The 60,948-nt window shown below is 44.6% G+C and overlaps 1 protein-coding gene and 1 long non-coding RNA gene across 2 annotated transcripts; both read right to left on the bottom strand.

The window, feature by feature from the left end:
• Positions 1 to 12,709: 12,709 nt before the first annotated feature.
• Positions 12,710 to 20,869, bottom strand: LOC132681918 (uncharacterized). Its single transcript, XR_009611316.3, has 3 exons — positions 16,101 to 20,869; positions 15,854 to 16,019; positions 12,710 to 14,945 (listed from the first exon to the last, which is right to left on the bottom strand). It is a non-coding gene; the product is annotated as an uncharacterized LOC132681918 (long non-coding RNA).
• Positions 20,870 to 32,216: 11,347 nt separating this feature from the next.
• SOX21 (SRY-box transcription factor 21) lies at positions 32,217 to 34,587 on the bottom strand. Its single transcript, XM_060636847.2, has one exon. The coding sequence runs from the start codon at positions 34,581 to 34,583 to the stop codon at positions 33,753 to 33,755; it is 831 nt and encodes a 276-aa protein (XP_060492830.1). The 5' UTR covers positions 34,584 to 34,587; the 3' UTR covers positions 32,217 to 33,752.
• Between the last annotated feature and the right edge of the window lie 26,361 nt (positions 34,588 to 60,948).

Raw genomic sequence — 60,948 nt, 5'->3', positions numbered from 1 at the left:
TATATCTAAAAATCTTCAGACACCCTCACTTGAACTTTTTCTTAGCTGTCAGACTCTATACAATGTAATGTTTTAAGGGACTCTAAGTAAGAAAAAATTATAAACACGTGTCACATAATAATCGCTGAAGTTATTTTAATATTGTCTATTATTTCTCTATAAAAAATATAGAAAATAAAAGATAACACTTGACATCAGGTACAGCAATGAACACTATTAAGGTTAGATTGTAAGGGTGCCTGGCTGGCTCAGTCAGTAGAGTGCACAACTCTTGATCTCAGGGTTGTGAGTTCTAGCCCCATGTTGCGTGTAGAGATTAAAAATAAAATCTTTCTTTTTATTTTTACTTTTTTAATAAAATCGTTTTAGAAAAAATATTAGATTCTATTTAGGTCACAGTCTGTGGTTTGTATATCTAAAATATGCAGAACCCTAAACCTGTACTTTTATTTTCCATTATTATGCTTTAAATATGGCAGAAATGTATTTCCTCCTCAGTATTGACCCAAAATTCAAAACAGTAAAATATGGTAGTGATGGGGTTTTTATTCCCTGAGGGTCTGGTTTGAAATTTCAAAGTGAACTTGAAAAAAATCGCATCCACTTGCTCAGCAAAAAGCTGTCTAGTTTGCTTGTGTATCACTTTGTTTCAACTCCGTGGAAACAGTTGTGGAGTTTCCAGGGTCTTTTACCTAACGGTAAAGTGGTCTGTGGGCAGAAAAAAATTCAACCGCAGAGGCAAAAAAAAAAAAAAAACCCTCCAAAGCTACCTGATATTTTTCACATTTTTTTATCCAGTTCTGCCTGGTTATAAAATAACGTCAAAGCAAATTATCATAGTTTTTGAAGTGTGATGGAAGGCAATATGGCAGTCTGCCACTCCTGAACACACGGGCAGGTGGCCTGGTGTCACGGGAACATTGACCAGGCCGGCCTGGTGATCCCGGGTCTTGGTCTTTTTGGCGACTGTCAGCTGCATTGGGTACAGGATTCCATGCATCTTTTCTCTCCAAGCCTCAGAAGATAAATGGAAGACTCGTTTCCGCCCTTGTGGCATCCTAAAGGACATGTCCTATGAGGTGTGCTTTGTAACATTTAATATCCATTTACTTTTTCACTTGGTATGTCCAAGGATCAAATTAGGTAACGTTATCAGTAGACCTTGTTCAAAGAAGTTGAGTACCATTGACATGAGTGTCTGTTTTCTCTTTTAATTCAATAATAGAGATGTCTGCCTATGTAACATGTAGGAAACTCAGAGGAGAAGTGTGTGCACACTGTTTGTGTGTGTGTGTTTGCGTGTGTGTGTGAGAGAGATGAAGTTTATATATACACCAGTCTACATTTAGCAGACAAATACTTTCACTTGGAGAACATTCTTTAACCATGTGGAGACGAAGCACCATTTTTCTTTGTAAATTAGCAAATTTAATGTAACTTGGTGATATTGTTTTTGCCGACACTTCACAGCTCTTTGCAACATGAATTTGTGCCAAAGGCTCTTTTTAAATATAATTTTTGGATGAGCAGCACATTCACCTGGTCTGAAAATAATATAACTCGGTATAGCGTGAAAGGTATTGTTTCTGTCCCCCTGCACACTATTCCCAGCCCTCCGTACATATCCCTTTTGTTTTCCTCCAGAAGTTTTGCAGATTTCTTTGTATTTGAAAAATAACGTATCAGCACTTTGAAAATATACAAGGTGGAAAGAAATCTTAAATTGTGATAAAGTATTGGTTGGACCTTTGAATTTTCTCTGTTTACTTGACTAGCTCTTGTGTCTTAACTCCTAAGTTAAAATTCTTTGTTAAAATAGTTAAAATTAAATACTTATCTATGTGAACTTAATCATTTTTCAAAGAGAAGTTACATGAATACAGTTGGGGTTGTTTTATTCAGAAAGTTTTGAAGGGGAATTTCCTCACTAGGTGGCGCTCCTGTGCCTGGAGGTCCGGCAGGGAGTTGCCCCGCCCCGCTGTCTGCAGATGCACGGTTCACCAATTAGCACACAGTTACCAAGGAGACCTCCAAGTTCACGCGGAGGGAAAGGCCTCCATATTTTCTCTTCTCTAAAAAATGATTGCCCTACTCATATTTCTGCTCTGCACAATATACGACCTTCCAATTGGAGTGAAATTGTTGTGGTTTCCTCTTTAGACCGAGAGGTACGTTATGTTAGGTTTGTACTCAGGCAAGAAAAGGTCATTGCAAGTGTTATTTTGACCTGGGCAAAAACCCTGGGAAAATTCAACTTCCCAGTTGAACCAGAACTTGAGAGAAGTTCCCTGTAGCACATCAATGATCTGCAAGATGCCCTCACCCTTTCCCTGAAGACCTTAATGTCCATCCAATAACAAAAAGCTTTTAAACATGCTTTGGTGGTATTATCTTCCTTAGGTGTTGACATGGCCTCTCTACTAAGAAGGGATCAAAGTGCTTTTTCCTGTCTGAGCCTCACACCCAGCATGAGGCCAAGTAAAACATTACAGATGTGCATAAAATAATAATCTAGGGATTTCCATTTATTGATCAACTCTGTCAGAAAGTCAAGAAGTCCATCAGGCAATAGGGGAAGAAAAAAAAATTTAAACCCAGATTGAAGAAAATTAAAAATATACTAGCTAACTTTTTATTTGATATATTGATCCTGCAACCATTAATTTTTTATCATTAATTCATACGTACTAATCGCCCACCTACTATGTGCCTTGCACTATCCTGGTTGTTGTAGATGCAAAGATAGATGAGACTATGTGTTTCAAACCCATTGGGATAATAAACTTCCAGTCTGACCTCTCTTTCTTTTCTTCTTTTTTCAATTTTTTTAATGTTTATTTATTTTTGAGAGAGAGACAGAGCATGAGTGGGGGAGGGGCAGAGAGAGAGAGGGAGACAGAATCTGAAGCAGGATCCAGGCCCTGAGCTTTCAGCACAGATCCCAACATGGGACTTGAACTCACAGACCATGAGATCGTGACTCGAGCCCAAGTCGGACACTTAACCAACTGAGCCACCCAGGCGTCCCTGAACTCCCTTTCTTAATCAAACCCCCTCATCCTCCCATTACTCTGATAACGGTCCATGTCTTTTTGTACACCACTTTCTTCCACTTTTTGATACAACGGGCATCAAAATTGTGCCCAGATGTACCTCTTTAAGTCACCTTCTAATTCAGATTATTTACTTAAGCCACATACTCTATTGTATTTGTAATTTGTAAGCATTCATATGTCACCTTAACCTAGGAGCAACTTCGAGTCATGTGAGCGTCAGTTCACCTGCTCAGAATGATTTCAAGCTTTTGAAAACAATGTCTTGCACACATAGGGTGACCTCAGTTCTCATTGACTGAAATATTGCTTTTAATGATTATATTAGGAAAAACAAAAGCCTGTTACAGGAGACCCTTTGGGAACGATGGGACGATCAGGCTAGAGGACATCAGCTAATCTTTGGGGGCTTCTTCGAATGACAGCTCATCAGTAGGGAATAGGTAACATGGGAAACCACTAGCTGGTGCCTGGGGTCATGCCATCAATCGTGATGATCATTTGTGTCCCTGGCTTCTAATAATGCCAATGCACAAGTGGCCCAGATTCACTGTTTCCCAGTGGAAAAAAAAATTAACAAGAAGGGGCAAGAAAGATAGGAAAAGATAAAAGAAAACGCATCATTGACTATCTGATGTTGCTTTACTTATGAAGCTCCCCCCCCCCCCCAAAGTGGGAGGAAAGTAGGGGAAGACAGGAAGAGGTATCCTCTACTCAAATGACGCTAAGGAAGATTTTCACTCTTGCAATGATGGCATGTGAGATTATAAGTGCCCGATCTCAGAACTCCAGGGGACGAGGAGAGCACTGAACTCCTGTAGGAACACAGTGAATTGAGACAAAGCAGAAGAGGGAAAGGTCCTTGAGGTGAAATGCACTCGAGGCTAGCAGAGAGCAGGAAAGACACTATCTGGTTGTCTTTTTTAAACCACAAAAGTCTTTTCAGGACAAGGTTCCTATATTCTAATCAGAACTAAAATGCAGAAGAGAATCAGGAGAATCACCTGATACTTCTCCACCCAGGTATTCTGTGCTTACTCCTGTGTGAGTCTAGCATCAAAGCAAACAAGGGCAGAGCTACACACTTCTGAACACTTAGATGCAAATTAGAACCTAGACGCTAACACCAGTGTGCCTGGTTTCCCTTCAGTCTCTCCCATCCAACGGCTGTGCATAAGGATTTTTCCTTCGTCGTATTCCTTAGTCCTTATGGGTACTGAGAAGTACAGTCTTTCACCACACATGCTTTTCCCCAGCAATTCTCCTTCTTTAATTAGATCTCTTTGGGATTGGGTGAATTTAACTGAGTACCTGTTCATACAAAATGAATTCCCTTTATAATCTGTCATGCCAATCACCCATATGGGTTGTCTCAAATAAAAAGGACCACAATGGACACACCACACCAGTTATTCCCTTTGGCCATCAAACTCCAAACATCTTATAACCAAATCATATCGTAACTGGTATTTACTGGGGATGGCAGGCAATGAATGGTGGTGGTGATTATAGTGAGAAGGAGATATAAACATGTATCTGGAGAAGTTCCTGATCTTAAGACACATAGAGTCCAAGTAGTCAGAAAACACAAACACTTCAAAAATTGAGTAATGACTCCGAATGGGCTTGATACTGGACATTGTCCTAGAAGCTCTGAGGAGGACACAGTTGCCCCACAAGAGACAGAAGGATTTGACGTGGGCCTCAAAGAATGAACAGAAATCCCAGTTTAGAGGCCTGGAAAAACCATTCCAGGTGGACGAAAGGTGTCACTAGACAGGTTTTAGCGCAGTCTACGAAAACTGTGGGGAAATAGTGGGCAATAAACTGGAAATGTGGATTGAGGCCAGATAGTGGAAGGAAACTAAGGCGCTTGGACTTTATCCTGGTGGTAATGAAGAGATAATGAAGATTTTTAATTAAGGGTTTGGCATGATTAAATGGTGTTTTAGGGAGATTACCGTGGCAGCAGTGAATTGGAGGGGAGAAACAAGTAAGCGATTAGTTAGGAGACTATTATAATCATCCAGGCTTGAAGCGGCGGGGGTCTGGGGGCAATGGGAATTGAAAGGAGAGGTGGAATGTGAGAGATAGTGCAAGGGAATGCCCAGCAAGCCTTGGAGACTCACAGATATTCGGGACAAAGGCAAGGAACGTGGCAGTGAGCGTAAGTACCAGAGACAGTGAGGGGAATCAGGGAGGTGAGTCATTTGGGAGCAAAGGGGGAGATTGGAGCATGGAGTTAGCTGGGCTCTGGGGTAACTACAAAGCATCCAAGTTCAGATGTCCAGCAGTTAGGTGGAAATGCAAGACGGAGACTCTAGAGAGCAGCCAGGCTGGGGACCTAGACCTCTCTCTTTTATAAGTCAATCTAACTTCTTTCCCGCGAAAGAACTGAAACACAATGACTAAGAATGTGCGTATTTTAGGATGGGTCCTACAACATATCAACAGGAAGGAAGAATCCAGGTCATTCTTTGAATATTTTAAACTTCTGGAAAAAGTACTTTTTTAATAAATCAGCCAAATATTTCAAATGAGTATTTTTTAAAGCTAAATTTCCCAGATAACATTCCCAAATGTTCAAATTTCTTCCTTCGGGGAGGCTCAGCCTTAGTGTCTAATAAAGTTCAATTACAGAATAATTTCCATGTTGAATGTGGTGGTGATTGCACTATCTACGTGGAGCTTTGTGACTGTGACGGGACTCCAGATGAATGGTGCGAGAGCCTTCCTAATCCTCGTAGGCCCTTTGCCTAATTCTCTCGTGCAAATTAGAGGGAAGAGAGGTTTCCAGATTTCATTTATCAGGAAAGTGCATCCTTCTAGCAAAAGGAATCAGCAAGAAGAGGCACACGCATCTTTAATGTGTGCTGCTTAGCCGATGGCATGCGGCCACTTGGATTTCCACCAGAATAAATGCCAGCTGACCCTTTCCTTCAAACAGCAGAATATTATGAATCAAAATGTGAACATGGTGGAAACACAATAGCCTTGGACTTCGCCGTTGGGTGTGTGGACTCAGCTGCCAAAGTCTTCCCCACATGACTTGGATGTTAGTGATTATCGTTTGAGTTTTGCGATGAAATTCAAGAGACCAAGCAAGTCAGTCAAATCGGCCATTATCTGAAAATCACGGGAAAGACCTTTTTCTTCTTTTTTTAACCTGCAAATCAAGTACCGGAAAACAATTGGCTTCCAAATCTAGAACAATCATCATAACTCACAAATGCATGTCAGTAGTCCTTGCCCTTCCATGAGACTTCCGGGGGGATCTGAAGGCTCTGTTGTCATCTGTGAATTTAGGAGCTCCACGGTGTTTTAAATGTGTGTGGGTGTGGGTGTGGGGGGTGTCTCGTCTGTCAGGGCTGTCATAACTACCATGTCTGGTTGTCACCTGGCCACAAAGAGCTTAAAATCCCATCTCCTGTTGTTGATTCCATCAGCAGAGCTTATGCCTGCCCTTGTCCAGAGATAAGCTCCACTACTCCAGGAGAAGTGGCCAGCACCTGGAGCCATTTCTAGATGGACTCAGGAGTGTTCCTCTCCTACAAGACAAGAGCTTTTAACTGAAGCCTGAGCTCAACTGCCCAAGAGCCCTGGGAACTCTGGAAGGGAATGTTGAGATCTCTTGGGCACTAACATCTCCCACCCTCCAAGCCCTTCTTACTCGAGAAGCATCTGAATTTAGCAAACATTTAAATTCCTCAAACTTATGCGTTAAATCCAAGCAATTAACGCAGAACCCCATATGGAAATTCTGCTTTATTAATGATCAAACTTCTTTGTTCGTAGATACAAAATATTAAGTAATCAAAAGTTTACCACACAACCCAGCCAGACTGGGTCGGGTTAGGGAGGAACTCCTTCCTCCTCCACCCCTTGTAAGATAAGAATCTTTTTTTGAATGCAAGGAGAAGGGATTAAATAACTTTTAAGGGTCCTCCCAACTCTGAGATCCTATGAGTGTTGGTTAAGATGAATATACTTGCACACTGTGCACATTTCCATAGGTCTGAACTCTCTGAACTCCAGGGAAACACTGCCTCTGACCTCCCCAGCAATGGTCTCAGCCCTTGATTTTGGGAAGTCCTTATCAGTAAATGTCTGCTAGATGCTCCAAACCTCAATAAATAGGGAGTAACACACACACACACACACACACACACACACACACACACACACACGTTTAGTTAATTTATTTTTTAAATTTTATTTTATTTTATTTTATTTTATTTTATTTTATTTTATTTTATTTTTGAGAGAGAGAGGGAGAGTGTGCACGTGCCCATGCATGCACACGAACGGTGAAGGAGCAGAGAGAGAGGGGACAGAGGATCCGAAGTGGGCTCCACAGACAGCAGAAACAGCAATGTGGGGCTCAAACTCACGAACCTCGAGATCATGACCTGAGCCAAAGTCAAAGTTGGACACTGAACCCGACTGAGCCACCCATACACACACTTGATTTAATCCCCAATTTTCTGATATACCTAAGATTCAGCTTTTTCCATATTTAAATAATAACTTAAATTCTGGTATCAAAATACATACATCTGTGTATGCTTTAGTGTGCTAATTAATAATCATTTCTAAGCAACATATAAGAAGACATTATATAAAGAAATTTAATCTTGATTTATTCAAGGTAACCAAGGTTGACAATTTGGTCTTAGCTCTCCTTAGCAAAGAAAGACAAAGGTCAAAAAGTAATCTTTTTTCAGTCATTCTTAGTTGAAAATAAATTCTGAATTTCTCTAGTATTAATATGTTGCCCTTTTTTATGTGTCAGAAATAGAAATGGTAGAGGGCTGGAATGTGATCTTGATATATGACTTTACTGCTCTTTGTACTAACTGCTGAATTATTATCATTTCACAGAAATTACATCTGAAAGGGAGGAATGTGTTTTTAAATCACATGATTCCAAAGGAATAACCTTTGCGAAAGTGATTAGTAATTTCTCCAAGCGATGAGCTTGAAAATACTCAGGTTCAAGGATCTATATAACCCTTTCGTTCTCCTTCTGCTGTGGTCATACACGGAACAAGAAACACGGGGAAGACACGTGTAGACACGTATTGTGTCTACAATACGTGGAAGGTATTCATTCTACTTTATTAGGTATCAGGGGAAAGAAAAAACCAAATAACCCACCAGTCACTGTGGGGGGAGGGCAGTGGGGGGAGGGGTGGGCTGAAGATGCTGTTAAACGCTTGAATTAACAACAAGTTCATTCCCTGGCGGTGCCTCTATACATTAATTGCACAAGAGGGCCACTCCCCAGGCAAATTTAACTTCAGGAAGTGACTTAGGCCCTGGGAAGAATAGAACACAATATTTCATCAAATACAGCAAAAACAAATGACCTCAGACTCAGGAACCTGGAGACCATGGTGTAAAAGTGTGAACTGCTTGGGGTGCCTGGGTGGCTCAGTCGGTTAAGCATCCGACTTCGGCTCAGGTCATGATCTCACGGTTCGTGGGTTCGAGCCCCATGTCGGGCTCTGTGCTGACAGCTCAGAGCCTGGAGCCTGTTTCGGATTCTGTGTCTCCCTCTCTCTCTGCCCCTCCCCCACTTGCACTCTGTCTCTCTCTGTCTCAAAAATAAATCAAAAACATTAAAAATTTTTTTTTTTTAAAAAGTGTGAACTGCTTGCAGGAGAAGGGAATCCCTTTCCCGACAGGACAGGGAGGGCACAGCGGGGAGTGACAGGTAACTTCGGAGTCCATTCACAGTCATCTCACGAGGGGCCTTCGTTAATTTGGAAATACCAAATTGGCAGCCTCCGGGTGCACCCCGCTTACTCCTAAAAGCAACCACACCGCTGCTGCGAAGTGGACTCTCTTTTGCTTTGTGTTGGGTTTGAGTGAAGAGAGGGTGAATTTCAGGTCTGCTCAGGGGCCCTGGGAAGACTTTAGGAGCAAGTTGGTCAAAGTCAGCTGCAGGCTTGACTTGAAGACCCAGTGATGGGTTCTGGAAATCCGCTCATATTTCACCTTCTAGTATTTAAGAATGGACCCATGAGGTTGTTCTATCTCCTTGCATCCCAGGAGGTGTCGCCCTTGGATACAAGACAGAGTAGCCGACCTGCATCCTCTTGCCTTTCTGGTCTCTAGTCAATCACCAGCAGGTGTGTGCCTGGTGGGTGGAGAAAGGTAGGGTGCTATGATGGTTAAGGTCACAGACTCTGAAGACTGACTGCCTGGGTTCAAACCTTGACTCTACGCTATCCCTGTGTTACCTTGGCCTAGAGACTTAACTCTCTGTGCCTCAGTTTTCCCATCTGTAAAACAGGGATTCACCCAGCCATTCACTATTATGTTTATTGAATCCTCTAGTGCAGAGGTGAACAAGACCGTGTCTGCTCTCATGGAGCCTCTATTGTAGTAAGAGGAAAGGCAATAAACAGATAAATTAGGATGTAACAGACAGTAGTAAGTGCAATGAGGAGAATCGAAATAGGTTTAGGAAGAAAAACAAAATAGGTTTATGTGGTAGAGTGACAGGATGGCTGCTTAGCACAGCCTCTCTGAAGAGGTGACCAGAATGGCAGGGAGTCACCATGAAGAGATCACAGGGAAGGGGTTTCCAGGCAGAGGGAACAGCAATACAAATCCTAAGCCAGAATGAGCTTGGTGTGTTCAAGTCAAAGAAAGGCCAATGTGGCTGGAGGGTTGCAGATAAGCAGGAGATGGGATGAAATCAGGCCAGGGTATTTTATTCTAAATATAAGGGAAGCCACCAGAAGGTTTCCAGCAGAGGAACAGGGGAACGACATGACCTGAGCTCCCCTGACTGTGTGGTATAGAGCGTGGATTGCAGCAGGGCAAGAATGGAAGCAGGGAGACCAGCTCCAAGGCCACAGCAGTGAGCCAGGAACGAGGAGAGTGGTGCTGGGGAGACATGGAGAGAGGCTGGATATGTTTGGCAAGAAGAGGCAACAGAAGCTGTTAGTGGAGTTGGATCTAGAGATTAAAAGGACGGCTCCTCAGATTTGGGCTTGAGCAGTCAGGTACCGTAGACGGAGGTCTCATCTACTGCCCTGGGAAGGACTGCAGGGAAGAGCAGGTCGAGGTGGGGGAGGATCGCAGGTTCTGTTTTGGACACGATGCTTAAGATGCATATTAGATGCACAAGGAAAGAGAAAGGTCAGGCAGAGCGGTGGAAGAACGAGTCTGAGTTCTGGGGAAACATCCGTGCTGGCGATTTGAGGGCCGCCGGATGTATGTGGCATTTCAAGCCATGGCACTGGGCGAGAGACGAGCTGGACAGGGAAGGCAGAGAGGGAGGGAGGAAACCTTCTGGGTGTGGTGTCATGACAGCCAAGAGAGGAGTTTCAAGGAGGAGGGAGCAATCGACTGTGTAAGATGCTGCAGAGGATTGGGTAATACTGTGACTGAGAACTGTCCATGGATTGGGTTTGCCAAGTTGTGGGTAATCCCTAGAGTAGCATCTGTGGACGGGTGAGGACAAAGCTTGTTTGGGATGGGCTCAGGCAGGGGCAGATCAAGTTTAATGATAACCAGGTCTGTGCCTGGTGGGTGGAGAAAGGCAGAAGGTTGTAGTGGTTAAGATCATGGACTCAGAAGGTTGACTTTAGGACCTGAAGGCTCTACAGCCTGGGGTTCTCTCAAAGAAGAATAATACAGAATTAATAAAAATGAGGTGTAAATGTATAAATCTCTTTAGAATGAGAAATTACAAAATAAGTTACACATTTTAAAAGTCTGACAAGGGGCGCCTAGCTAGCTCAGTTGGTAAAGCATATGATTCTAGATTTCAGGGTCGTGAGTTCAAGTCCTATGTTGGGCATAGAGATTACTTAAAACACACACACACACACACACACACACACACACACACACACACACGCGCGCGCGCGAATAAAAAATAAACAAATAATGGGGCACCTGGGTGGCTCAGTTGGTTGAGCATCCAACTTCAGCTCAAGTCATGATCTCGCAGTCCATGAGTTTGTACCCCACGTCAGGCTCTGAGCTGTCAGCACTCGGAACCTACTTCAGATTCTGTGTTTCCATCTCTCTCTGCCCCTCCCCTGCTAGTGCTTTGTCTCTCTCTCTCTCTCTCTCTCTCAAAATAAATAAACATTTTTAAAAATTTAAAATAAATGAAAGTCTGACAAATAACAATGTTTTTCTTAATTTACTGCCAGAAGCACCTGTATAATATTTTCCTTCTTGGGGTAACTGGGTGGCTCAATTAATTAGCCAACTCTTGGTTTTCTGCTTAGGTCATGGTCTCATGGATTGTGGGCTTGAGCCCTGGGTCAGCACAGAGCCTGCTTGGGATTTGCTGTCTCCCTCTCTCTGCCCCCCCCACCCCCCCCCTCTCAAAAAATAAATAATTAACCATTTATAATATTTTCCTTCTCTTTTGTCTAGATACCCTTCTTTATATGACAATGAGTTTTTCATAGGTGATAATATATACACGCCCATATATGGATACATGTGTGCATGTATTATATATATCTATATTTATATGCCATCTCTCCACTTACCTTCTGGATACTATAAATATATTTTTTATACATGGCTCACTGCAATCACTGGTGAGATTTTGAGCACTACTTTTAATAAGAGTATAGAAAACCTAACTATTTATTCTCCACTGTCACCTGGGGGCTCAGCTAGAGAGGTGGAACCAGATAGTTTCAACCAAAGTCTGTGAAATATGCTGAAGACAAAAGATAGGAAAAGTCCTTTTTAGTAACCTATTACACAAGGGTTTCTCAATTTTGCATGTTGACATTTGGAGCCAGAAAGTTTGCTATTGGAAGCTGTCTTGGGCACTGTAGGATGTTCAGCAGTGTCCCTGTCCTCTACCTACTAGATGCCAGTAGACAACCAAAAATGTCTCGAGACATTGCCAGATGCTCCCTGGGGGGGCACAGTTGTCCCGGTGAAAGCCATTGTGTCACATTAAGTGTATGTGGTCTTTGGTTGATCTATGCAGGCTGTGAATTTGTGGCTCAGGATTTTTAGGTATCTTTTCCAGTCTTGCTCTTGGATAGAGGCTTGACTTTTATTTCTACAAGAAGCGACGTGGGGTTGAAATGTCCCAGCACCTCTTTGCTCTCCTGGCACGGTGGTTCTGACCTAGAACCTCTCTCTGTTGCCAGAGCTTGCGGCAAGCTGATAAACTCTGAACTCTCAGAAGACGGACCCTGGGGGGTGAGGGGATGAAGTATATCCACAGAAGCTTGAAGAGCGAGGAGGGGTTGAGTATGAGAGCCCTCAACCAATAGATGATTAGGACTAAGGCACAACTTTTAAAAGTTGAACTGATCCTTTGTTTTTTGTTTTGTTTTGTTTTGTTTTTTTTAATGACTACAGCAAGCATTCTATTAGACAGATTTGTACATTGAACAAACTTGTTACACTAAGAGGTGGTGCAAGCTGGGCACCTGGGTGGCTCAGTCAGTTAAGCGCCTGACTTGGGCTCAAGTCATGATCTCCCGGTCTGTGAGTTCGAGCCCCAAGTCGGGCTCTGTGCTGACAGCTCAGAGCCTGGAACCTGCTTCAGATTCTGTGTCTCCCTCTCTCTCTCTGCCACTCCCCTCCTTGCACTCTGTCTCTCTCAAAAATAAATAAACATTAAAAAAAATTTAACAAGTGGTCCAAGTTGAGAACATAAATTAATTTTAATAATTGTTTAACAAGTATATGACTAATATTAAGACAAACAGGATGCTAGGAAGATTTGGAGGGAGTATCTTTAAACTTCCTGACTTAAACGAGACAAGTAAATCGAATGCCACAGCGAGATACCATTTCACACTCCCTGGGACAGCTGGAATCAAAGAAACTAAAAATAACAAGTACTGGCAAGGATGTGGAGAAATCGGAACCTTCACACAACCAAATGTGTGTGAATGTGTGTGAACCTTCACACAACCAAAGACATTTTTGGGTGGGAATGTGAAATGGTGCAGCCATCCTCAGAAGGTCAAACAGAGAGTCGCCCAATCACTCGTCGATTCCACTCCCAGATGTACACCCAAGATAATTGAAAACATGTGTCACACAAACTTGTACATACATGTTTGTAGAAGCGTTATTCCTATTAGCCAAGAAGTGGAAATAACCCAACAGATGAATGGAGAAATGAAATACAGTGTATCCATATCCGTACAATGGAATATTGTTCAGTCACCAAAACGAATGTGTGCTACCACAGGGATGAACCTTGAAATCATTGTGTTAAGTGAGGTAAGTCAGACACAAAAGGCCACATCCTGGATGTTTGCGTTTATAGGAAATGGACAGAATAAGCAGATCCATGGCAGCAGAAAGTAGATTAGTGGTTGCCAAGGGATGGAAGGAGGAGGGAATTAAGACTGACTACTAATAGGTGTGGAGTTTCTCTTTGAGGTGATGGGAATGTTCTGGAATTAGGTGGTGGGGATGGAGACACAACTTCATGAGTACAGTAAATACCACTGAACTACACTTTAGATGGGGAGTGTCATGTTCTGTGAATTATACCTCTTTTTTTTTATTAGAAGAAAAAAGAGGGAACAAAACCCAGAATTGGAAGGGTGCCTGGGCATCACATGGTACCAACTTCAAATTTTCTAGTTGAGAGACTGTGAGGATATTGTCCAAGCAATTATCTTTAAAAGCTAGTTTGAAGTGGATTTTTACTTCACTCGGGACCATTGAGATGTGAGGAGAGCTGACATTAAAAGCAGTGTGAGCCCCACAAAAAGCAAATGGAGCACCTCTGTAGACTCCTTGTTTAAATAGACACGTGTTTATTGAGGACCCACTATGTGCTGGCACTTCTCCAGGCGCTGGGGCTACGATAGGAACTAAACACAACAAAAGTACTCGAGCTCAGTTCTCGGAGACGTCCTCCCCAGACAGCACATTTCGGAAGCTGTGTTGTCAAGCTAGTGCCCACTTAGAAATCAAAACCGGTTTCATAAGGAATGGTCGAATGAACTGAGCATTTTCACCTTTAGAAAGAGAAGATTGAGGGAGAACAAGATAACTGCCTTGAAAGCTGTTTGGAAGGGAGAGGTGTTTCATTCTCCGCTGCTCCCAAGAGCAAGGCTCCCGTGAAAGGGTAGACGTCCGAGAGGTGTATTCGGGTTCTCATAAAGGAAGGAGGGAAACTCTTATCATTGTAGCGAGCATTCTGCTGGGTATTTGCACCTGCATGATCTCAGTTAATCCCCGCAATATCCCTACAAGGTGCGATGATTGGCCCTATTTTTAAAGACAACGAAAGGGAGGCTTAGCAAGATTATGTAACTACTCCAGGGTCGCACAGCCGGTCAGTGGCCAGATGACGGTCAGACCTCTCCAGGGCTGACCCCACATGCTTATCACTGCAGCACGCTGTCCTCCCACGGCCTAACACTTTCAAAAGTGTGCACATTTGTGGAGAGGGATACAACCTGGGATGTACAGGGTGGATTGGATGACCGAAACTCCTCTCCAGAAATACTGTGACACCTCGCAGTGTGCTCTCACACTGTAACGTCTCCCTTGGCTCACTGTGAGAAGGGTCAAAGTGGTAAAATGAAATTCACAATTTACAGGTCGTAGGGGGTGAGATGAGATCATGTATGTGCAGAATCCAGCACAGTGACATCAACTGTATTCAGCAAACATTTACCAAGAATCTGCTGCATGCCAGGTCCTCTGATGCGACACCAGCCTGGTCTTCGTGGCACTTACAGTTTTTTCTGACGAGTAGAGGGCACTCCATGGGACGGAAGGTCCAACTCCTTTCTGCTGGTCCCAACCCAACATCTCCTCCATGTAGGGCAGGCCAGGATGTCCATTTCATACTCATGGATTCGATCATCTGACAAACATTTCCTGGGTGCTTCTGCACATCTGACACTGTTCTGGGCACTGGAGATAAAGCAGCGAACAGAATGAGCAAAAATCTCTGTGCGGCTTGCTTTGGTGCACCCAGTAAACAAATACAGATAAAATATGTATTACATTCAGGAGCGAAAAGTGCTATGGAGAAAAAAACTAAAGCCTGGAAAAGGACTAAAGGAGTCCTGGGGAGTACAGAGGCTGCGGTTTTAAGCAGGTGGTCAGGAAAGGCCTGGCTGAGAAGGTAGGATCTTGGCCTGGACTTCAAGGAGATGAGGGAGTGAGCCATGGAGGTACTGAAGGGAAGAGAGTGTGGGGCGAGGAAGAGCAAAAGCAAATGCTGGAAGAGGGAGCATGCTTGGTATGTGAGCAGGAGGTCGGAAAGGTGAGGGGCATCCAAACTCAGTAGGCATACGGGATATAGTGAAGATGTGAACTTGCTCTAAGTGAGATGGAAAGTCACTGCAGGTCTGTCTGCCGAGTTGAGAATGGCCTGCGGGGGAACAGGGCGTGAGTGGGGAGGCCAGTTTAGGAGGCTGGGGCAGGTGGGATGATCCCTGCACCCTGTTCACACCCTTATCCCTGGAATGTGTGAATGGTTACATTACATAGCCAAAGGAGTTTTGCAGATGCAATTAAGGTTATGGACTTAAAATAGAGAGATTATTCTGGATTGTCCTGATGGGCCCAGTCTAAACACAAAGGCCCTTAAAAGCAGAGAGCTTTCTTCAGCTGGAGTAAGAGGAAGGTGGCAGAAAGAGAAGGCAGGAAGAGGAAACCATGAAAAGCATCTGAGTCCTGACAAGGACCTGAAGGAAGCTAGAAGAGGATTTTCCCCTCAGAGGCTCCAGATTAAAGCCCAAGCCAATGGACACCTTGATCCTGGTCTCACCGAGACCCTGAGCAGAGAATCTGGCCAAAGTCCCCGGACCTCTGACCTTCACATTTGCAAGATAAGAAGTCGGTGTTGTTTGAAGTTGTTACATCTGCGGTGATTTGTTTAGGCAGCAATAGGAACTGGAACAGGGATTGTTGCAGTAATTCACATGAGAGATTATGACGGCGTGGGCCCTTGAAGCTAGACTCCAGAGGACTTCCTGATGGCTGCAGCACAGAGAAAGGGAGGAATCAAGAATGACTCAAGGGTTTTCACCTGAGCTATAGGAAAGATTGTGCTGCCACTACCTGAGGTCGAAAGATTATGTGAGGAGCAGGTCTGCGCGGGAAGATGGAGAATTTGGCGGCATCTATGTGAAGTTTGAGGCGCCTGGAAAACATCTAAGTGGAAACGTCTAGGAGGTAGATAGAAAGTCTAGGTTTGGAGACAGGTCTACACTGGAGAAATAAATTTGAGAATCATGAGCATATAGATGATATTTAAAGCCATGAGACTAAGTGGGATTATTGAGGTGAACACCACTCTAACATTATCACCCTCTCCAGAGATTTTAGAATCTCTTCCCCTTAACTATGGGTGGATTCTGTGAACATAGTGAGATTTTTCTCCTATGATTACGTTACAGTATATGGCAAAGGGGATTTTGCAGGTATAACTAAGGTTACTGTATAGGTCTGCTAGGGCTGCCGTAACAAAATCCCACTGACTGGGAAGATAGAAGTCTGAGACCAGGGTGCCAGCATGGTCAGTTACCAGGGAGAAGTCTCTTCCTGGTTTACAGATGGCCACTGCCTTGCTGTGTCCCTGCCTGGTAGCAAGAGAGAAAGAAAGCAGCTGAGGGATGGGGTGGGAGGGCACAAAGAGGAAGCCCCCTGGCACGTCTTGTTACAAGGGCACTAAACCCATCATGAAGGCCCCACCCTCATGACCTCTTCAAACCCTAATTACCTCCCAAAGGCCCCATCTCCAAATACCATCACACTGGCTAGGGGTTAGGGGCTCAGCATATGAATGGGGAGCAGATACCAACATTCAGTCCATAGTTGTTACTAATCAGCTGACTTCGATTTAGTCAAAGGGGATAATCAAGTGCACCTGACCTAATTCCATGAGCCCTCTGAATCTGGCTCTAGAGGGCAGAGACGGGAGAGGAGAGGAATTTGAAGCAAGAGGGATTACATGCATAAGAAAGTCTCCATCTCTAGCTTTGAAGCTGGAGGATGGGAGCCACATGGCAAGGAACGTAGGCAGCCTGTAGGAGCCAAGGGCAGTTCCCAGCTGAAAACCAGAGGGAGAATGGGGGCCTCAGTCCTACAATCTTGTGGAACTGAACTCTAAAGCTGAGCGTGACTGAGCTTGGAAAGCAGGTCTTCTCCAGAACCTGCAGATGAGAACGCAGCCCAGCTGACCCGCTGACTTCCGTTTCTGAGACCCTGAGCAGAGGACCCATCCACACCACGCATTGACTTCTGACCTACAGAACTGTGAGTCGACAAGGGATGTCCGTGTAAGCCACTTGGTTTGTGGTAACGTATTATGCCATAAATAGAAAACTAATACAATCACCAAGGGAATGAGCTTGGACAGAGATGAGACAAGTTTCCAGGGCTGAGCCCTGGAGCACCCTACTATTTAAGGCTAGTGGAAAGAAGAAAAAACAGAAAAAGGAGATAGGATGGGATAGACAGGAGGAAAGTCAAGAAAGAGTGGGATCCTGGAGGCTGAGGGAAGGAAGTGTTTCTAGGAGGAGGGAGTAATGTTCAATGGAATGGTTCAGAAGCTCACATTGACCCTGATGCTCTGTTAAGGTTGAAAAACATTCTCTGAGAACGTTTCCTGTAGCCTGGGTTCAGGGAGAGAAGAGAATAACCTGATGGAAGAGACTGCCTACCTGTCTCTTTATTCTTTTTGTTGTTGTTGTTGTTTGGGGGAGGGGTGGCTTTGAGAGTAAATTCTGGGATTTATAGACAAAGGAGAGGACTAGAAATTCAGCGTGGTTACAGGGAAGCTCCCCGTGCCCCCTTTACATGGATTCAAATCTCCCTGTTCAAGAAAGTGTTGGAACAATGTCTCAATATTGCACAGTGAAGAAATGACTTTGTAGGTCCTTTGAAAGTAACAAGGTAGATGTTTACCAATCCTCTCTTCTTTGTCTTGGTACACCAGTGGAATCGATTTCCCAGCATGCCTTATTACTAGGTGGAGGTGTTAGCCAGAGAATTGTAGGCTAAAGTGATGCCTCCTGTTTCCAGGCATGGGCATAAAACCCCTGCAAATTCCATGGGCTGTCTGGGCCTGTCAGTCAGCTGAATGCAGAGAATCCAGAAGGCCCTAGGTGATGGCCTCACTACAACATGGAAGAAGTTTGGGTCCCAAGTCACTACTTAGAGAGGAGCCACATGTCCTGCCTTGGACTATGATATGCATGAAAAATTGTGTTGAGCCACTGAGATTTTGGGTTTTTTTTGTTATAACAACTCACATTAATAACCCCAACTAATACAGAAAGGTTCTTCTTATATTGGGTGTTCAATGATCTCCTTCCTTCAGCCCTTTACCCCACAAGATACAGACAAGATATGAGCCCAGAAGATATAATCTCATATTTAAATGTTAAGATTTAGGCTTCTTGGAAGTAAATCTGGCATTTAGATTTGAACTAACTGAAACACTCACAGTGAGACCACACATAATAAGATCAGAAGAGAAAAGAAAGTTGATTAAAGCTAGAAGCGTTTCCAATTGTTGGTAGGTTCAGAAAGAAAATATTCCAACACAGAGAGTATATTATTACAAACATTTACTGAGGACCAGAGTCTAGGCCAGGCACTGGGGAAAGGAGAGGGGGCCATTTTGATATACAAAGCTAAGTAAGATACTCTTCTTTTCACACAGTTGTGTTGATACACACACATACAGAGAATTATTCAATTCAATGAAGCCAGGAAGTGCCTAATAGAACAAAAACAGTAACAACGAAAATACAATGAGAAACAGAAGGGGAAAAAAGCCAAATGGCATCAGAACTTGGCAGGGTGTGAGATCTAGAAAAAGATGAAATTTGAGTAGATCTTTGAATGATGGGAAGGACTTTGGAGGGGGGGACAAATGTAGAATTATAACACCAGGTCCCAAAAGAGAGTCATTCGATGGGGCGTGTGTATCAGGATGAATGTATGAATGCTTATGTGGAGTGAGTAGAGACAAGATTGGAAAGATGGGAGGAAGAGTCTGGCTTTTTTTGGGGGGGTGCATAAATTCAGGAAATAAGAAACTCTTGAGCTGTACTGCTGAAGTACAGTTTCAAATCCCTCAGTGGGGTTATGGACCTTCCAGAAATCCTCCACTGCAACAGACCGCCTGGCAAGCTGTGAATTCAGAGAGGAGATGGACATTTTTTATCAAAGCCTGAGATGAAAGGCAGAGCAGCAAGCATCACATGGCTTTCCCAAATTTGGCTGCACCTGCAAAGCCATAGGAACTCTTTTCAATTACGGGAGGTAAAAAGACCACTGGTTAAGTCAGGGACGCTTTAGCCACATTTTCTTCCAGATAACATTGTCTCTTAATACAAAGGAGCCCAGTTGGTAATGTTTTCTTTTAAGATTGAGGATGTTTAACATAAAACCTATTGAGATGGTCAATACTGAGTTCATCAAATATTTCTGGCTCTCCACCTTCTGGGCACGTGGTCGGGATGGTATTTCTGTGCCCCTTTTGAGGTTTGGTATGGCCACAAGACTTACTTTGACTAAACAGACGTAAGAAGTGATGTGCATAATTTTTAGTGAGGAGCTTTAAGAGCCTGTGTATGGTTTTATGCTGTATTCCCCTGCTGAAGCAGTCAGCAAAATAGAGGTCTATTAACATAGAATCTCTATCAGCCTGGGGGCACCTGGGTGGCTCAGTTGGTTAAGTGTCTGACTCTTGACTTTGGTTCAGGTCATGATTTCACTGTTCATGGGTTCGAGCCCCGCGTCCGGCTCTGTGCTGACAGCTCAGATTCTGTGTCTCCCTCTCTCTCTGCTCCTCCCTTGCTCTCTCTCTCTCTCTCTCTCTCTCAAAAATAAATAAGCATTACAAAAAAAATTAGTAAAATTAAAAAAAAATAAAAAACAAAAGAATCTCTATCAGCCTGGATGAGCACACTCCCCCTAACCTGAGTCAGACTGAAAATAAACTTTTGTTGTGTAAACCACTGAGATTCAGGGTTTATAGGTTACTTCCGCTTACTCTGGCTCATACTAACTGATAAACCCATATTGCTGGTTATGAAGATATGTAATTTACATTACAGTGGTTTCCTACACTGTTAAAATAATTTCCCAAGACAATTGCAATTCATTTGAAGGTTGGAGAGAGTCCTAGTCCATTCCAGCTACTAAAACAGAATACCGTAGGCTGGGTGGCTTATAAACAACAGAAACGTATTCCTCAGAGTTCTAGAGGTCGGGAAGTCCGGGACCGACTCTGTCTGGTGAGGGCCTGCTGCTTGAGTCACAGACGGCTGTCTTCTGGCTGTGTTCTCCAATGGCAGAAAGGGCAAGGGAGCTCTCTGGAGTCTCTTGGCATTAATCCCACTCCACCTTCATGACCTAATCCCTTCTCAAAATCCCCACCTCCAAATACCATCACACTGCGCCTCAGATTCTGACGTGAATTTGGGGCAGAAGGACACAAACATTCAGCTATGAGATGAGAATATGAAATGAATCCGTATCTTATCTGATAAAACTTGACAAGAGGTTGGAGAGAAGTGAAATCAGGAAGGGAGACTAGGAGAGAGGGTCCAGTGACGTAGCAGAAGAACCAGGTGAGTGTGGTTGCTTAGCTGCCACATAGCTCCCAGGAGGAGTGACCAACTCTCTCAAATGCTGTCGATGAGAACTGACCATTTGATTTATGAAGTCATCAGTGACCCGGGTCAGAACAGGTTTTGATGGGTGGTGTTGGGGGAGGGGACAAACTCTGACTGGAAGGAGTTTAAGGAAAAGAGGAAACAGGGAAATAGAAATAGGGAATATAGACATCATTTGTTGTTGTTGTTTTAACAAATTCACTATAAAGGGGCGCAGAGAAGTGGAATGGTAGCTAGAGGGGAAAATGGAGTCACGAGAGGTTTTTTTGTTTGTTTGTTTTAAGAGAGAATAACATTTGTGGCACCTGGGTAGCTCAGTTGGTTAAGTGTCTGACTCTTGACTTCCGTTCAGGTCATGATCTCACAGTTAGTGGGTTCGAGCCCCACATCAGGCTCCTCACTGACAGTGCAGCACCTGCTTGGGATTCTCTCTCTTTCTCTCTCCTCCTCCTCCTCCTCCTCCTCCTCCTCCTCCTCTCTCTGCCCCTCCTCCACTCGTGCTTTCTCTACCTCTCTCTCTCTCTCTTTCTCTCAAAATAAATAAATAAAAAGAAAGAGAGCATAGCATTTATTTTTATGCTGGCAAGAATGATTAAGTAGGGAGGGAAAATTTTGCTATTGCAAGAGAAAGGGGAGAGATTTTCTGGAGCCATATCCTTACATATGTCACATGGTATATTAGTTATCTCTTGCACCATAACAAATCATCCTCAAACTTAATGGCTTCAAACAATAAACATTGATTATCTCATGATTTCTGTGGCTTAGAGATCCAGGGGTGCCTTGTTGAGGACCTCTGGCTCAGGATCTTTCCCAAGACCACAATCAAGAGTCAGCCCCAGCTGCCTTGTCTCAAGGCTCCACTGGGTCAGGATCCATTTCCATGTTACTTGCTCTATTGGTGGCAGGCTTCAGGTCCTTGTTGGCCTTTGGTTAGAGGACCATCCAATCCTTGCCAGGTGGGGCTCTCTATGGAGCATCTCACAAAATGGCAGCTGACTTCCCCCAGAGCAAGAGCCGAGAGAGAAAGGGGGGGGAGAGGGAGTCATCATTTCTGTAATTTAATTAGGAAATGCCATCCCATCACTTTTTGGTTAGAAGCAAATCACTAGGTCCAGCCCACACTCAAAAGGAGAGGTTGACACAAAGGCATGAATTCCAGGAAGTGGGGGTCATTCAGGGGCATCTGAGAGGTCACCTACCAGAAAGGAGATGGGGTCTAATGCCCAAGTGGAGAGGCTGGCCCTCGCTGTGAGCAGTGGTTGTCCATTTGTAGTCACAGGAAAGAAGGCAGCATTTGTGGGTGTGAAATTGGTAGGTAGGTAGGTTGCTGTGGGGGTTCAGTGCGGTATCTGCTCATTAGCACCGAATACCTGGTAGAATGGTAGGAGATCACACGAAGATCCAGGGTTTGCTTTCCTTTCTTCCTCTGTCGGAGCCTTCAGCATAGCCAGGATTCTAAATCTAGACTGACACAGCTCTACCCTCTCAAATCCTTAACAGTGGTGCATTTAAAGCACACTACCAGGGTTTACTAACAGTTTTATTCTTTGACTCATAAAAATGTCAGAAGACCCACAAGGAAGCATGAGTAGGAGAAGGAAACAAGGAAGTGAGAGAAAAGATGTGGCTCCGTCTGAGGAATTCACTCACCAGCTGGGTTTTCACGCATGGGTTTCTCTCACTTTTCAAAAGCCCTATTAAGCCAGAAGACTTTGCCTTTCAACATTTGTAGTTCAAGGGAAAAGGCTTTTTAGTGGCTTGTTTTGTTGAAGCAGAAAAGTGAGACAAATTTTTCTTTCTTTCTTTTTGTAAATTGAAGAATAATTGACGTACAATATTGTTTTAGGTGTACAACATAGTGATTTAATGTTTATATATGTTATAAAATGGTCATCACAGTAAGTGTAGTTACCTTATCACCAAAGTTGTTACAATATTATTGACTATAGTCTCTGTGCTGTGCATCATATCCCAGTGTCTTATTTACTTTATAACTGGACGTTTGTACCTCTTATCCCTTTCACCTATGTTGCCCATTCCCCCCCCACACAACTCCCTTCTGGCAACCACCAGTTTGTTCTCTGTATCTATGAGTCTGTTTCTGTTTTGTTTTGTTTGCTTGTTTTATTTTTTAGATTCCATGTATAAATGAATCATACAGTATTTTTCCTTTTTGGTCTGACTTATTTCACTTAGCATAGTACCCTCTAGGTCCATCCATGTTGTCACAAATGGCAAGAATTCATTCTTTTTTATGGCTGAGTAGTAGTCCAGTGTGTGTGTGTGTGTGTGTGTGTGTGTGTGTGTGTGTGTAGCATTATTTACAATAGCAGAGATAGAGAAGAATGTAAACATCTGTGATTAGATGAATGGATAAAGAAGATGTGATACACACACACACACACACACACACACACACTGTGGTATATATGTATGTGTGTGTGTATGTATGTACACATCTTCTTTATCCATTCATGTATTCACAGATGTTTACATTCTTCCCTATCTCCGCTACTGTATATAATGCTATAATGAATAGGAGACGAAATTTTCTAGCTTGACTAACAGCATCCCAGACCCATCTGCCCACAGTCATGATAAAGTGAATTTCAGCTTGGAGAGCAGAGTACATCAGAAACAGTAAATCATCAAGGGGCTTCTGTGGATTTTTCCAGGATGTCAGAAGGGAAATCTTACTGTTGCAAAGGGGGGCGCCATTCACACAGGGTACAATGTGAACGATGCTTCTTAGGCGCCTGATGGGGTGCTCCTGGCACAAATTAGGAGCTCAGGAAGAGCAGTTCTTATGATTGGCTCATCCCCATCTCCAAATGACTTAGTGTTCTCTGCCTTGCTATTATATGGATGAAATTTATCCCAGATGTGTTCTGTCCAGCTTTGCCCCCATCTTTTAGTCCAGAACCCCAAGTACCTTCTCTTCGCCCACTCCTGACCCTCTTGTGAGGGTATTTCCCCAGCCGAAAGCAAACGGAACCATTTGGAATTCTCCAAACCTTCCCCAAGGCTTGCCCTCTGCTTCTACAACTACCAGCCCTGTTCTTCCTGCAGGAAGAGCTTGCAGTCGTGTACTAGAGCGGCCTTTATACCGCCTCACCCATGAAGGTGACCTGGCCTGGAGCGATGCCCCAAGCTTACTGCAGCGGACAAGTCTTTATTTTCAGGGAACCCTTTTTGAGTAAGCCTCCGGGGTGCGATCAGGGTAGAAACACGGCCTGGATCTAGTCCCCAGAGCTTCAGCTGGAAGACAAACCCTCCTCTTTATCTCAAAGACCGCATTCTCTTGGCCTCTGACAAGCGCTAGCAAAAATAACTCCAAGGAGTGCGCTAGCCACCGAACCCCGCGGCCTGGGGATGCGGATCGCTTGCCACCTCCCAGCGCTTCTCTGCTCTGGGAAGGGTCGCTGTCCCGGGGCGCACGGTGTGGGGGGTGCGGAAGCCCACTTTCCTCCTCTCACACTGAAGGGGAGGGCGAACGTGGGGCGCTGGCATTTCCGAGGCTGAGGGAGTCTGAGGCTTGAGGAAGGCCTCAAGGTCGGAGGAGGCTTGGATCTCGACTGGTCCTCCAGGGCCCGGGCCAGGGGCAAGCTAAGCCTCTGCCTCCTGCTGAGCTCCCGGGCTGCGCTCCCGCCGCCGGCACCGGATTCTGGCCCGGCCCAGGCCTGTCGCCCAGTGGGTGCATCGGAGAAAACAGAGACGTGGGGGCCTTTGGCGGGTGCGGGTGGTGAAGCTGCCGAGGCCTGCGTGTACATTCAGCTTTGTTATTCCTCACAGCCTCCAAAGACGCAGACGCCCCGGCTCCAGGGAGACAAAGAGGCCCGAGGGCGACTTTTCCCAGCGGGAGGTGGCGGGGGCTTTGGAAAGGTGGTAGGTGGGTAGTTGTTCCCCGCGGCCTCCCCTCGGCCCGACCACATCGGAAAACAAACGCCTTCTGCCTTCGGCGAGGGCAGTCCCCTCCCTGGAACCCGAAACTCGACGTTTTCTTCTCCCCCAGGTGGGTCACGACCTCCCTCCGTCAGACCCGGGGACAAGTTCAGGGTTCTCTAGTTTTGCGCAGAGCAGAGACTCACGTTGAGTAATGCGAGCCCAAAACTTGGAGAGGGAGAAGAGCGCCTCTCCCACCCGCTAGGTTCCCAAAGTCTGCACCTCAGTAACAAAACTCAAGGCAGCTTTCGAGAAAGGAAACGGTCTCCAAAGACCCCGGGGAGTGGGTGCGCGCTGACCTGTGCCACCCGCTGTGCGTTCGGGAATTCATGTGGGGGGGGGGGAGGGGAGGGGGTGTAGCCGGTGTGGGGGCTCAGAGAGACTCAGCTCTGCTGCGGCCGACCCCCGTCCCGGTGGTATCAGGCATTCGAGACTCGCGGGTGCAGTCTCCCCGCCTCCCAGAGAGGTGAAGGGCGCTGCTGCCGCGGGCTCATGTTTATTCACGCGGCCTTAAACAGTCCGTTCGAATACATATTCATCAACCGCTCTAACTACTTACTCAAGTCTAGGTTTGCAGGAGAAAACCGAGTCCCTGGAAAGGAAGAACAGCCAACTTGGGCTTGGGCTCCAGAAGCGCGAGGAAGCCCTGGTCTGGGGCAAAGCAGCCTACGCTTTTGTCCCATAGCCCAGTTCCCAAGCGGCCCCGAAGTGAGGCGGTGGCTGAGAAGCGGGATTGGGGCGATTAGCTAAGGGCCTTATTTATGCCCCCAGGCTCGCTGGAAGCTGGGAAGAGCTCCCAGGTTGTCCTAAAGGTCTATAAGGGCAGATTTCCCAGGGAAAAACAAGAGCTTTAACTCCACGTCCCACGCTTGCACCCACCCCGCTTCTAAAGTGCTATCATAATTGCTGTTTGTTTTTCGTAAGTAAGTTTCAGGCAGCACAGAATGCGTTTTCCACTGTGGGTCTGCAGGGATTAAATTCGTGGAGGAGAGGCTGGCCCCAATTCCAGAGACTCCTCTTTCTAAGGCGGCTCCAACCGCAGAGCGGGCGTTGCAGGGGCTGAGGACGGGTGGGGGTGGGGGGGCTTCAGGGCCCTTCCTCGCTTCGGGATCCCTCAGTTCCACGCGGAACGTGTCAGAGCCCGCGTGATCATCGCCTCCCACTCCTGCCCTCCCCAACCGGACCACTCTTCTCAGTAGGGGCTGAAGCGGCAGGGACCTTGCAGAGGAGTCTGGGTTGGGGGGGGGGGGGCGTCTGGAAGTCTGGGGTTCCTGCTGTTGGGCAGGTCCTGTTCCTCACCCGCCCTCGGCTGCACCTTTCCCAGGTGTTGAACCCGAAGGCAAGAGGGAGTGTCAATAGTGCTGCAGTTCTATTCGTTTTCTCATCCCTATGTCCTTTTTCTTTCACCTTCTCTCTCTACCTTCCGTTTCGCTCAGCACCCACTTTTCCTACGCCTCCCTGAAAAGGTTCTCTATCTGCTCTCCCAGGCGCTCTCTCTCCTCGCCACTGAGCCGGTCTATGCTGGCAGGGTGAGGCCATGTAGGCCACCATTCAGGTGATCCAGTTTAAAGCAAACAGCCTTACCAAAATTTCAGCTAGGCAGGAGAGAGTGAGGGGGAGCGCTCGCGAAAACGTTGGTGGGAAGAATTCGCGTGTGTTTTTTGGGCGCAGTCATAATTCCACGCAATTTCTTCCGACTCGACGCACGCTCGCATGGACTTCAGTCTGTCGGAATCTCGGCGGCTATTCCCACACCCGGGCTTTACGTTATATATGGCGGTAAATGAACCCGGGTCCACTCCAAAGCAGGTGTGTGTGTGTGTGTGTGTGTGTGTGTGCGCGCGCGCGCGCGCGCCCGCCCGAACTTTTGAACATAAAATGAGCAAATGGGGAAAGCGCTGTAAAGTCCCCTGAACTCACTGGCGGTACCTGCGGGGAACTCTGGAGAGGACAGACTGAGTTTCCTGCGGTGTCATGGGGGTAATATTCTGGGAAGCTTGCCACCCCCCACTCCTTCCCCCGACACACACATCCTGGGTTCCTGAGAGCCCTTTTAAAGGTATTCCCTCTTGCAAACAGACTTCTCTCTACTCCTGACCTTATGAAAAAGGGAGCCCCAGTGGAGCCAACCGAATCTGAAAAGCCTCACTTGGTCTCTGTTATCCTAGGCTGCGCCTCTCCCTTTGAGATTCCAAGCTTTCTGCGAGTGGCTAATTACCTTGGGGTGATCCCGAAATAAAATAGTAAGGCTGGGCCGGGTAGGGAGGAGGCTGTTCAAGTGAAATTGACAATCCAGTAATATCATTCCGTGAAGAGACTCTGAAGACGTCCTCGTAATTTCCCTCAAGAAATCTGGTTTTACTGGTCGATCTCAGTAGGAGAATTCTTTGCCTAGAGGCTGGAAATGAGTAATAGGCCGTGTGTCTCCAAGTACTCGGCTAATATGACAATAAATACATTCAAAGAGAGCAACGGGGTGTTTACAATTAGTACCCAAACTTGTGCTGTTTGTCAAGAAGTCCCTAAATAACCCCTCCCCCAATCAAGCGAAGAGCCCAAAGGAGGTAGAAATCAGGTGGAAACATCTTCAAAAGGAATTAAAAAGCCGAAGCCGATTTTATTTCCTTCAGTCAAGTGTGAATGATGGGGCGGCCGCGGCGACAGTGACGGAGGCTACCTGACAAAGCATGCACTGAAGGGGCTGGGGTGGGGAGTGGGACCGGGCGGTTGGGGTCACCAAAGCGAAGATGCCTTTACCGGTTGCCCTGTGGCTACCACTTCCCCGCTTTGCGTCGAGGCGGTCGCCGGAGGCCCAGCGGCCACCTGGAACCTGGAACCCCAATCCAACAGGTCGCTGCCTCCCCCTCAAATGCGCATCACCCCGAATCGCTATGAATTTTATCACCTTAAAGTGACTTTGAACGGGTTTATCCCGGATAGAGCTCACTGCAAGTTTTTCAGATTTGTCAGTTTCTAAGAATTTGCATGAAGCTGAAACCGTGAAGGCTCGGGTTACACTTTAAAATATGCGAGGCTTCCGCGCGGCCCCCCTCACTTGGTAAGGCTCAATTGCTTCTTTAAAAAAGAAGAAGGAAAAAAAAAACCTGCTTTTAGAGTTTGGGATTCTCCCTCCTCCCTTTGTCACCACAATTCAGAAGCAATTGTCACCGCTTCTCAAAACCCAGTTTCCCGCCAGCCGTCGGGGAGGTCGGGAGAGCTGCTGTTCCGAGGGCCCTCGGAGTTTCCACGCGTTTGCAGGGACCTGTCAGCTCTGTCTATAATTTGCATTGTTCATATAAGTTAGGGGCAACTCAGAAAGCAACTGGAAAGCTCGACGGCTGGGTGGCCCAGCGGCCCGGTGGGCCTGGCGGTCAACTATCGAAAATAATGGACTTCGTCTGCTGTAAAGGGTTCTCCCGACGTCTGCCTCCAGGGCAACACAAGGAATCCAAGGACTGCCCAGATCTCTGCGGGTTCGCGCCCTGCCTCCGCCGGCAATTCAGCCAGAAGGTTCCCTAGTCCTGTGGAATTGGGTCAAAGACGTACAGACAGGAGGGGGGGCAAGGGGAGAAAATTAAGAGAAAGCCATGCTTTAAGTGTATTCTAATTCTTTAAAGGGGTGGGTACAATGTTTCTATGCGGCCTGCTGGGGCGCCTCAAAAGCTCTGGCTTTGGGGTGGATTTAGAGGTGAGGACAGGAATGGGGGGGCAGTAGTTGTTCCTCTCTTGTTCGGTTTTTAGGTCTTTTCCAGCAGCCCAGATGGACAAAGGAAGGAAGAACCCTCAGAAAAGTGGGGGCGATCTTCCCTCCTGGACCACTCCCTGAGATAAAGGGGGCGGGGATGGTAGGGGGCGGTGAAAGGCAAAGCGACCTTGGTATTTCCCCTCCCCCCACATCCACAGGAGGCGCGGCTTCCCGCATGAAATTTAGATTCCTTCATTCCACAATTCTTCATTCAGCACCTACCATGTACCAGACACTGTATTAGACTCTCAAAAACGCAGCATTAATGTAAATCAGGCCCCAAGCCCAGAGCCTAAGGATTGGCTCCCCGGAATGTTCTAAGATCAGCACACACCTTGGGATCGCCAGACTTGCTGTTCTACAGATTCCAACGCTGGGCAAACGGACACAAGGAAACCTAACTTCTGCATAACTTCTACTTCTCCCTTCCTTTTTTCTTTTTTCAAGTACCAAAGGACCATTAATTAGAAGAATAATTACTGCTACCCTATATTATCCCAACCTGTTCACTTTCTATCTGGTATAGACAATGCTAATAATGGCAATTATTGCTTCTATAAACATCCCGAGGCAGCACTCTCCTCCCGCGGTGTGTGTGTGTGTGTGTGTGTGTGTGTGTGTGTGTGTTTAAAGAATATATATAAAAAGTTCCCCCGCTCATTTGCATAGCTTCATCTTTACCTTTTCCCATTCAACCCTTGCAAAAAGCATATCTATTCAAAGCCCTTGCAAAAAGCATATCTATTCAAAGGGCATTTAGTCCATTTCTTTCTTGGCCGGTAAACCTATTCATCAATTGTTCTGCCTTGTAGATCGCATTCTAATGCTAATCTAGCGTGTTAAATATCTTTTTGTTCCCCTTTCACCGTTTTGTCATTCAGTTTATCCAGTTTTGGTCACCCATTTTATTTATTTATGCGCCTGCTCCTATTCAGGGGCTCATGTATTTTTTATTATGTTGTTTCACTGTCACGCAGTGTCAACTTAGTCTATTCAATGGGGGCTACTTGAAGGCCGGAGGGACAAAGCGTGTACACATTGCGCCGCTATTCATTCCGGCCAGCTGGATCGGCTGAAAAAAAAACCTTGTGAAAAGAAACGCCTCACAATGGACACAGAAGAAGTGCACAATGCTAACAGTTTTCCAAATACCACTGATTGGTTTCTTCACAATGAGGAGAAAGCCGCCGCTTTTTCTTAGCTCCACTTCAACAAACAACACTCTCACAAAACCTCCCAACCCTGCGTTTTGTTCCCGGACAAAACCTCCTCGACTGTCTAAACGCTCCCACTGAAGGACAAAAAAAAAAAAAAAAAGATGGAAAAAAAAAAAGCTCTTTCACTATGCCTTCTCTCCCCCCTCCCCCGCCCTTTTTCCCCCTGCAAGAGAGAAAAAAGAAATGGGGGGGGGGGATTGTCAGTGAATTAATAATATCAGTCTTTTAAAAGAAGAGGGCTGACCTTTGAGATGCACTGGGCTGAGGGAGAAAGAACGGGGGAGAGATTAATAAAGTTTGGACGGCGCTCTCTCTGCCTGCGCGGGGCTGTGGGCTCAAGAAAGACACCGACGCGGAGGCCCGCGAGTTGCGGGGAACTTCCCTCGCCCGCAGGGGGCGGCGGCGGCGGGGAGCGCCCGCGCCGAGCGGCGCTCTGATTGGCTGGCGCGCGGGTCCCTATCTGCTCCGGGGAGCGGGTCGGACCTTCTCTCCAGCTTCTGCGCCCCTCGCGGAGGCCGCCCGGAGTCGGGGGCTGAGAAGGGGCGCACGCTGTTTTGTTCTTGCTTCTTGCGTGGGCGGGGGACTGAGGGGGAGAGGAAATTGTCAATAGAAGTGACAACAGCGGCCAGCTCCACTGCTTCCCGGAAGCCATCTCTCGCACGGCGGCGTCCCCCAGCTCTGCTTCTTCATGCTGGAACAGAATAAATTCCACCTGTTTGCGCAAAGCCCGAAGGCAGCACGTCTGGCCCCTCCGATGTGAGGCTTGTTTACAGCCTTTGGGCAACCGTGACTACCTAAAAAATGTCGTTGTGGTTTTCTGAAGCCTTAAAAGGAAAGGAAAATGTAGGGAGGGAGGGACGGAGGGAAGGAAGGAAGGAAGGAAAGAAGGAAGGAAGGGAGGGAAGGAAAGGAAGGAAGGAAGGAAGGAAGGAAGGAAGGAAGGGGAGAGGAGATGGATGAAGAGCGAGAGATAGATCTCAAGTCTGCATCAGCTCTTTGCCTAGTCCCAGCGCTGTATTTGTGGGCGACTTTGACTCTTACACACACACACCTAGCCCCTTCTCCACTCTCTTGCCGCAGAGTCGCTCCCACTTACTTCTGCACAGGCTAACTTGGAGGGAGGCTTTCTCCAGGCGCAACTTGTTAGCAAGAGCACTGGAGTCGGAGGGGTGATAAACTAGTCACCCCCGCGGGGCCTGTGGACATACTCAACCCCACAGCCGCACAATCTGTTGGTGATGTGCTCACCGCCCCCCCTCCCCCGGCAACTCCCCACCCCCCTCCCTTCACTCATCTTTCCAGACCTCTTCTCATTCACCAACACTCAGGAGCCTTCCTCCCAGAACAAGCTGATCTTTGGGAAAAAGGGAGGGGTGGGAGGGAGCGGGGAATCTTCGGGCCGGTGGGGCCGAGCTGGAAGGCTCAGGGAGGTAACTAAGATTTAGGGCTGGGGTGATTTCCAGCAAGCCGCAGGAAGTTCCGTGTTGAGAAGTGATGGGCTGCTACAAAAGGGAAAGACGAAGCCTTGAAAGGATTTAATTAACCGTGTCAGGGATAATTACCCCTGGACAGTCCAAATTAGTTTTGCATAATCGCTCAGAACCATATGAATTAACTTATAATATTGCAAAGAGCTCAGGGAATAACAGGAGAGGGATCGTTTTAATTAGTAAATCAGGGTCAAACCAGGAGAGCCTGTTTCTCACATTTCCAAAACTTTGCATGGTTTTTAAAATATTATTCCGTTGGGGGAAAACAATGACTTAAAAGAGTCGGGTCGCTTATAAAGACGTGCAGCTCCCAGAGATGGTCTCTGTCAATGGGGAAACTAGTTTAGGACTAGTTGAGTCCTGTATCTTGAGAATTTCTATCCGGGTGGGCGGAAAAATCAAGATCACCTTACGTTAATTTTTTTTTTTCCTCTGATCTTCTTCCTGGTGCCCTATAATTTCTTTTCTAAAATGAAAATCCTTTATGATTTCAAGCCTTTCTCCAGTGGAAACTTGTCTAGCCCTGGAAATTCAACCCTCTGCATCAGAATTTGTTATACTTCTACTTTAAAGCAATTTAGTATGACAGAATAAAGCCCTAAAGAGGCCAAAAGTTGTACACTGTCGTGCGTAGTGATTACCTTTCCAAATAAAATCTTAAGGTGTAAACAAGGAATATGCCAAAGATACAGGAACAAATTACACTGACTTAAGTGGTGGGGCTCTCCTACTAACAAGATAAAGTGGTCAGGCAACTTTCCCCTCTTAAAATGTTACTGGAAACTAGTGAAATGCTTTGAACGGTCTGGATGTTTTCAATGGGCTCTGTTCTACTGCTTCATGAATGCTTTTTTTTCCCCAAGATAATACAACTACTTGGGTTTTTTTTTTATCTTCTTTCCTATTCACGATTAAAAATGTGATAAATCAGGTTTTTGGCTCTGAATAACAATGGCTTGATTTAGATTTCCTAGTAAATCTATTCAAAAGTGAAACAAAGGCTGCCTTTGCAGGATACCTTACACTTCACCTGGACCAGGCACGTAAGGGCAATTCAGATAAAAATCTTGTTAGGAACTCAACAAGAAATAGAGGATTTTCTCTTTTCCCTGGTTCAGGCTTTATTTAAACTCTTTGTTCAAAAAAAATGAACAGAGTGATAGTCGGATTCTAATTTACAGATATAGTTTAGACGTCTAATATTAAATTAGAAGATCACACAAGAAAACCATTTACACATAAAGGTTAAAACCAATACTTAAACTTTTTAAAACTTTATATTACATAAAGTCAAAATGAAACTAAATACATGTTAGCCAACTTCATTCACAAACATTAGTCAAAATATATACATTTAAAAAAGGAACAAAAAGCTATAATTGAGGTTCTTTTCTCTAAAATGTGTTTTATCATAATTTGCAAATGAATTGCAGGTAATCTAAAAAATAAGCTAATTAGGGAGGAAACTCCAAAACACATTTAAGCGGTTCAAGTTGGTGAAGAAATGCTAGCTGAAAATGAGAGACATCTGTCAAAACAATTCTGGTGTCTTTTTCTTTTTTCAGTTTTGCTAAATAATAAATATATAATTACCACTCAGACAAAAAAGTCTGATTTATTCTTAAGATAAAATTGCGATTCTAGAAATAGTCCCGCAATTTTTAAAAGTTAACTTTGACATTTGCTCAAAATGCTTTAGAGTCTAAAACCGACTCAAATTTAGGGCAACGCCAACAACACATTTTCAGACTCAGTGTTTTCACGGACATATACACATTTACAATCTTAAGGTGAACTCAGCCATAAGGGGATAATAGGAACAGTGCCTTTTATCTTTCTGTAAACTGTGTCAGAAATCCAAGCAAGTGGATTCAGGGAAACCTAGCAGTCTTTTTTTTTTTTTTTTAAGGGCTAAAATCCAACTGACAACTTTTCATCTCATACACATTTCTTGTTTGCATTCCTTGCTTTTAAGAGCTCTCGCTCTCATTTGCATATGACGTGATAAACAAAAGAAAGCGTGATCATCTCACATACAAAAGGCCATATTCGAGCCGGTCACTGGTCAAGAATGGATCCCGTCTGGGGGTTCTGCTTGAGAGAACAGAGATTTGCGAAGTCAAATAGTACAAATAGGGAGCAAGGCTGCTCAGAGTTATCTCGCTCCGAGAAACTCATGACACATCAGCTTTTCCCTCGTGCTAGCCATTTCAGACCTAACACTTGAACAGAGTGCATGCGACACAGACCAGGAGAAAAAAAAAAAAAAAAAAAAGATGAGAAACAAAAACAAAACCGACAATAAACTTCCAACAAACAAAACTGGAAAGCCCAACTTGTCAAAAACAGTTACTCCTCCACCTCTGTGGGCCCAAACGCAACAGGTTCCGAAGTGCAAAGCAAACATCAACTGCTGTCGGATACGACCGCCCTCCTTAGAGTTGGCTGCCGAAGTGCGGGTCTGAAATGATCCTGTGAATCCACACGCACACTCGCCCGAGCACTCCCGCGCTCTGCCACTCGCGCCCCGACTGGCATCTCTGCCTCTGCCTGCACCTATACATCTTATGTACATACAAACCGGGGCCCCCGTCGCGGGAGGGCGCACGGGGAGGCCGCGGAGCTCGTACCTATACATATGTACACGTGTGCACACCGGTCCTCGCGAGGCGGCCCCGCGGGGGTCATAGCGCGGCGGCGTAGGCCGCGGGGTAGGGGTCCAGCTGAGGCTTGCCCATGCCCGGCAGCAGGATGTAGGCGAGCGGCGGCTGCAGCCCGGGGCTGGGCCACGCGCTGCAGTTGCACGGGATCATGTAGCCCGGATTGCCCGGGCTGGGGTGCGAGTGCGTGTGCCCCCCGGCGGCCGCGGCCGCCGCTGCAGCCGCCGCCGCCGCGCCATGGAAGGCGCCGGCGCCCGCGGTCGGGTAGCCCAGCGACGACGCGTACGGGAGGCCGGACGACGACGACGAGATCTCTGCCATCTTTGAGCCCAAGTCGAGTAGCGAGTAGGGGCTGCCGGCGGCGGCGGCGGCGGCAGCGGCGGCGGCAGCGGCGGCCGACTGCGGGAAGAAGACGCGCGCGGCGGCGGCGGCAGCGGCGGCGGCCGCCTTCTCGGGATTGGCGAGCAGCGATTCAGGCACCAGGCCGCCGCCCGCGCCCGCGTGCAGCCCGGCGCCCGCCTTGAGCGCCGGGTGCTCGGCGTCGGCCACGCCGCCCAGGCCGTAGGGCACCGGGAAGGCGAACTTGTCCTTCTTGAGCAGCGTCTTGGGCTTGCGCCGCGGCCGGTACTTGTAGTCAGGGTGCTCCTTCATGTGCATGGCGCGCAGGCGCTTCGCCTCGTCGATGAACGGCCGCTTCTCCGACTCGGTGAGCAGCTTCCACTCGGCGCCCAGGCGCTTGCTGATCTCCGAGTTGTGCATCTTGGGGTTTTCCTGGGCCATCTTGCGCCGCTGAGCCCGCGACCACACCATGAAGGCGTTCATGGGCCGCTTGACGTGGTCCACCGGCTTGGACATGCTCTCGCCGTGCCGCGGCTGCAGCCCGCCGCCGCCGCCCGGGCCGTCGCCCTCCGCCCGGAGGAAATCAATGTTGGCTGTCCACGGGGACCCGTTCGGCCTGCCCGCGCTCGCTGCACCCCACTTCGCGCCCCGGCGTCGCTCCCGCCCGGGAAGAGGGGGCTAGGGGCCGAGCCCAGGGCCGCGCCGCGCCCCGGGCCGCCCTGGTCTCTTCGGCCGAGCTGCGGAAAATCCTCGCGGGGGCACAGTAACTTCTCGGCGGTGCCCCCACCCCACGGTGGCAGTTTGCCCTTTGCTTTCTTTTTGTCCTTTCTCCCTGGCTGCGTTTGCTCGCGAACTCCCCGCAGGTAGTCGCTGCCCCGCAGAACTCTCCTCCTCCTCGGTCTTTTCTCTCTTAAATGCACAGCAGCTCGGAAAGTTGCGTCGCGAAGACCCCACCAAGTTGAGTCGAGGAGTCTGCCGCCGCGTGCTGCCAAGTGCCAAAGGGGGCTCTCGGCGGCTGGAGTGTTTGGGTTCTCCTCGGTGACTTTCTCATTTGACAGTAGCAGATGAGGGTGGGGGAGGAGGGGAGGTGGCCCGGGAGGAGAAAGAGGAGGGGGGGGCTGAGGAGGTCCGGGAACAGCAAGGGAACGCAGAGCGCAGCAATGGGTATAAATACAAATACAGCAGCACCAGCCGGTCTTCCAGACTCTGGGCAGGGCTCGCTGGTGGGAACCCCTCCCCCCCCAAGCGGCTGGGGGGTTTGGAGGGAGAGCTGCCTGCCTCCCCAGCACCTGCTTCGCGGGTCTTCCTCTCCGGCTGCAGGTCCGGGAAGGAGGCTGTAGGCTTGAGCAAGCCTGGGGTCGCCGGGCCTCAGGGGAAATCCTCCCGGCTCGCTGAGCTGCCGCGTTTTCCCGTAGTCCCCCGGGCCATGCCGGCTCAGCTCGCTCTGAGCTCCTCCAGGGGCACCGGCTGGCTCAGGCTCCCGGAGCGCGCCGGGCGTGGAGCGCGGCGCTGCCTCGGCGCTGCGGGCCGGGCTCCGGCTGCGTCCGCTCCTGGCTCCTCTCGGCCGCCGCCCGGCACTTGCAACTAACTTCTCCCAAGTTTCCTGCGCCGGCGCCGCCGCGCCCCTCTCCGCGCGCTCGCCTCGGAGCGTGCGCCCGCCTGTGCGCCGCGCCCAGGGCCCCTCTCTCCCGGCTTCTCCTGCCAGAGCCGAGCAGGCGCTGGGCGGAGGTGCTGGAGGAGGGGATTTAAGAAAAACGCGCCATCACCTCTATTCGCAGGTCCGCGCTGGGGCTGCTCCCGCTTCCCCCACTCCCGTAGCACTGTGGGCCCCTTCCTGGCCCAGGCCGCCACTCCGCCGCTCCCGAGGCGGCTCGAGCCCCGTGCACGGGCTCAGGTAAGTGTGGCTACCTGCGTGTGCACGCGCCCGGAGCCAGCGCTGGGAGTGCATGTCCAGCGGCGACTGAGTGTGTGTATATCTGGGGGCATGCGGAGGAGGTGGAGCCCAAGACTCCAGGAGGGAGGAGGGACCAGCGGAGCCACCTCCCGCTCCCACACCCCCAGGACCGCGAATTAAACCGGATCCCCTCCGCCCCCCTCCATACTCCTCCTCCCACCCCTTTTCACTTGAGAGCAGGTTGAGGCGAGCGGAGAGCTAGGAGCGCGCCGCGGATTCTGCGCACTGTTTGGTGTTTGGCAACCCCTGGTGTCATCCCGGCTACCCTGGCACTGGTCGCGGCTCTGGGATCCTCTGCCTGGAGAAAGGAGGCGCGCACGAGAAGAGCCTCTCGAACTACGGCGGAAGAGGGGACGTACCCTAGAAAATGTTGGAGATTTTTCCTAGGAAGAAAGTGCTCATTTTCCTTGGAGGTCCAGATGTTACTTGCAACAGATGCTTCTCGCATTTTCTTGCGCTGGTGATGCACCCAGTCAGAGGTAGTGAAGTGAAAAATAACTGAGGAGGAACTGAGCGTGCTCTTGGCAACCTTTTCGAGAAGGAGCTCGCCCAGGCTGAAAATAGGCATCCTTGGCTGACTGTTTAGCTCTTTGAAAATTCTGGGTGTTTTGTTTTGTTTCTGTTCTGGTCGACAGAGCCATCTATATGCTGATCTCTTTCAGGTACAGTTAACTTACACTGTCTCACTTAAATGCACAGATAGGGTGAAGGTGTTCAAAATCCGGAAGTGTAAAAATGTCTCTCCGAAAGAATAAAGTAAAATGTACCAATCACTCTGTACTGGAATAGCTTTAATGTGGTCAGTGTCCTTAGAAAGAAAGAGTTTCCTTATAATTGACACGATGCAAAAATAGCATGATTTTGTTTGCATATTTTTATCACTTCTTGGTATGCTGCAGCACACTCATAGTGTGATCAGTCTGGAGGTTTTATTCACAAGTTGGCCTGTCCTTCAGGGAGAACTCGCTTGCCTGCTTTCTTCGGCAGTTAGGATCTGATCTAGCCATGTGGTGTGTGCAAGTAGGGGGTTCTATCCGCAGTTAACACTTTAAAACTTCCCTGCAATGTATGTTCATCCCATACACAGACACACAGACCCAAAGCTTCGATTGTTTTTACGAACTTAAATAAAAAATGTTTGGGGCCATCAGATTTATTTTAAAAGTTAGGCTTGTTTTATTGTTCATTTTAAGAATAGTGGTTATTGCTTTAATTTTAGTTGCTGTGCCATAGAGACATGTAAATGGCAGTGAGGTGGGGAGGGTCTGTATTTGTCTTACAATATCACATTTACAAATGTTTACTTTGTATTATGTCCTTGTGCTGCTCAAACAACTGGACAGATTTCTGTAGAACCATATTCCTTTACAGTCTCCATAAAGCCACTCTGTCATTCAGAGACTCTGCGTAAAGTTACGTTAAAACACCGGCCGGTGTAATTACATGGACTAGAATATTAAATATACTGTTTTGTGATGCTAAACTACAGAATTCTCATCCCTGAGCTTTCAACCCAACTTGTGTAGTGGGTTCAGGATGAAAACATTATACACTGTCATATGAAAGAACATATGTGCGGGTATGCAAGATACGAAAAACGTCATTCACTAAACATTGTGAATGAAGTTCAGTCTAATCGTGAAAATTATCTTGACACGTACAGATAAGGATTGAGAAAAGATATTTATATTGGCGAGGTAAATTATAATCTACTCTTTTCAAATTTAAAGTTAAAAATCCATTGTAATGAATTATTACCGTGGGAAAAATATTTGTACATGTGATTGAAATATATGCTTATATGTTCAATACCTCATAAAAAATAAAATACATAAGCCTCCTTGGACATGGTTTTAGAAACTGCAGTGTTGCCTGTTTAGTGATAGTACACGAACCACATCTGAAAGTCCCTAAGTCCAAGAATGTTGAACTGTAGAAAACAAAGGTGCTTTCCACACCTAAAAAGAAAATGGCTGTTTGTCTCGTCACCAAGTAAAATTTCACACATTTCAAAACAGGAGAGATTTGCTTTCCATTTTCAGTTTTTAGGGGATCAATATTCTTGGCCTACACCCTTCCCAACCAACCCAGGGCCCTCACAGTAAGCCGGGAGTGACAGGAAGGCAGTGTAGTACTCTTGTCTGAATCTGGCCAAGCTTTTCACGGAGTTTTCATGCCATTCTCTTTCTTACGTGCCGAAATGCACATCCAATTTTAAAGTTCACAGATCTTATGCTTGAATTGATATAAGGTTATATTTTTGTTCTTGTGTTTGTTTGTTTTTTACCTGCAGGTGAAAAATACCAAGGTATAGGAAAGAGAATAGTCTGTCTGATAGTCTGAGTGAATAGGGGAGGCAAAATAAATTGAAAGAGAATTATAAGTTCGATGGGCTTTATATTGTCAGCTTTTGATTGGGAGCAACCAGAGAACTGTATACCTTGATCAGCAGAGTCTGTGTGGGCTCTGTATTTTCCCTGCGGCCACGTAATACCCGTGATCACAAATATATCAAATCAGAAACGGAGAGACAGACAACCTCTCCAAAAAAGTTTGTGAGTTTGTGTGAATTCAGTTTCTTCTTTTCCCCCTTAAAGGCTCCCCAGTAAATGGTCTCTGTTCAGTTCTAAAGCTTTCACTAGGAGGCAGCAATGAGGTTGTTGGGGAATTAAAAAAAAAATACCTTGGCAACACCAGACATGGCTGGCCTTTTCTCTCTTTCTCTTCCACAAAAGAGGGGAGAATATTTGGGTCCCAAAGGAAGACAAGGGATCAGAATGAACTCTATCATTTTCCTCCATCCTTTCCGTCTCCGCTCTGCTCCCATTCTGGATTTTCACCCGGCTGGCTCACCAACACATTTTCCTAGCACCATGGAGGTGGGGCACCACGAGGTGAGCCAAAGAAAAGTGGCTGGGCAGTAAAGATGACGCCTTCAAAGTGCACAGGCCAAGTCTTTGCACCTGGAACACTAGCAGCGACAGAGAACTTTGGGGGTCTGGTCTTAAGCAAGTGTAATGACAGCATTCACGAGCTCTCATACCTGTGTAGAAAGGTGATACAGCCTGTTTGTCTGGTTGAGGAGGAAACAAGCAAACTGTGGCAAAAGCTACCTTACTTAGGCTGTTGTCACAGTTCTCTAGTCCCACTCCTCTGACTCCCCCCCCACCCCCCCTGCTCTTTTCCCATCAGCCCCCAAAAGGGGGAAAGCCCCAAACATGGGGTCCACAGAGAGCCGAGGAGACAAAAGGGGAGTTGAAGCCGATAAGGCAGGAGCCAAAACTGCACAAGTCACCTTTCACTGGTGACTGCTACATTTTCATCATTTTGACCTTTCTCTCCCTCGATTCTCACCGCTCCTGCCTTAGAAACCGGCACTACACAGATCAATTCTGGAGACACCTTTCCTCATCCCTCCTTAGCAGTGCTCACACTGCATTTTCAAAAAGGAGCTTTACCTAGATGACAGAACAAGAAACACAAAATAAAAAACAGCTCTCTCTCACTCTCTCTCCCCCTCCTCCTTTGGAGGACCCCGCCAAAAGCACCTAAGGGAAAAAAAGACAATGCAAATAATCCAAGACAGACAACTTCAGAAAATACTGATTCAGATCCCAAGAATTCCTTAAAAGCAATGGAGAGATTTACCTCTCCAAGGATAAGAGGTTTTTTTAAGTGTGAGGGAGCCAGCCGAGAAACAACACCAGAAATGAACGAGGACATTCGTCGTGTCATGTGGCCTGTGTAACGAAAAATCCTTCCAACCCAGAGTTTTCTACTGAGGAGCCTGGGTTCTGGTGTGGTGGGGTTACTTGTAAATTTCATCACCATACACGCTCTGGTTGATCTTGAGCAAGAACAAAGCTGAGAGAGGGAGGACCCCTTCAGTCTTCCAGCAGGGTGGTGAATAAGCCATGCTTCTGGCTCTGCAAACTCCCTCTTGTCTTACCGTCCCCCCTTCCAGCTTCCAGATGACCCTGCCTTGCCCTCCTCAGATTCGGTCTCCCATTTAAGGATGGGTCTGATTTGATTCTTTTATAGCTATCATTTATTCAGTTCTTAAGATATTGTACCTTTTACATACATTATCTCCTTTCGTTTGTTTGGAGAACTCTATGAGGTAAGAGCTACCTCACTTTGCAAGTTGGGAACTGAGCCTTAGAGTAGATGAATGACATGCCCAAAGTCACACAACCCAAAGTGGAAGAAATGGCCTTTGAATTAAGCTGACGTTCCTCACCATCACCACCACCGTGAGACCCGACACAAGACTCAGCCCCTTCCTGGCACAGATTCTTAATTCCACCTACCTCCTCAGGCCTTCTGTGACTCACTCTGTGCCCCACACCCCTTCTGAGGGAGTGCCCAATGGCAATCTCCCCAGCACGACGTTCCAAACCCACAACAGCACCCCATCACCAGAGGTAGTCTCTCAAAGTCCGGGCTCGGTGCTTATCAACACAGATTGGGTCTCAGCTGCAATCCACCTGCCCTCCCTCTGCCGGCCTCCCGCTGCAAGCGTCGAGAACTCAGTTTCCACCCTCACTCAGACAGCCCAGGGCCCCTAAGAGGGAGTCTCATACCCATGATATCGAGCCTGTCTTTACATTTCCTCAGCATAAGGGATGTTTCTTGTCCATCCACCTCCCTCCTTCCCTCATGCCTCTTCACCTTTTGTAAACTCCAAGGACACAAAGTGGGTATAAGCACAGTTCTGGATTTACGACAAGCTCCCATGAATTGCTCCCCCAATGGTTTGTTTGTTTAATAATGTAACAAGGGATCCACTGCTCAAAATAAAATCTTCCAGTAAATCTATATCAAACCAAATGATCTCCCCAGTGAACAATATACTTGCCTCCCCTAACCGGACATAATTGTTTTCATTCCTTTGACTTTTTAAAAAAAAATTAGCTATCTAGTTTTTTCATTTATAGGTGTCCTTTAAAATTATGTTTTTATTTTAATTGTTTATATAATATTTATTAATGAACTTTTTTCATTTAGTTACATTGTTTGAATTTAATATTACTGCATATCGTGGAGTTTATTCATCCTAGCTGCCATGTAATATTCAGTGGTGGAAATATACCACATGTATTTGCTTATACTGTCTTGGTGATGAGCATGTGGGTTGTTTCCAGTTTGTTTGTTTTTTAAGTGTATTGATTTTGAGAGAGAGAGAGAGAGAGGGAAGGAGGGGCAGAGAGAGGCAGAGAAACCCAAGCAGGTCTGCACTGCCAGCATGGAGCCCCACGGGGGTGGGAGGGTGTCTAGAATCTACAAACGAGAGATCATGGCCTGAGCAGAAGTCAGACGCTTAACCCACTGAGCCACCGGGTGCCCCTGGTTGTTTCTAGTTTTTGACCATGTGTAAGGGCCTCCAGAGGCATTCTTTTTCCTGTCTATTGTACACATGCAAGAGATTTTACAGGCAAAAAGCTGTAAAAATGGGAAATAGCTAGTGCCGTACCCCTTTTCCAAGTGTTTCTGTTTGCTTTTGATTTTTTTCCCCAGGCATTCAGAGAAGTTGTCTTTTATATTTTGTCTCAAGTTTATGGTTATTATCTGTGGGCTGGTTGGTCTTATAGGAGCTATTTCTCTGTTTCCAGAATCCCTCTGAAATTGTGTTTTGTGTATAGCATGAGGTTTGATTTTTTTTTCCATCAGGATACTCAATTTCCCAGAACTATTCATTGAAAAGACTGCTTTTGTATACTGCCCCTTACGACTACCTTTGCCATCTGATGCGAGGCGGTTTCTGAGCTCTTTCTTTTGCTTCCTATTATGGAATTTTTCTATTTTTTCACTAATATTGCACTATCCTAATTCTGGCAGAACAAATCTTCACGTCTTGTTCTTACTCAAATGTATCTTGGCTACTCTTGGCCTTTGTGCTTCCACATAAATTTTAGAACAGATTGTCAGGTTCCAAATATTCTTAAAAACCCCAAATCTTAAAATTGTTTTTATTTTTTAAGTGGAGGTATAATTGGCATGTAACATCATATTAATGTTAGGGGCACAACATAATGATGTGGTGTCTATATACATTACAAAATGATCACCACATTAAGTCTATCTAACATTTGTCACCATAGGCAATTGCAAAATTTTTTTTCTTGTGATGAGAACCCAAACATTGTTTTAAAAAGCCTTTTAGTTAAGATTGCTGTGATTCTCGAGGTTGATTTAGGGAGAATGGATATCTTTACAATTCTAACACTCTGAAGCCATGCATTGAGTTTCCCTCCCTTAATTTTGTTGTTTTTTAATACTCTGAGTGATATCTTACAGTTTTCTGGTAGAATTCTTACTCATCTATTATTCTTTTTAAAAACTAGTAGTTTTACAAACTATTTTTGATACTATTATAAATTGCATATTTTAAAGATACCTTGTTATTTTAAAAATATTTACTTATTTTTGAGAGAGAGAGAGAGAGACATAGAGTGTGAGTGGGGGAGAGGCAGAGAGAGAGAGAGAGGTAGACACAGAATCCAAAGCAGACTCCAGGCTCTGACATGTCAGCACAGAGCCTGATGTGGGGCTCGAACTCACTAACTGCAAGATCATGACCTGAGCGGAAGTTAGATGCTTAACCGACTAAGCCACCCAGGAGCCCCAAAAGATATCTTTTTAAAAAGTAGTATCTTTTAAATAATTTTATATCCTATTGTTGGTATATAGAAATACAATAGATTTTTGTATATTGACTCTAAGTGGCAACCTTGTGAAATCATTTTTAATTCAAGTAATTTACTGTAGGTTCTTTTGGATTTTCCACATATGAAATCATATCATCTGCAAATACTGATACACTTCCAATCTTCTACAGTTTATTTCCTTTTTCTTGTCTTATTGCACTGTCTAGACCCTTCAGTTCATTGTAGAACAGATAGATGCCCACTATTATGTGGTGATAGTGGGCACCTTTGTGTTTTTCCTGACCTATGTATGGCATAGTGGGGGGGAGGGAGTCACAGTACTCTTTTTAGAGCTTGGGGCTTTGAATGATCTAGTTCAGCCCTGGTCCCACTGTCACCCAATCACACACATGTACCCATTTTCTCAGGATTCTGCTTGTTTCTGCTTTGCTTAGTTTAGATGGTTTGTTGAACCATCCAGTTTTTATCTCTAGAACGACAACCCCGCTGGGTTGGGTCCATGAACTCTGCACACTGGGAGAATAAATAACTCAATTGGTATAAATTTCTGCATCTCCCATTCCTCTATCAGCCTAGCAGAGGTGTTTGCCAAATATAGTTGCATACCACTTGCCTGGTCGTCATGTTAGACTGTTTGCCCTGACCTGTTTTTATGCCACTTTGCTATTTGCATCTTGGAGTAGGAAGCACAGCCTCTGTGTCTGCACCAGGAGAGGCTAGGTTGTGGGCCAGTCTTCTGCAGTTTCTTGCACCACCTATGGGGAAGGTGACTGCGTGTTCCTGCGTCCGTGCTCAGTATACTGAGGACAGGCCAAGTCCTCCATTCACTCCACACGGTCCACGCCGAAATCAGGGTGGTGGTTTTCCCCAGCAGCATAATGTTCGCTTTCCTTCTTCTGGAGGCAAAGTAAAATGATCCACAAGCGAGCCAATGACATAATTCCTTCTAATTTTTGTGACTGGCATGTAATAAGAGGATACAAGACAGTAATCCAGAAGCATGAAGGAAGGGTGGTGAGTCCGGTGGCAATCTGCACCTAATCATTCCAGCTGTCTGAAAAGTTGACTCATGACCTCAGTGGACATATCGCCCCACCCCCCCACCCCCCCACCCCCGGGTATTTGGAGAGCCGCATTGTATTGTAACGCTTTGTTTGTGCACCGAAGTGTTTCTATACACTAACTTCCTAGTTGACGTGTCCTTTTGTTCATTATCAGCCTCCAGTTTCACATTCCCGTCAGTTGTCAGGAGTGGCCAAGACTCTCGGATCATAGGCATGCCTGCCGTGCTCCCTTGCAATACACTTTTAAAACAGAATTTGACATTTGTGCGTGTGCATTGTCTACCAGCAAATACATCTATTGCTGTCAAACAAAGCCTGGTATTTGACAAAATTTGTCTTTGTTTATTTGCTTGAGGCCAAAGGGGCCTTTCATTTTGTCTCAAGAGCTTGCTTTTTAATAAAACTCTGCCTTTTCTGTTAGGACACATGAGAGTGAGTTAAGAGCTTGGCAACAACCTGACAAGAAAATATTATCTGATTGATTCATTAATAATAATTTGGAGTAGCTGCTTTTGTAAACATACTGTCAAGAGGCTGAGCTGATTGCTCTTTGCTTCATGTTTCTCTATACCCGGCCCAACTATTATTCTGGTGCCAGTGCCTCTTGGTTTCAACTGTTAACTCATTGTGTGTTCCCTTACTTCACTTTAAACATCCCAAGGGCAGAGACCGTATCTTATTGATCTTTATATCCCAGCACCTAGTGAGGCTCCTGGCATTGAACTGACGCTAAATAAATTGCTGAACGCATGAATCGCTGCATGCTGGAAGTCTGTGTGAGCGCCGCCAAGGGGTTGAGGATGTAACTGCATGATTCAGGCACAGGATTGTTAAACTGGTCTTAATCGGTTATTTAATTAATTAATCTTAACGAAGTCTAGAACTGTGTGGAAATGGGGCAACCTCAGTAACATCTCTGATACTCCTAGTATCAGATACCCCCTGCCTTTTTAATGTGTATTTATTATTAGAGGCAGAGAGAGAAAGAGAGAGAAAATCCCAAGCAGGCTCTGCGCTGTCAGCATGGAGGCTGATGTGGGGCTCAATCTCTCCAGCCGTGAGATCGTGATCTGACCTGAAATCCAGAGTCTGATGCTTAACCGACTGAGCCACCCAGGCGCCCCAAAACTCCCACATTCTCGCCTTCTGTCATCAGGAGACTCGGTCATTATTGAAGTTCTTAATCTTACATTGCAACTGAGGACATGTCTGTAACAAAGACAACAGCTTTTCCATTTCAACTGTAGAAATTCTCTGCTTTTCAAGTTCCTTGACTATAAAATGAAAATTTACAGTTGAATTAAATCAATACATACTTTTATATTTCTGTAAAATGAATGGAGGATTGGTGATTGTACATCTCACGGGATACATTCTAAATACCACATATGTTTTCAGCGTTTTTACCGTGAATAATACAATTTCTACTCTAAGAGCCTGAGGCAGTGAGCCCATAGGGGTTCTGTGCAGGGTATCAGACTCTCAGGTGTGCCAGAGATTAGCTTTTTCCCCAAAGCTGCATTTGAAACACAACATAGGGACTTGGGAAGAGGGCAGGTAAAGGGGAACTGAAAGATTTTGTTCTGAACTCCTGCTGTGAGCTGAGTTTGTGTTCCCACCAAACTCATATGTTGAAGACCTAACTCCCAGTTGTGACTGTATTGGGGCATAGGGCCTGTGTGGGAATAATTAAGGGAGGGGCCTTGATCCAATAGGATTAGTGTCCTTGGAAGAAGAGACACCAGTGAGCTAGCTCACTCTCTCTGCGTGCACGCTGAAGAAAGGCAATATGAGGATAAAACCACTGTCTGCAAGCCAGGAAGAGAGAACCCTGCTGAAACCTTGATCTTGGACTTGCTAGCCTCCAGAACTATGAAAAAAAAAAATCTGTTGTTTAAGCCACTCAGTCTGAAATATTTTGGTATGGCAACTTGAGCTGAGGCAGGTTCTATATATACACTTCTATAGTGTTTGATATTTTATATAAAAATATAGTTTTGTAGAGACGCCTGGGTGGCTCAGTTGGTTGAGCATCCAACTTCAGCTCAAGTCATGATCTTGTAGTCCATGAGTTTGAGCCCCACATCCGGCTCTGTGCTGACAGCTCAGAGCCTGGAGCCCGCTTCAGATTCTGTGTGTCTCCCTCTCTCTCTGCCCCTCCTCCACTTGCGCTCTCTCTCTCTCTCAAAAATAAATATTCAAAAAAAATTTTGTCACCAAAAAAAGCTGATAAATATAACCCTCAGCCACTGACAACTTCACTCCATGTTACCCAGAAATAAAATAAAGCATTCTGGGGTAGATAATATCCTTATTTTCTTAAATATTTATTTTGAGAGAGAAAGTGCATGAGCAGGAGGAGGGGCAGAGGCAGAAGAGAGAGAGAATCCCAATCAGGCTCCACACTCAGCACAGAGCCCAATGTGGGGCTCAATCTCATGAACCCATGAGATCAAGACCTGAGCCGAAATCAAGAGTCGGCCACTTAACCGACTGAGCCACCCAGGCGCCCCTCCTTCGTGATTTTCAAAGCATGTTGGCTCCATTTATAGGTACGGAATAGTTTAATGGCACAAACTGTGAAAATTGGTAATAGTTTTTATCCTCTTTTTTACAACAGCAGAGGTCTAGGATTCCATCCCAGGACTGAGGCAGGAGTCTATCCAGGAGCCTGAGGCAGGGGTCTTTGAGATGGGACTGGTCGACTCTGCACTGCTTAGGGTGGTGATCCCAGAGGCAAAATTTGTGAGGGTGGGTGAAGAAGCTACTATGAGCATTCACACTGCACTACTTTTAAGGAATTATTGCAATTAACTCTACGTAGGGTTGGGATGACAGACTGAGGGTTAAGTGTGTGAATCTTTAATTCTGTGTTACCATAGAAATTTAATTGGCTGCTTCCAGCAACGCATGCTCAGTGACTATAGACTTTATGGTAGATTGAAGATTGAGACAAACTCTCTGTTACCCTTCAGAGTCTCTCTCTCTCTCTCTCTCATGGACAGAGAGGTGAAGTGTAATAATTCACCCAGGGAATCTGGGCTTGTCTTAGTGATTTTCTTGACCAACAGGACATAGCAAAAGTGTTACTGTCTGACTTATAAGAAGGTTTGCAGCTTTCACCTGGGTCTGTTGGTCTCTGGGAGCTCTGAGCTGCCGTGTGAAAATTCCATCTACTCTGAGACTATCTATTTAGAGATATGCTTTGATAGACAGTACCAGTTGATTCTGGCCTTCTGGCCTTCACTGCCTAGGTGCCAGACATGAGAGTAATGCTGTCTCAGATCCTCCAGAGTGGTTCGTCCCCCCCGCAGAATACCACCACGTGACCTTTGTCATGCCGTGCGCAGCAGAAGAATTGCCCAGCTGAGCCCTGCCCACATACTGCATCTACAAAATCATGAGATATAATGAAATGCCTGTATTATGTCACTAAGTTTAGGGATGGCTGGTTATGCAGCAACAGATAACTAGAACAGCCTTCATCCGGACATCGAAATCTAGAGTATAATAATTAAGTAAACAAATCCATCTACCACTTTACAAGTTGATTCTGTTGAAGATTCCTTCGTTCTTTTCAGCCTGGAGAAGCCAGATTTAATGTATCAAGTAAAGGAGGAAAACAGAGGTTGTAAAGCCTGCAGGGGGAGACTTTCTCTTGGAGCAAAAGAATGGCTTGACAGCTGCAGAAATTCTGTATCTGATAGCCTCCTCCTGCCGACCTCAGGAAATTAAATACGATTTTGCAGGGGAGACGGATAAGTTAGGAAACCCTATGCAGGGCTGAGGCTACTCTGTTATAATGTTATAATCTCTTCTGTTTCCCAGTGATGGGCCTTAATTTTCAATCCTGAAAGCAAGTTAGCCTTTTTTCCGTCACCGCTTAGAAAATGAAGTTTTTTCTTCCAGATTTTCTAGGAGTAGTCACTCAGGCATATAACCCTTTGCCCTCCACAGGAGAGAGACAAACTTCATATGATCATGTATGCCACATTTCATCTGCATGATTATAGTTTAAAAGAAATTCTTTAAAAAATTTTTTTTGATGTTTATTCATTTTTGAGAGACAGAGAGAGACAGAGTGTGAGTGGGGGAGAGGCAGAGAGAGAGAGAGGTAGGCACAGAATCCAAAGCAGACTCCAGGCTCTGACATGTCAGCACAGAGCCTGACGCGGGGCTTGAACTCACTAACAGCAAGATCATGACCTAAACGGAAGTCAGACGCTTAACCGACTGAGCCACCCAGGAGCCCCAATGTTTATTTATTTTTGAAAGAGAGAGAGAGCATGAGCAGGGGAGGGACAGAGAGAGAGGGAGACAGAGGATCCAAGCAGACTCTGCACTGTCAGCACAGAGCCTGACACGAGGCCCAAACCCACGGACCATGAGATCATGACCTGAGCTGAAGTCGGCGTTCAACCGACTACGCCACCCAGGCACCCCCATTTCTTTTTCTTTTCCAACTCTAAATTTTTGGATTTTATTATTTTGACATACGTGTGAATAAATTATCTTCATTGGACTGAGAAAGTAATCTATTATTTAATGAGAGCTGATTGCACATCTAACAACGATATGGCTCAGACAACCAGAGTACAAGCAGAAGACATCGCTAGAGGACACAAAAGCTTCACTGAAAAAGTAACATGTAACAAAGGACTTTGATGACATTTATTTTCTGGGGTTCCACCTCCCTTGCTTTAGCCACCAGCTTTGACTTTCATCTCTTTGGGGGGATATGTTGCTTAAGGAAAATATTAGTAATGTCTACAGAGATGGATTAATAAATTCCATAGCTGACTGGACTCCCACTCAATCCGATGAATCAGTGGTTTTGCGGTTTCTGACATCAGCAGAGCCCATCAATTAAAATACATACTGCAATTAATGAGTTTTTAATTATAAACATTCTGAATAGGACGCCATCATAGAGGGTAAACAATACGTATTAAAAAGGCAGGTAGGAGCAGCACATCGTAAGGAACTCTGACCTGGGAATCACGCGCTCTGTGTTTGAGCCCCCTTTCTGCCTGGTGCAGGTTTCCAGCTTAACGTTTGGAGCCTCCGTCTCATCATCTGTACGACGGTAACAGTCGTATGCGTCTTAGCTAACTCATGCAGTTGTTGTGAAGATTAGAATAAAAGGAGGCAACAAAATAAGTGGTAAAGCGTTGTTTTTCAGAAAAATATCTGTTAGCTGGCCGAACCCAGGGTAGAGACAGAGGTGTGTCTGGTTCACCCGGGACAGTGGGGGAAGACGGACGCACCCCAGGTCTGGTGCAGACACCTGCAATGGTTGAGTTGGCTACAACTGTTCAGGCTATTTCCCACCCCCCCCCCCACCGCGCCCCCCCAGTATGTTTTCCATTTTAAGGCACATTGTAAGGCTTGTTCACTCTGCCTCTTTTATAATCGCTCTGATTCTCAACACCTGTCTCCTTCATCCCTTCCAGGAGTCGGTCATCACAGTGAACTGTCATGTACTGTACTTCTTTATAACTTCTTTATGAGGATATAACCACATACCATACAACTCACCCATTAAGAGTGTACAAGTTGACGTGTTTTAGCATATTCACAGAGTTGTGCAATCATCACAACAGTTTTAGACCTTTTTTTAATCACTAAAAGAAATGTTACATTCATCAGTGGTCACTCCCCATTAGAGTTCAGCTGCCTCACCTCCACTCAGCCCTGAGCAATCGCGGATCTACTTTCTGTCTCTACGGATTTGCCTACTCTGGGCATTTCATTTAATCGAGTAGTATGTGGTCTTTTGTGAGGGGCTTCAAGGTTCATCTATGTGGTAGCATGCATCAGTGGTTTATTCAGTTTTATTGTTGGTACTACTCCATTGTATGGTTATACTACATTTTATTTATCCATTAATCAGTTGATGGACATTTAGGTTGTCTCTATAATTTAGCTATTATGAGTAACATTGCCATGAACATTTATGTAGAAGGTTTTGTGTGAACATATATTTTTATTTTTCCTGTGTATATGCCTAGGAATGGAACTACTAGTAATATGGTAACTCTCTGTCTAACCTTTTGATGACCTCCTCATTCTGTAGAATGATAATGTAATAAGGGTCTTAGCTAACTGTTTAGCTATTTTCCAAAGCAACCGTAGCATCATAAATTCCTATTAGCATTGTACGAGGGTGCCAATTTTTCCACATCCTGGCCAACACTTGCTATTATCTGTCTTTTTGATTCCAGCCACCCTAGTTGGTATGAAATGGTATTTCCCTGTGGTTGGGTCCGCACTTACTTGATGGCTAATGATGTTGAACTTTTTCTTATGTGTTTTTGATCAATTATATATCATCTTTGGAGAAACGTCTGTTCAGATTCTTTGTTCACTTTTAATTGGGTTGTCTTTTTATTATTGCTGAGTGTAAGAGTTCTTTTTTTTAAATTAAGTAATTTTTTTTTCGAGAGAGAGGGGGAAGGGGCAGAGCGAGAGGGAGAGAGGCTGTGTCAGTGCAGAGCCTGACGTGGGGCTTGATCTCATGGAACAACTGTGAAATCATGACCTCACTGAAATCCAGACCAAGCCACTCAGATACTTTTTGAAACAGAGGAGTCCTCCAACCTTGTTCTTTTTCAAGATTATTTGGTTATTTAAGGTCCCTTGTATTTAAATATTAAGTTTAGAATCAGTTTGTCGATATCTACAAAAAAATCTGACTGAGATTTCAGTATGTGCTATGTTGAATCTACAGATCTATTTACAGAGTTTGGCCCTCCTACCAATATTAAGCCTTTAGAAACATGAACATAGGATGCCTTTTCATTTACTTGGATCTTTGTTTCAATAGTGTTTTGTAATTTTTAGTGCACAAGTTTAACTTCTTTTGTTGAATTTCTTCCCTCATACTTTTTTCTTTTTGATATTATTGTTAATTGAATTGTTTATTAATTTTCAGATTGTGTGATAATAGTGTATAGAAATATGCTCGATTTTTGTATATTGATCACATATCAAGCAATCTTTACTTTTTTTGTGAGTTCCTTAGAATTATCAACATACAAGTTCCTATCATCTTCAAATAGAGAAGGTTTTACTTTTCTTTTTTAATTTGGATGCCTCATTTTTTTTTAAATGACTAATCGCCTTGGCTAGAATGTCTAGTACAAGGCTCAACAAATGTGGAGTGTTTTCGGTTTTCATTGTTAAGTATGATGTTAGCTCTGTTGTTAGTTTTTCAGAAGCTCTTTATCAGGTTGAGGAAGTTTGCTTCTAGTTGTAGTTTATTGAAGCTTTTGTTTCTTAATCATGAAGAGGTGTTGAATATGGTCAAATGCTTTTTCTTCCTCTATTGAGATGATCATGTGGTTTTGTCCTTTCTTTTCTTGACGTGGTGTATGACATTGACTGTGGAACCACATTTACTTTCCTGGGATACATATGCCACTTTTTCACGATGGATAACCTTTGATATGTGTTTCTGGATTTGGTTTCTTTACTACGTGTGAGGATTTTTGTGTTTATATTCCTAAGAGATATGGATTTATAGTTTTCTTTTCTGGTGATATCGTTGCCTGGTTTTTGTATCAGGGAAATATTGGCCTCACAGAATGGGTTGGGAAGTATTTTCTGCTATTCTGTGTTTTGAAAGTGTTTGGGAAGAATTGGTATTAATTCTTCAAATGTTTGGTAGAAGTCTGCAGTGAAGCCATCTGGGCCACGGCTTTTTATTGTGGCAAGTTTTACGATCATTAATTCACTCATTTTGTTAAAAGTTCTACTCAGATTTTCTATTCCTTCCTAGATTGTTCTAATACTTCTTGTGTTTTTCTAAACTTTTTCCATTTCATCTAATTTGTTGGCATACAGTTATTTATAGCATTCCCTTATAATTCTTCTAGCTTTTATAATCCATTATTACTGTTAGGTTGGAAGTCATGTTCCTCTTTTATTCTTGATTTTAATAATTTTAGTCTTCTCTCTTTTTTTTCTTGGTTAACTTAGATAAAGATATGACCACTTGGTTGACCTTTGTAAAGTGTTTCTTTTGATTTTGTTGATATAATCTATCAGTTTCTGTTCTGTATTTCACTAATTTCTATTCTAATCTTTATTATTTTCTTCCTTGTTGTTGCTTTAGGATTAAGTTCATTTTCCTTTCTCCAGTATCTTAAGGTGGAAAGTTAGGTTATTGATTTGAGATCTTCCTTCTTTCTTAATACAGGGTTTTATAGCTATCCGTTTTCCTCTAAGCACTCCTTTAGCTGTAAGCCATGTTGAGTTACATTGTGTTTACATTTTTATACCTTGTAAAATATATTCTAATTTCCTTGGTGGTTTCTTATTTAGGAATATGTCATTCAATTTCCACATATTTGTGAATTCTCGGATTTTCTCTCTGTTAGTGATTTCTAATTTTACTCCATTGTGGTCTAAGAAGATACTATGTATGATTTCAAGCCTTTTAAATCAATATGGATTGTGTTTTGACCTAACATATGGTAGGCTGGAGGATATTCCATATGTGTTTGAAAAGAATATGCATTCTGCTGTTATTGAGTGGCGTGTTCTATAGATGTCTGTTTGGTATAGTTAATTTATAGTGTTGTTCAAGTTTTCTGTTTCCTTCCTTGTTGACTTTCTAGTTGTTCTATCCCATTATTGAATCTGGGATATGAAAGTCTCCAAATATTATTCTTTAAAAATTTTTTTAACATTTATTTATTATTGAGAGACAGAGAGACAGAGCATGAGGGGGCGGTGGGGGGGAGGGAAGAGAGAAGGGGAGACACGGAATCTGAAGCAGGCTCCAGGCTCAGAGCTGTCAGCACAGAGCCAGATGTGGAGCTTGAACCCACAAACTTCGAGATCATGACCTGAGCTGAAGTCAGATGCTCAACCAACTGAGCCACCCGGGCGCCCCAATCCAAATATTATTCTTGAATTGTCTGTCTTTTTCTTCAATCCTGTCAGTTTTTTTCTCTGTGTATTTTGGGCTCTGTTATTTAGGTATATATATTTTATAATTGTTTTATCTTCCTGACTAATTGCCTCTTATTATTACTTGATGTCTATATTTATTTCTATTAACATTTCTTCTTTTAAAGTCTATTTTTTGTCATATGACTATAGCCAATCCAGCTTTCTTATGGTTGCTGTTTGCATAATGTATCTTTTTCAATCCTTTCACTTTCTACCTGTCTCAATCTTTGGATTTGAAATGTATCTCTTACATACAGCATACACTTGGGTCTGTTTTTGTTTTTGTTTTTGTTTTTTTAATCCAGCCTGACAGTCTCCCTATTTTGACTGGATTGTTTGACCATTTCAAATTTAATGTTATTAGTGATATACTTGGATTTATATTAAGAAGGAATATTTGTCTGTGAAAAGCTGACATATAATTTATAAAAGCTACGCGAACCCAAATTATTAGTTGATGCAATTATTTTCTCAGAGCTAGTATAATTTATCAATGTCCATGGAATTTTATGGAATCCCCGAGGATAATATTTCAAAATTAAGGGTAGATTCTGGATCTACTTCTGCCATCATTCCCTCACTTATTTATTTATTCATTATGCTTAAAACATTTTTAAACTGTGAGGAACTGTGTGACTTTTCTTAGACAAACTATTTAACTTCTTTATTCATGAGGTAAATGGATTGGATTTGGTAATCTCTAGGGATAATTTTCCTGTTCTGAAATCCCATGATTCTAAATGGTATAGTTGAAGTAATCATTCCTTCATTAATTAAGCAAATATTTATTGATTGTCTATAGGTGTGAAGCATTGTGTTAGGAACAAGGAACATAGTGGACATAATTCCCACCTTCATGAAAGCATCAGGTATTTAAACCAGTATTTAACAAGAGTAATAGCTTTCATGAAAGAGAAAGTACAGCATACTGTTTGGATATAAATCTTGGCATTCTAACCAGCCCTGGTGGGACACAGGATCTTTGAAAGAAGGTTTCCCTGAGGAATATGATACTGTTGATTTGAAGGATGAGTAAGAGTTAACAGAAAAGCAACAGTTGAAAAGGGCATATGGGAAGAAAGTTCTAGAAAGTGGTAAATACATGTTCTAAGCCTAGGGACAAGAGAGAGCCTAGCAGGTTTGAGGAATACATAAAAATCAAGTATGTCAGAATTCAAGACAGAGAATAAATAGAAATGAGGCTGGAGGGGGAGGAAGGAGATCCCAGAGCTTCAAGTCGGCCTCTTTTGTAATTTTTTTAAAGTTTATTTATATATTGAGAGAGAGAGAGAGAGAGAGAGAGCGCACACAACCTGGGGAGGGGCAGAGAGAAGGAGAGACAGAATCCCAAGCAGGCTCCATGCCATCAGCACAGAGCCCGAAGCAAGGCTCGAACTCACAAACTGTGAGATCATGACCTGAGCTGAGCTCAGGAGTCAGATGCTTACCCGACTGTGCCACCCAGGTGCCCCTAAGTTGGCCTCTTAAAGAGGTTGATCCTTCACCTGTGTGTACAGTAGCAGACTATCTAAGCTAAATCAGATTTGTCTTTTAAAAGAGGACTCTGTCTGTGGAAAAGAGGGGAAATTGGAGGTCTCTGAGGTTCCCAGATGGTCTGCTCTATGGCGGGTGTGAGGCTGGAGTGAGTGAATGGTTTGAAAGATATACAGAAAATTAAGTGGATAATACTTGCTAATAGATTGGATAGGGAAGCTAATTAAATGGCTAATAAATGAGAACTTTACTCTGTGCCTAAAATGATTTAATACAACTTATAAAGATGCTTACAACTTAGCTGGGCAAAACATATTTACATGCGTTCTCAAATGAAGACAAGGGAAAATAAGAATAATAAAGTTAGCAGCCAGGGGGAAGATTAGTTCTTGAAATAAAAGCCCTCAATTCCTGTTCTTTTATAAATGGATAACACAGTTGGGAGACTTGCGCATATTTGTGATTATCTTGAGAATTGAGAAACAAGAAAATGTGTTTGTCTGAGAAGATGGTTTTTAAGAACGTTACCGTTGGTTCTAATCTCAACCTGCATTCTCGGGTGTGTAAGAAACATGTTCTGTGCTTGTTCTAAGTTTTCAGGGAAGCCTGGATGGTGGAGCATTTAATGGGACTTGTTTTTGGGTGTGTCAAATCCCTGGGCTCTGTGCAGTGCCATTTGACCCTTCAGATCAACAACCCCTCTGTGGTTTCCATGCTGTGGCCAGGACTCGGGACTCTGAGTGAAGCAGGGGACCTGGATGCCCGTAAGGTGTCATGAGGAAAACGCAAACCATACTGGGCTTTTCAAATACGAGGGACTCAATATGGAATCTGTTACACAGGGGATGAAACCTGAAAGAGTAAACAGGGATCACTGAGTAACCAGAGCTAGATATGGGAAGCCATTACCACCCATAGCATCAAAAAATTTAAAGGAACATGGGGGGACTACCAGAATCTGGGAGCACAGGAGGGGTCCAGCAGAGTTGGTTCTCAGACCCGTGAGCAGGGGCACCACCTGTCTGCTGCTGGGATCTCTGGAAGGACGAGGCTGCCTCTGATTGCAGAACAAGAAGGTAGAAGTGAAGCCAACTGCTGTTGCTGGGGTCATGCTGACAAGACCAAAAAAAAATGGGGAGTATTTTTTTCCCCTCCTTCAATCTTCCATTCTGCCTCAGAGTCTCCTGTTGGTAGAATACAGCAAGGATGCCAGGTGACAATGGAGTCTGAGAAACGAATTTGCAGAACCCGGGTTTCGGCATCACAGGTAGAATACAGGAGGGTAGATCAGAGCTGAGAGGTGCCAAGTGAATAACGGACTCACGAGGGGACCATGTCCCTGGCAGCCTGGCTACTCCAGACTCCCAGGTCTCTCTCCTTCCAGCAGCCCACCCTCTCCCCCTAACCTGTAGTCATTCCCTTCTGCTTCTGCCTTTTCCAAGTCTCCCAAGTCCCGTTCTGTCTTCCTCATGATCACTCACAATAAATGTTAGTGTCCAATAGAATCAGAGCCTGAATCATTAAGAATCAAAAGACTGGTTCTTTTCTTAAGGACAGATCTTCCGGGAGGTGAGGGTAAATGTTTTCATTCTATGCTTATAGAGGAAAGAGAAAGAAGAAAAACAAAGAGGTTACTTTCTGTAATAAAGCGGAACAACCAACCGTGGCCACAATGACAATATGGATTGAGGTGGGCTGAATAATGACCCGCAGTGAAGTCCACAACTTAATCCCTGGGACCTGGGGATGTGTCACCTTACAGGCAAAGGGGCTTTTGCGGGTGTGACAAAGTTTTGGACTCTGAGATGAGGGAGGTTATCAAGGATTATCTGGGTGGACCCAATGTAATCACAACGGGAGGCAGCAGGTAGGCGGGAATCAGAGAAGGGCACGTGATCACTGGAGCGGAAGCTTGAGTGATGCGGCGCCTAGAATCATGGAATGCAGGTGGCCTCTGGAAGCTGGGAAAAGGTGCGAAAGAGACCCTTCCCTAGAGCCACCAGACGGGACACACCCCTGCTGGCGCCTTGAGTTGAACCCCGTAAGACTCACTTCCGACTTCTGAGCTCCAGAACAGTAAGATAACAAATCTGTGTTGTTTGGGGCAATTGGTGACAGCAGAAATAGGAAGCTAATATACCAACCATTTACCGTGTGGCCACAACTGAGCCTCAGGCCCTGGGCTGGAATTTGCGCAAACACCGATTACATGTAATTCACTCAGCAACTCAATGAGGTTGAAGATGATTATTCTCATTTCGCAGATGAGAAAAATGATTTGGAGAGAGAAAATGAATAGACTTCCTATCCTGCCTGATGGTTGGAGCTGGCATTTGTAGGCTGTGTGTCTGCCCCCAAAGCCTCTACTTCTAACCAATAGAGAACTGCCTTCTCGCTGGAGCCTGTTAACAGAACCTTGGGGAGAAGTTGTCTCTCACATCCTTTAAGGGCTATTAAAAGCAAACAGGTCTGTGTACATGTATCCATCTTTACAGATTAGCAACTAAAGCAACAAAATGCTAAACACATCGGTTGAAATGGCACCTTGACATTTTAGTTACGTTATTATTTTTTTTAAGATCTTTTTGAATACAAGGTGGGTGCAGGGGTAAATTTTAAGTAGTGTGGATTAACCTATAAACTCAGGATCAGCAGACTCTAATAAAACAATTCCATTTTTATGGACTGACATCATACTTCTTAGGAATACAATACTTTATCACTACTTTAACACTGACAGGAAATATCAAGTGATATAGAATATCATTTCTTTAACATTTATAGGAAATTGAAAGATTGCTATAAATTAGGATTGATAAACATTTTTTGAGGAATAAAGACTTTAAAAAACGCCTTCTTTTTAATCCAAAAATGTGTGAGTATTTAGAAATCATAGACAAAAACCAAGAAGAAAATAAATATCACCTTTAAGTCTATGTTCCAAAATTAATACAAGATGAAAGCTTTTGTGATTTGTGACAGAAACATGAATTTACTTACTCCACAACATGGATGTGCATAAAAATATAGTTTCTTTATTTTGTTTAAAATAAATTAGGTTTTCCTAATGAGCTCTCACCTCTTGGGATGTCTAATATAATTTAGATGTTGGTCTGAACTAATAATTTAAACAATTCCTTTAAATAATGCTTAGTTTGGGGTGCCTGGGTCACTCAGTCAGTAAGCATCTGACTCTTGATCTCAGATCAGGTCATGATCTCATGGTTTGTGAGTTGGAACCCCGAGTTGGGCTCTGCCCTGACATCGTGGAGCCTGCTTGGAATTTTCTCTCCTTCTCTCTCTGGCCCTCCCCCACTCGTGCTCGCTGTCTCTCTTAACATAAATACATAAACTTAAAAAAAATTTATATAAATAAATAATACTTGGTTTTCTGAGATAATTGTCTAATATTCTCAGTTCTTCCAATTGTCTTTAGACTATTATCTGGTTATATTGGGAAGCAGGGCTCATATGACCTCATAAAAACCAAATGAAAGGATTCTTGGATCCTTCTTTCATCTTCACTTGCCCCCCCCAAAAATCTGAAGAGACACTTAACAAAGGAAGAAATACAAACGCCAATATACATTTGAAAAAATGCTCAAAGTCAGCAAACATAAACTATTAGGACTACACGAAAATGAAAGCTCTTGCACAGTGAGGGAAACCTCCACAAAACAGAAAGGCAACCAACTGAATGGGAAGAGATATTTGCAATATAGCTACTAAGGGGTTAATATCAAAAATACACGAAGAGCTAAAACAACTCAACACACACACACACATACACACAAAACCAATCTGATTACAAAATAGAGGACCTGAAGAGATATTTTTTCAAAGAAGACATCCAGATGGCCAACAGACACATGAAAAGAGGCTCAACATGAGTCATTATCAGGGAAACACAAATCAAAACCACAATGAGCCATCACCTCACACCTGTCAGAATGACTAAAGTCAAAAAGACAAAAATTAACAAGTGTTAGAGAAGATGTGGAGAAAAAGGAACCCTCATGCACTGTTGGTGGGAATACAAACTGGTGAAGCCACTGTGGAAAACAATATGGAGATTCCTCAAAAAGTTAAAAATGGAAATACCATATGATCCAATAATTCCAGTGTTGGGTATTTACTCAAAGAAAATGAAAACCCTAATTCAAAATGATATGTGCACTCCTATGCTTATTGCAGCATTATTTGCAATAGCCAACATATGTCCATCAAGAGACAAATGGATAAGGAAGATATGGCACACACACACACACACACATGCACGCACGCACACTGGAATATTATGCAACCATAAAAAGAATGAGATCGTGCCTTTTGTGACAACATGGATGGACCTATGGGGTATGATGCTAAATGAAATAAGTCAGACAGAGAAAGACAAATACCATATGATTTCACTATTATGCAGAATCTAAAAACAAAGCAAATGAATAAACAAATAAAAAGCAGAATCAGACCTATAAATACAGAGAAAAAAAACTAGTGGTTGCCAGAGGGGAAGGGTGTGGGGGAATGGGCAAAATGGGTGAGGTGGAGTGGGAGATACAGGCTTCCAGTTATGGAATGAATAAGTCCCAAGGATGAAGGCACAACGTAGGGGATACAGTCAATGATATTGCAGAGTGTTGTATGGTGACATGCGGTAGCTACACGTATGGTGGGCACAGCACAGTGTCTAGAAAAGGTGAATCTAATGTTATACACCTGAAACGAATGCAACATTTTGTGTCAACTATACTCAAATAAAAAAAAAATTTTTTTAAGTGCTTGAAGTCATTAGTACTCAGGGAAAAACAAATTTAAAATGGCACCACGCACCTATGACAACTAAAAGACTGATAAAAATTAAAAGACTGATAGTTATTAAGTCTTAGAGAAGATATGAAATTCTGGAAGTCTCATTCACCCTAGTGGGAGGGGAAATGAACTCAACCACTTGCAAAATTTTTGAAAGCATCCACTAACATTAAACGTACACCTACCATATGGGAAGTAATTTCTCTTTTAGGTCTTTTCTCAACAAAAATAAGTATGTATGTTTACTAAAAGACATTGTTTGTAGTAGCGTTGTAGCATAATAACAGTAGCATAAATAACTAAATTGAGGTAGATTCATAGAATGGAATCCTACATGGCAATGAAAAGGAATGAATTGTTGCTACATGCAGCAATGTGGATGAATGTGACAGATGGAACATGGGACACAGGTGTCCAGACTCAAAAGAATTCAGACAAAGGATTCCATGCCGTTTGGTTCTGTATAGATGAGATTTTAAAAAGTTAAGATGTGGTGTTACAAGTCAAGAGAGTTGAAGGTAGGAGGGGTATTGATTGGGAGGGTACAAGGAGGGCTTTTAGGGGTACTGGTGGTGGTAATGTTCTATTTCTTGAACGCTATGGTGATTACACAGGTATATGTTTTTTGCAATAATTTATTAAGTTATATACCTAGGATCAGTGTTCACTCTTATAAACTTCCAGTGAAAAAGTTAAAAAAGAAGAAGAAGAAGAAATTGGGGACAGTACCTAAATGCACAGCGTGCCTTCAGAAAAAATGAAAAATAATAATTATTTTTACCTTTAGAAGCAGTAATTCTTGAAATTACTGCTTAAAACTGTTTAGCGTACGTTATTTGTTGCTTTGAAGAAGGCAGCACTGAGTGAGTGAAGGTACCAGAAGTGGTGGGCGGTAAGTGTCACTGAGCATCCTATAAGGACTAGCAAAGGCAAACATTGTCTGTCTGTGTGTCTGTCTATCTATCCACCTTTTACATTTTAGCAATTACAGCAGCCAAGTGCTAAAAATATTGGTTGACATGTGCCTTGAAATTTTGTTTATGATCTTAATTTCTGAAGGTCTTTTTGGGAGAAGAATTGTTACAGAGGTAAACTGTATGCAGTGTGGATCGATCTATAAATCGGAAATCAGAGGGATCTGATCAGCCAGGCCAGGAATTGTAGCACTGGCAGGGTGAAGCCACTAGTTCACAGACTACACGGACTCTGTCACACCTGCCGGGAGCCACAGTTACATCAGCGGCTACGATGGCGACTGTAGACTGATCTGCGAGAATTCTTTGGGGATCTAACTAAAGTAAGAGGGTGGAGGGAGGGACTGAAATGCTCCCTGAGCCCTGGGGCTCAGACCCAAAGCTGCCCTAAGGACATATGGATGAGAGTCAAAAGGGTGACAAGATGATAGAAGGGAAGCAGACCCTGACCCTATGAGGGAGCCACAAAAAAGAGGATGAATGTTGAGGTTAATAGGAAGCTTTAAGAGTGAGTTGGGGGTATAGAGAATGCAGTCTATCTGTTTATCTACCTACCTTTTACATTTAGTTTAGGACTAAGCCAGGAACAGGGAAATGTGCTCTTTCTGCCCTCATCTGCTCAGCTAAGAGGATCTGAGTCAGGTCAGAGAGAAATAGCAAAACTTGGGGTTTGTCTTAATGTACTTGATCATCATGCCATCTAAAATTGTACATGTCACACAATCTACAGAAAAATAGAAAAAAAGAATGCACTGTCCATAACTAATATGTAATTGGGGGAGTGTTTGGCTATTGATAAGCATTAAAAAATTTTTTTTTAATGTTTATTTATTTTCGAGAGAGAGAGAGTATGTGAGTGGGGAGACACAGAATCCAGAGCAGGCTCCAGGCTCTGAGCTGTCTGCACAGAGCCCAACATGGGGCTCGAACTCACGAAACATGAGATCATGGCCTGAG

Source organism: Panthera onca, chromosome A1 (assembly GCF_046562875.1).
Source record: "Panthera onca isolate mPanOnc1 chromosome A1, mPanOnc1 haplotype 2, whole genome shotgun sequence".
Taxonomy (NCBI): Eukaryota; Metazoa; Chordata; class Mammalia; order Carnivora; family Felidae; genus Panthera; species Panthera onca.
This window is presented reverse-complemented; position numbering and strand designations above follow the sequence as displayed.

Excerpts from the sequence above, each read along its gene's own strand:
- SOX21 (XM_060636847.2), bottom strand. The coding sequence starts at position 34,583 with ATGTCCAAGCCGGTGGACCACGTCAAGCGGCCCATGAACGCCTTCATG.